Raw genomic sequence first — 72,089 nt, forward strand, 5'->3', positions numbered from 1 at the left:
AAGCTACAAGGATATATTGTACAGCATAGGGAACATAGCCAATATTTTCTAATAACTTTAAAAGGAGCATAATCTATTAAAATATTGAATCACTATGTTGTACATCTGAAACTAATCTAATATTGTAAATCAACTATACTTCAATTTTTTAAAAAAAGGCAGGGTCTCAAAGAGACCCATGTTCATAGCAGCAAAAGCCACCCATGAATGAATGGATAAGTAAAATGTGGTATATACATACAATTGAATATTATTCAATTAAAATGAAGGAAATTCTGATACATGCTGCAACATGAACCTTGAGGACATCATGCTAAGTGAAATAAGCCAGTCACAAAAAGATAAATACATCCAGGGCAATATATGATAACTTGTTGAGTATTTACATATGTGCTAAGCATTTTATACTCAATATCTTCTTTAATGTAAACAACATTACCAGGAGTTTAAATAGTAGGCATTGCAAACTCTACCCATAATTCTCCCTTATGAAAACCAAATAAATAGATTACTCTCAAAAAAAAAAAAGACAAATACTGTATGATTCTATTTACATGCGATACTTAGAGTAGTCAAGTAGTCAAATTCATAGAGACAGAAGTAGAATGATGGTTGCCAAGAGCTGAAGGGAGGAGGGAATGGGAATTATTGTTTAATGGGTCCAGAGTTTCAGTTTTCCTAGGTGAAAAGGGTTCTGGAGATGGATGAGGTGGTAGTTGCACGACATTGTGAATATACTTAAAGCCACTGAACTGTAATCTTAAAATGGTTAAGATGGTCAATTTTATGTTATGTGCATTTTGCCACAACTAAACAGCAACAGAGCATGACAGTAAAAAACAAACTCAGGAATCTACACCAATTATTATGTTAATTAAGAATATGTAGCATCAAATATGAAGGAAGAGTATAAGAATAAATAAATAAAGCTTTTGATTAAATGCAATTACTTTATTAATAAAACATTTTTTTCCCTTAATTTTCTCATTTTGTAACAGACTGAATAAGCATAGTCATGCACAGGCATTAATATGGAACTGACATTTGAGAACTAATGCTGTTAATTATATTAAAAATGGAAGTGAAGGGAAAGAGGGCAATAATTAAAGAAGGTAGCAGGGTCAAGGGAAGATCATTGCCGGCCATTATTGGTTAAGCTGTACTATTAGGTACTATGATGAGTCACATATTTCGTCATATTTCTGGCAGGCACTACTTTGAATAATCATAAGGTATTTGTTTTCAGACATTCAATATTTTATTGAGAACTTAGTATGCTGCCAGGTCCCTGATCTTGTAAGGATTATATTATCAAAGACTTTTACACATAAAAGCATATGCTAAAGGTGTGTGTGTGTGTGTGTATGTGTGTGTACTATAAAATAGTAGTGTTAAGTAATGCTGCATAACTTAATAAAGATGAACATGAAATACCAGCACACAGAGATGTATGTAATCAAGCTATTATCTAGCTACTATAGCATGTTTCCTTCATATTTTCAGTCTCTAAAAATCCTGAATAATAATTTTTACTGTATCCCATATATATATGGCATGGTCCTGAATGCCATGTATTTCCTGTCTGAGCCATTAGCTTGTTTTCTGATTGGTGTTCAATTTCTCTATTCTAAGAGTAGAATTGAAAGGAGGGGACAATTTTGGGGGTATGGGAGGGATGGATTGGGAGTTTGGGATCAGCAGATGCAAACTATCATATATAGGATGGATAAACAACAAGGTCCTACTGCATAGCACAGGGAACTATACTAAATATCCTGTAATAAACTATAATGGAAAAGAATACAAAAAATAATCTATATATATATGCATAACTGAATCACTTTGCTGTATAGTAGAAATTAACATGACATTGTAAATCAGCTTAACTTTAATAAAATAAATTATAAAAAGAAGAAAGAAGGGGACCATTTTGACTCAGAGGAGAATGAAGATGCACAGTTCTCTTACAGCCACTTCCTTTGCTTATGAAATTTCCTCCCAGCATGCTTTCTCAGATTATAACTTTGCTTCTTCCTAGTTTGTAATTTATATTTTACGCTGGACTATTAGAAGGATTTTCTTTGAGGACTAAAAACATATATCATGAAAGGCAATTATTCAATCTCTTTTGCTTTTTTTACAGATCTCTAGATTCAAACTTTAGTGTTCACCATAATAGATATATGTGACTTTCTGAGTGAAAACCACAGAAGATCAAGGTTTGGCTAGCGACAGAAGGGGATTAGTTTTACTAAAATTATATGCTGAATAATTTAAGCTCCTTTTAAAGGGAAATTTAGGTACACTATTGGCCTGGTGCTGATGATGAGCTCTGTTGAAATGCTTTTCAAAACATTAAAATTGAAGGTGAATTAGTTCACCTAATTTATTACAGTCTGAACAATGGAGTATATATAAACAGTAGGGTTGAAAGGAATTTTTATGACCACAATCTGTACTGCCTTAGAATTATGAAAATACTCAAAATACTTTGCTAATGTTTTCAGATACATAAATAAAGCAAACAGCATACATTCATCCTATCCTAAATTTAGGCAAAAATAAAGATATATATAGGAACATATGTGGTTTAAGGCAGAATTTGGGTTATGGTATTATGTTGCCACTTTCTACTATTATTATTAATAACTACTTGTGGCATTGTCAGCTTGGTTTTTTTAATGACTGCCGCTGTTTTCTGTGAATCTGTGTCATTTTTATTTGCTTTCTTAACGTTCTATTTTTGAATCCTGTGGAAAGAGATTTTAGAGGCTTTCTTCCTCTTTCATTTGAGACTGCTGGGCTTAACTGAATCTTAAAAACAAGCATTTTTGGGGGGGGTATGACTTGAAAATTACTCTTCAAACGATCGTTCTTTCATGAAAAGTCAGAAAGGGCCTAATTAACAATCACAATGAATACTGCTTCAAGATTACAAAATTGAGAGAAAGAGTGCTTTTACAGTTAAATCTGATTGTGGTCTGTGTAGCCTGATCAGTAGAAAAACCTCACAATTTCCTATCATTAAAACATAGATAAATAGGATGTAATACCTCAGAAAACCCGTAAATGACCCCAAAGCAAATGACAACTAAGTGCTTTGGTCTTGACTTTAGATTATATTAACTTACATTTTAGTATTTAATTTTTTTTGAGAAAAATACACTTTTTCCCCCTCTAATACCTACGGTATTAGACATCTGTTTAAAGGAGAGAAAGCAATACAAAATGAGTACTCTGCTTAAAACTTGGAAATAAAATAATTTCAAAAGGTGTCTGGTTTTACACTCAGTAAATGCTTACCTCAACATATTCAAAATTAGATTTTACCACCTGCTTAAATTTTCTCCTTTGAACCTGGAAAAGCCTGTAGGTTAAAGTGTGCTGCCTGCATTGAGTTGACTTTACATGCCCCTGGGCAGGTTCTGTAACCTCCCTGTGCTTTAATTTTCTTAACAGTAACACTGAGGATAATAATATCTCTCATCGTACGAATTTATAAGAATTAGAGGATCTTGAAAAACATATTATTGACACACCTAACCTCTTTAATCATATTTTCAACTTACACCATAAAAATTTAGCTAGTAACTTTGAATGGAAACAAGTTCTCGAGCTAACAGCTTTTTGTCTTCCATGTATTATCATGAATAGATTCCAGAAATTGGTGCCTTTTCACCTATTTGATCCTATAAGGTACAAAAAAAAAGACAGAATTTTTTGAATAAAAAGTGAAAATGTATACACTATGTATATATAGTCTCCATAACAATCAGTTGCTTGAACCTTCACATTACAGTCAATTTTGGGAGTGTGTAGATCAGAGCTGTCTATTCTGTGAGCTGTAAAGAGATGATGTTTCTCTTTGGTTCTTCATCTTTTGATTCTCTTTGCTCTCATCTCCTTGAACGGATTAAAATTCCTTACTAGAGATTCATTTCTTTTTTTTTTTTAATTTATTTTTGGCTGTGTTGGGTCTTCGTTTGTGTGCGAGGGCTTTCTCCAGTTGCGGCAAGCGGGGGCCACTCTTCATCGCGGTGCGCGGGCCTCTTCACTATCGCGGCCTCTCTTGTTGCGGAGCACAGGTTCCAGACGCGCAGGCTCAGTAGTTGTGGCTCACGGGCCTAGTCGCTCCACAGCATGTGGGATCTTCCCAGACCAGGACTCGAACCCGTGTCCCCTGCATTGGCAGGCAGATTCTCAACCACTGCGCCACCAGGGAAGCCCTAGAGATTCATTTCTATGGATCTTGAAGACTTTCGGTTCTCAGAGCCCACAGAGAAAAACTGGTTTAAAAAAAAAAAAAAAGCAGTACAAAATTAGTAAAGGAGTGAAAAGAATTTTGTTTGGGGCCAAGATTAGTGTTGGTGAAAAGAATCAGGGTTTATGGGGAATGTTCTCCTTCCCTTCTTTGAGGGGCGCATAAACTTATTCTAAAGGGCTGGGAAGGGAGAAAAGCAGAGGAAAGATTTTTTTCTTAACTTTTGTTGCCACCTTGACTTGACCTCTGATCTGGTGAAAGGAGGTGGGAAGATTTGCGGGAAATCTGGATTCCTGAGATTTCTAGGGAACAGCAAAAGTCTGACTCTGTACTGCGGAAGCAAACATTTTAATTTTTTACTCCATTTTTGAAAGCAGTGGTGGACAGATGCGGGCAGGGATATAATGTGGGCCTCTTTATATTCTCTGTGGTTTTTGCTAATGTGTTTCTCAGAGTGTGTGATTAATGCAGTGGTTCTCAGCCCTGCTAGAAATCACCTGGGGAGTTTTAAAGAAACTTGATGTCTGCACCACAGACCAGGCTAATCATATCAGAATCTCTAGGGGTGACACCCAGGCATCTTTTTTTTTTTTTTGTAGACAGTCTTGATGTGTTATCTTTATTTTGTATTTCATGGTTTAAAACCAGTGAATATAACTAAAGTGTTAGTGGACTGGATGAAAAGAAACTGGTTATTAGGCAAGAACAGGGGTTGTAGTTACCCATGACTACTTTTAGCTATGCAGATTAATATATTCTGCAGGTTTACAGCTCAGCACCTTCACCTTTTTTCACTGGTATTTCATGTAAGGCTTCAACCACTGTAATTTTTGCTGATGCCGAAGCTTGTCCTTGGGAATTGGATGCATGGCACTCATATTCTCCGGCATCTTCCTTACTAAGAGGAGATTCCAGCACCCAGCCAGTTACTTCATGCTTTTCTGGGCCACCCCGGGTCTGAATGGCCAGGTTGCCTCGGTCACCAGGCAAGAGTTCTGCTCTTTGAACTCCATAGTGACCCCTTTTAACCTTGTGCCAGATGAGGGCAGGGGTTGGGATTCCGATGACCTCGCAGCTAAAAATACGGAATGCTTCACGAATTTGCGTGTCATCCTTGCGCAGGGGCCATGCTAATCTTCTCTGTATTGTTCCAATTTTAGTATGTGTGCTGCCGAAGCGAGCACCAGGCATCTTCATTTAAAAAAAAAAAAAAAAAGCTTTTTAGATGATTCCAATATGTAGTTAAAACCATTGGCTTAATGTTTTAGTTCTCCTGGGTAAAATAGCCTTAACACAGGAGTTATCAAATGTTTTACTCCTTTACATTAGTAACAGTTATTGAGGGCCTCTAATAGCTTTTGTTTACATGGATTATGTCTATTAATATTTATTGTATTGAAAATTAAAACAGGCATTTTATAAATATTTAATTATGGATTTATTTTAAAACAACAAAAGCATTACAAGTTAATAACACATTTTTATGAAAAAAATTGTTACGCTTTCTAAAACAAAAAGGATTTCATGAGAAGATTGGCATTTTTTAACATTTAAAAAATGTTACTGACTTATTAGAAAACAACTGGATTTGTTTATGCATTCAATCTGCTATGACATGTTATTTTGGTTGAAGCATATGAAGAAAATGCAGCCTCACATGGACATGTAGTAGGAAAAGGAAGGAGTATTTTAATCGCCTCTTCAGATAATTATGGATAATCTTTTTTGTTATTAAAACAAAACATGACAAATAATAATGTCATAAAAGTTAGTTGTAATGCAGAATCTGAAACTGTATAAATAAACATTTTTACTCCATTACATTAAAATCCGTTGGTCTCTCTTATACTTTGAATGGACCTTTTCTCTGTGATTGGGCATGGAGCATTTGGAAAACATTGGTTCACTGAGTTATACAGATATTCCAAATGTTGAACACTTTATTATAAATTATTTTAAAAATCACATTTGTTAAAATAACTGACTTTGTCAGAAAAGCTGTTACATGTCAGGAAACTGTCAAGCTTATGGTAGCAGATACAAGTTTTCCAAAATTCCAGTTTTCACTTGAAAGATGCAGTTTTATCACTGACAACAAATACTGTCATTGTCCTTGAAGGCCTAGGCACACTTTATTCATTTTCAAACAAATGTCTGCCAAATAGCCAAGTCTGAATAATCAGGATATCGGTCAATTATTCTTTCAAGTAAAAGTAGAATTTTATGAAAAAAGCAGGTAGCTCATCTCACATCTCAAATAATTGTACACGTGCTTTTCCTTGAGACAATATTAGTCCTTCAGTATGTAGCATCTGCTAGAAGTACTTTATTTGTATCTCCCATTTTGTCATGCGGAATATTAAAAGATTCATAATCTCAACATCTGCTTCCGGTCAAGATGGAGTAACAGACTGGATTTATCATCTTATCTTCAAATATATATATCAAACAGTGATGCTCAAATATTGGAAAACAGACATCACAGGAGAGTCATAAAAGAAGGAAAACAAATGAGATGAGCTGGATGCTTTCCCCATCTTGCTGTCTTGAGAGATTTCCCAGGTTGGAGGAATCCAACAAGAGCTGGGTGGTCTCTATTAGACGAAAAGACAGAGTTGAGAACTTGGGAAGGTCAAGTGGCTAGAATTTGCAGAGTACGGGAGGAGAGAGAGGGAGCTTCCAGGAGAGAGCGCTTCGGGGATCAGTAAAGGTTTCTTCGTAAGTCTTCAGCTGAGTACAGATCAGCACATGCATGTGAGGAAACTACTCAAGGTGGGGGAAAGATCTACTGAAAAAGAGCAAGCATAACAAGCCCGAGAGCACAGATAAGGAGTATTTTGTGTTTCCACCAGTCAGAGTGGAAAAGCCTCAAAATACCAGGGCAAAAGTAGAATATCCAGAGAGTATCGTTTCTGTAAAGTGTCAAATTATACCAGAATTACAGGCTGCTCTGCTCCAGTCTAAGAAAACTGGAAAGCAAGCCTCCAGAGGACCAAACTATTTCCAACTCAACTGTGTTTCAGAACAAAGATCAAGAATATTTAAAGGATGCAAATATGCCCAGCACCTCCCAAAAAAGTAAAATCTGGTATCTAATAAAAAAATTACCAGGCATGCAAAGAAGTAGGAACCCATAATGAGGAGAAAAACCAATCAATAGAAACAGACACGGAGATGACACAGATGATAAACTGGCAGACAAGGATATTAAAACAGTTGTCATAACTATATCCCATATGTTCGAGAAGGAAGAAGAAAGGTTGAGCATGTTAGGGAGAGATATGGACGGTATAAAGAAAATCTAAGTCAAACATCCGGGCTTCCCTGGCAGCGCAGTGGTTGGGAGTCTGCCTGCCAATGCGGGGGACACAGGTTTGACCCCTGGTCCGGGAAGATCCCACGTGCTGTGGAGCAACTGGGCCCGTGCGCCACAGCTGCTGAGCCTGCGCTCTGGAGCCCATGAGCCACGGCTGCTGAGCCCGCGTGCCACAACTACTGAAGCCCACGGGCCTGGAGCCCGTGCTCCGCAGCGGGAGAGGCCACCGCGGTGAGAGGCCTGCGCACTGCGGCGGGTAGTGGCCCCCGCTCGCTGCAACTGGAGAAAGCCGCACGCAGCAGCGAAGACCCAATGCAGTCAAAAATAAATAATAAATAAATAAATTTAAAATTAAAAAAAAAAAATCCAGAGAAAGAAAAAAGCTCGTCTGGGATGAAAAGTACATTGAATGGAATTAACAACGGTAACAACAAAGATTAGGCACTGCAAAAGAAAATATTAGTAAACTGGAAGACACAGGAATAGAAACAATACAAATGAAATAGACAAAGAAAAAACAGGAAAAATAAACAGAAAACTGGTGAACTGTTGAAAAGCTTCACACAACTTAATATGTGTGTAATTGGAGTTCCCAAACCAGGAGGGGGCATAAAAATACTTGAAGAAATAATGGCTAAAAATTTTCCAAATTTGATGAAAACTTAAAACCCACTGATCCAAGAAATTCTATGAACTCCAAGCACAAGAACATAAAGAAAATTCCACCAAGGCATATCATAATCAAATTGTTTAAAAACTGAGATAAAGAGAAAATCTTAAGACAGAGGCACGTTACCTGCAGAGGAACAAAGATTAGGATGACAGCTGATTTCTCATCAGAAACAAAGCAAGCACGAAGACACTGGAGCAACATCTTTAAAGTACTGAAAGAAAAAAATCGGTCAACATAGAATTCCATGCTGAGAAAAGATATCTTTCAAAAACAAAGGCAAAATAAAAAATTTATTATCAGCATACAGAAATCACCACCATACCTGCACTACAAGAAATGTTAAAGGACATACTTTATGCAGAAGGAAAATGATACCAGATGAACATATGCATCTACACAAAGGAAGGAAAAAAGAAGACTTAAAAAACCCCTTATTTTAACAATCTCTTTGAAAGATAATTTTTTTATGCAAAGATAATAATAATGTATGGTGAGGTTAATAACATATTTATAAGTAAATATCTAAATACCATATTTAGAAGTAAAATATCTGACAACAATAGCACAAAGACTAAGAGGGGAAATAGAAGTAAACTATTTTAACATTCTTGTACTATACACTAAATGATACAATAATTCTTGATTGTATATAGTGACACATTAAAGATGTATACTATAAATCCTAAAACAACCACTAACAACAAAACAGAGGTATAGCTTACAAGCTAACAAAGGAGCTAAAGTAGAATAATAAACAACAATCAATTAATCCAAGATAAATGAGAAAAAGTGGTAAAAACAAAGAACAGATGGGACAAATAGAAAACAAACAGCAGAGTGGTACATTTAAACTTGGCCATATCAATAACCACAGTAAGTATAAATAGTCTAAATACCCCATATAAAAGCCAGAGGTTTTCCAATTGGATTAAAAAAACAAGACCTAACTGTATGCTACTTATAAGAAGCCTGCTTTATTTGTAAAGAAGAAAACAGTTTAAAAGTAAAAAGGACTGAATAAGATACACCATGCTAATGCTGATCAAAAGAAAGTTGGAGTGGCTATATTCATATTAGGAAAAAAGTAGATTTCAGAGCAAAGAATTGTTACCAAATAAAAATGGGTCATTTCACAATGACGAAGGGGTCAATTTGTCAAAAGGACGTTGCAATCCTAAATATTTATGCACTTAATAGGAAAGTTTAGAAATACATGATATAAAAATCAATAGAACTGAAAGAAGTAGGCAAATCCACAATTATAGTTAGAGATTTCAACACCACTCTGTTAGTAATATATACAACAAGTAGACAGAAAATCAGATATTGTATGGAAGATTTGGGGAACATGATCAGCTACGTTGATCTAACTGATATTTATACAACACTCTACCCAATAACAGCAGAATACACATTCTTTTCATGTCAGAAGGAACATTTACCAAGACGGATCATATTCTGGGCTATAAAACAATTCTCAAAAATTTTTAAAGGATTCATCCATACCAGGTCCACTCTCTGACCAGTATGGAACTAAATTTGAAATCAATAACAAGAAGATATAAGGGAAATCCTCAACTATTTGGAAACTAAATAACATAATCTAAATAACCCATGGGTAAAGACGGATATGAGTAAAGATAAATACGTTCTTTCTCTTGATTGTGATGATGGCTTCATGGGTGTAAACATATGTTAAAACTCATCAGATTGTATACCTTAAATATGCACAGTTTAACATATTCTAATTCTATCTCAATAAAGCTGTTAAAAAAAAGGCATGTGCTCAAAGGTTGAGATTTAATAATAACCACAATTTTTATTTCTTCATCAATGATATTGTTAAGTGAGACTGGCTCTTTTTCTTTTCTTTTGTCTTTCTATCTCTTCTTTCTTCTTCTTTTTTTTACTGTGCAGGGCAGTGAAGTAGGTTTTTTTTTTTTTTTAATAGTACAATTTTGTGTTCTGTCTTGATAAGTGCTAAGGTGCCAGAAGTTTTACCCACTATTGCTTTAGCAACATCAGTGCAAAGTTAATACAGTAAAAAAGTAAAACTTGCTTTTGTATTATTGTAAAAATTGATTTGACCTTGCAGACATCCAAAAGGGTCTTTGGGAATCCCCAGGGGTCAATGGATCACATTTTGAGAACTACTGTTTTAATACAACTTTCTGGTTATTACTGCTTTAGTCCAATAGTGTCTCTTTAAAGGTAAGACTAGGTATATGAAAATCCTGCCACCAAAACTGCATGGGTAAGACCTTTATTAGCAGTTGAGTCCTTAATGTGCTTCAAATCACAGTATAGAATCTATACCATAATAAAGATGATAACCATTCCACTTGTGTCTAATGCTATCACTGCATACACAAATAATTTTTTTCCATGATGAAAAATGGGGCCTGCGGTTGTTTAGTTAAATGTAATAGTCATGGGTTATCTTCTATATGAAGAGTTTGAAGACAGAAAAAGTTGTAGTAGGGAAAAAAATAGCAGATAGAAGGCATTTCTGAAAGTCTCCAGAATGAAGGAGGAGAGAAAAGAAGAATGAATGAAGAAAAGGGGAAGGGTATATTTAAAGTATAAGGCATAAGAAAAGATAAAAATAAAGAAGGAAGGGACACATAAATAGAGAATTGTATTGGATTTGTAGATTTATGGAAAGTTGTCAGAAAAGCCCTCATGTGTAAAAAACAATTTACTAAAATCAGTTTCACGTACTATGCAAACTGTTTTAGATGTATGGGATACAACACACTGATACATGAGTGGTGGATACAGAGATGTACTGTTCATATTCCCTTCAGCGAAGGACTCTGATCCAGCTGTTGGAGTGTCGCTGGCAGACAGCCTCTAGCTGTCAGCTCCTTTGGCTGCAGAGAACTGCTTATAGGAAGTCACCCCACTGAGGTGAGGGTACAAAGCTTCAGCCATTTGGGGTCACTGTGGGACAAGTCTGACAGGCGCTTTCAGCTCCAGGGCTCTCCATGGGGCTGGGTGAAGCTGTGGAGGAGGAGGCCGCTTCCCGGCTGACTCTTCCCTCTGCCCAGTCTGGTTCCTCCCTCTCCCTCCCACAGGGGTTTGTCCCAAGGGCACTCCCTAATACACATCCTGAATGCTAAGCTCTGTTTCAGAGTCTACTTCCTATAGATCTCAAACTGCAACAGCATCTTACTGACTTAAATATAATCAAAATTGGAGAAGACTGGGGAACTGTAGGCAATGGAAACTAATTATCAAAATTACGTGTTAACCTTTTAACTCAAGCATTTCTGTATTTCTCATTTTGAATTGCTTATACTTAGCATACTATCTTTAACATTTTGTTTCATGTAGGTTTGCTATTTCCACCTTCCCTTTCTTATAGAAATCACACTGTGGAAAGATAAAAAGCTAATAGGATAAGAAAAATAATTACGCTGTTTCTTACCCAGCCACTCAGGAAACCTACAATTTCAAGGTTGGCCTAAGCAGCAAAAGAGGAAAAATATCTTGGAAGATGTGATAGTGGTTTTGTTCTGAATACATACCAATGGAAAATTCTGAGGTGGTCCGATTAACAGAACTGACCATGGATGTACTAAAGAAGCTATTTAATTTTGTTTGAGCCGGAAGATTTGAATTGTTACTCAAAATTCTCAGACATGAATAGGATTAGCAATTTTGAACATCAGGGAAGTGTGTATTTCCATGCTGTCTTCCTCCATAGCTCCAGAGGAGGACAGACAGTATTCTCAGGTCAGCCCTCTCCCTTTTTTAAATTTGCTCTTATAGCCAAGCCTAAGGTGAGCCTTCGGGCTGACTGCATTACCTTCAGACTTTTGCTGTCTGGCAAATAGGTCTGTTTCAGGGTCCTTGTTTTTTTTCCGGGATCTATATGTTACTAGATGACTCATGGCAAGCCACACCCTGATCCTTAGTGTGGAAGAAAAAGAGGATGGTGAAGTAATTGTCCAGACAACTTAGACTAGAAAGGTATAGACCAAACTGAGATAGCGTTTTGTTTCTAGGATTATCTTGATAACAGTGATCTTTGATGTTACAAAGTAAATACCGTTGTATTTAGCTTTTCCTTTGGAGGGCATGGATTCCACTATGAACATTTTAGATTTCATTTATATCAGATAGTTACTTCAACCATACTTCTCAGCTTGGAAGTATGATAGTCTGTCTCCTATAAGGCAAGGTAACTATCTGTGAGAAAAAAAAGAGAAAAGATATGATGGACTGTTATAAAGGAAATATTTTGAGGGTTCCAGTTCAGGCTTTGTTTCCTCATCTGTTAAATGGGATTAATACCTACCTCACATGGTTAGGAAGGGTAAATATGGGAACATAGGAAAAGCACCTAGGACAGTGGCTGGTACAGAAGTATCCAGTAAATATCGATCCCTGGCCACCCCTTCTTAATGAGCTGTAGGAAAAAAATTCTTAACCTCACAGGGTTTGATGAACCCTCCCTCCCCTTTCTATTCCCAGTCATGGCAGTGGAGATCATAAAAATGCTTCTTCCATGTCTCTTCCCTCCTTCCTTTCTTCCTCTCCTAGACAAGGAAGTGGCCGTCTCTGTTCCCATGGATTCGGAAGCTTGTGCCTCTCAGGACAGCCCAGACCCCGGGTTGCTAAGGTGGTGGGTAGTGGTGGAGAGCTGCGGCTTCGGCCTGCGCAGCGCAGTGGGGCGGCGACCGGGAGGCGATGGGGAGGCGGGCGCAGTCGACCTAAGGGTGGAGAAGGGGGAAGGCGAAGGACGCGCGTTCCCGGGCTCGTGACCGCCGGCGGCTCGGGAAACCGGCGCCCAGAGAGCCCAGGAGAGATGGCAGGCGGCGGGGACCTGCGCGTCGTGGACACCCTCCGCCTGCTGCTGCTGGTGGCCGCCCTGCCCCTGGTGTTCCGGGGGGTCAGTCGGGGAGCGGCAGACTGGACCCAGGAGAAGGTGAGGGGCTGCTGCTGGGCGATTGTACCTGGGAGGCTCTTGCGGGTGCGGGGACTCAAGAGTCCCGCGACCCCCACCTAGGTAGGATGCGAGGCGGGGCAGAGCCGAGGTCCCCGGCCCCTGCGCCCCCGCTAGCCGCGGGGCTGCTTTGGAGATGCCACGGGAGCTGGGTGATGTCACCGGCCTCCGCTCGGCTGCGGTCGGATGCGGGTACTGATAGGCACAGGAAGTGTGATTCGCCTGCGGTGGCGGAGCCGGGAGGTGAGGGCGCATCGCCGCGCCGCCGCCCGTTCGGGACGCGCGAGGCCAGCGGTCTCTGCGCTCCCAGCCGCAGGGGTGCTGGGCGCGTCTGGCGGTGTGCCCACCGCTCCCTCGCCGCGGCATCCAAGGAAGCCCTCCCGACGCTGAGGTTTCCATGCAGCCTCAGCACGGTCCTGTGTCACTGTCAGTCTGTTTTAGATTTTTAAGCGGATCAGCTCCGAACGAAGGAGCTTAACTGGGGACATGCTTTAATTTAAATATATATATATATTTCTCAAAAGACAGTAAAATGCAATTGCCAGAGAAATGTATAGAGTTGGAGATTTCACATAAGGAACTTAGGATAAAAGTGATTGGCATGTTCCTTTTGTGTGAAGTATATAGGTTCACAATTATTTCCCTTTCTTGTGTAACAGTTTTGAAATCCTGAAATTGCTAGGGACTTAAGCAAAGGTTAATGGTATTGGAGTAAACGGTATACTTTTAAAGATACTAAGAAAAGCAGCAACGTAAAGGGATATAAATTTTGACAGTGTTGTTGAACAGATCTTTTAAATGCTTACAGTCTGCCAGTATTGATTCACAGCTTGGAAATACAGGACGTAAGGTGAATGCATAGGCCCTCTCGTGGTCCACATGCCCCTCCTGCCCAGCCACAGGCGATGTGTATGAATAGCCCACTTCAGCTCTCTGGGTGATACTTACAGCTTCACCATTCAAGGGCCACACATGCCCCACTTACACATGGACACCACTAGCCACAGGGAACCTGGGGAGGATGAGGGTAGTCAACCCAAGAATAACTTCATTATAAGAAAAGCTTCCTTTGCTGTGCAAAAGCTTTTAAGTTTAATTGGGTCCCATTTGTTTATTTTTGTTTTTATTTCCATCACTGTGGAGAACAGTATGGAGGTTCCTTAAAAAACTAAAAATAGAACTACCATATGACCCAGCAATCCCACTACTGGGCACATACCCTGAGAAAAACCGTAATTCAAAAAGGGACACGCACCACAATGTTCATTGCAGCATTGTTTACAATAGCCAGGACATGAAAGCAACCTAAGTGTCCATCGACAGATGAATGGATAAAGAAGATGTGGCACATATATACAATGGAATATTACTCAGCCATAAAAAGGAACGAAACTGAGTTATTTCTAGTGAGGTGGATGGACCTAGAGTCTGTCATACAGAGTGAAGTAAGTCAGAAAGAGAAAAACAAATACCGTATGCTAACGCATATATATGGATTTAAAAAAAAAAAAAGGTACTGTTGAACCTAGCGGCAGGACAGGAATAAAGACACAGACGTAGAGAATGGACTTGAGGACATGGGGTGGGGGAGCGGAGGGGGGAAGCTGGGGCGAAGTGAGAGTAGCATCGACATATATACACTACCTAATGTAAAACAGTTAGCTAGTGGGAAGCAGCCGCATAGCACAGGGAGATGAGCTCCGTGCTTTGCGATGACCTAGAGGGGTGGGATAGGGAGGGTGGGAGGGAGGCTCAAGAGGGAGGGGATATGGGGACATATGTATGCATATGGCTGATTCACTTTGTTGTAGAACAGAAACTAACACAGTATTGTGAAGCAATTATACTACAATAAAAATCTATTAAAAATAAATAAAAAATAAATCAGCAAAATCTTAGCAAAAGAAAAAAGAAAGAAAAGCTTCCCATGGGGATTCAGCACAGACTTAAATCTTCTCCTTCCTGACCAGAAATTGGGAAGGGGCATTAACTACCGGAATGTGGAGCCACCAAATGTGTCTATGATACATGGAAATGAATGGGACTAAATGAGGTGGGGACTGTTTGAAGGAGCTGCTCTGAAGGGATCATTTACAGGCAGGATGTATTTGTGGATGGGAGAAGGTGCTGGATTCTTACAATGTTTTAAATGAATGAGACTCTAACTTTTGAGAAATGTCTTTTAAAGAACGAATCCCTTTTATATTTAAGAAACTTCTGATCGCTTTTCTATTGGGAAATTGTTTCCTTTAAAGTGGTACAAGCTAATGAAGCAAATGACAAAATCAACCATGACAATTCCTGATTTCTGGTTCCCCCTGCCCTCCCTTACTCTCCGGGCTTTCATAAAGTCTTCCAGATGTCACGTACAGTTTGCAGCCTGGGGAATGAATTAATCCACACTAAAATACATGCCTTCCTGCTCTGAATGGCATTTAGCTACTTTAGTCATGTGGGGTGTGCCCTTGGCACACTGGTCTGCCGAAAGGTGAGGTGTGGTAAAGGAGGCATTGATTTTGAAATCCATTTTCTTTGCTTTGAAATAAAGGTGTGTCTCTAACAGTGGGATCTAATATGTAAAAACAGTTCAACCCTAATTTTTGGTTGTGTTTAGAAGACTGTGATTTGCTTATTTGAAACTTATAAACATTGTTTTCCATAGAAGTAATATTATAAGTTGTTAGATTTACAGGTGGGCCCACAGGTATATATTTAGGGGCATTGGCATCTGGGTACCAGGATTCTATATATAAGCATCTGACTTGAATCTCACTGTGCCCCTGTGAGGAGGGTACGTTCATCCCCAATTTACAGACGAGGAAACTTGACCACCATTACAGCAGTGAACTGAAGAGCCCTCATCTTTCCTTAGTTTAACTATCCCTTTATTTTTGGATAGTTAGGTTGTTTCCAAACTTTATCGTAAAGCTGGGACCCAACATATTTTAATTGGTAGAATTTTCCTTTATTATTCGAGTCATATTGAGGGTGGAGGGACAGATTTTTTGAACAGAGGAACCTTGAACAGGAAAGTTGGCCTCACCTAAAAGTCCTCCTCCAGGGTAGTTCTGGAGGACAATTACTGCTCTCACAGCATTTCACATTCTTCTGCTTCTGGAGCCACATATATTCTAAAAAATCTTAGGGTTCCCCTCCTCCATGGTTCTAAAAGTTCTTAGCCATCTACCCCTCTACCCATCATGATTCTTATGAATCATGAAGCAGCAATGGAGACTCCAAGGAAGGGACAGGGGGTCAGTGGTAGCCTGGGTATTGGTGGTAGAGGGAGAAAGAAAATGTGCCATTTTTGAGCTTCTACCATCTGGCAGGTAAGTACTATGACATCCATTATACAGATAAGGAAACTTTTCCTAGTCACAGCTAGTAAGTGAGGGATCTGCGATTTGGCCCTAAATTGTTGTTTTCAAAGCCTGCACTAGTTTGCTTTTAGATAGAGGGCTGGTAGCCTTTAAAGAAGACAGAACTTTATCTTATTCACTTCCCAACTGTTCCACAACTGCATTTGTAATATCAGTGGCATCTGACGCAGAAAGAGTTCAGTAAATGCTGGCTGGGTTGAATTTGCAGTAGACACAGGTGTTAATCTGAGTGCTGTCTGGGAGACGCTCATATGGGATGGAAACTAGAATTGAACTGGCTATGCTTCTGTAATGTTCTCCCTTTAATTCAATGGTTTGGGACCTCAAATCCCTCTGCAAGCTGGGCCAGCTCTACAAATTATGTAATTAAACTCCTCTTTGGCCTGGCACCATGTGATTTGTCCAGAGGAGATGCTGTAGGATATCTGGGTCACACTTTTTTAGCTGAAAGATTCTTGTCACCCAGAGCAGACTTATTGTCCTTTCTGCCTGGATGAAAGACAAGGCAGGGGCTGTAATAGAGACTCATTCCTCTGAGAATGCCTGTACCAATAGAAAATTGTCTACATGCCTTTTAACTGAAATAAACCTAGAATAATTTGGGGTTGGCATTTAACATTGGGCTCAACATAGTTTTGCCTCATTTGTTTACTCTCCTCATGCCCAGCCCACACTTTCTTTCCAGGTTTCCCCTCTTCCTCCTTCCTCTCAGCTCCACACAGATTTTTAGATTTATTGGATTCTGAGAGTCAGCCTCCATAAAAATAGAATGGATGCCATTTAGTTTGGAAAAAGTGAATGCTTTTCCATTCAGGGCTTTAATAAATATCAATAGAAAGGCTTAAGTAATTAACTGAGTGTGACTGTTTCCCCTTCTCTATCCATCACTGATTGGGAAGCTTTTAATCTCTGTGATTTCACAGGGGCATCTTTATTCCCAGGGAGGCAGGGTGAAGGAGGGCACTTTACTGAAGTATGTTCATTAAGTGGGTGAGCCCAGGAGATTGAGGATCAACACAGGTATCTGTATTCAGGAGCACTGATGGGCCTGTCTGCTGAGCTTACCCTTTATTCATCCATTAAGCATTTTTTGGTGCTATTTGTCAACTATGTTTCATCCACGATATCTGTTACCGGTAGAGATGCTGGAGGGTTATTTATTTTGTTCCCATTTTTTCTTAAATCTCTTAAGAACTCTTTCAAGCCTCCATAAATCACCTATTTATATATCTATCTTCTTCCTCCCTGTCCTTATTTCCCAACATCTCGGGGCTCACGGGAATTTCCTTGGCCTCCTGTTTGGCTCACCAATTGTTGGACTGTACCCCGCAGGCCTGCAAGCCTTGTAGTTGCCTAGTTTCAAGGCCAGAGAAAGAGCCCGGTGACAGTGACAGAGACATTGATGATATATTGGACAGGGGAATCTTACACGTCCAAAACAAAGGGTCCTGGAGTGACACTCCACCCCACTGGGCAGGTGGGCAGTGAGGGGGAGGTCATGGCAGCAATCTTTAATATAAATTGCCCATTTACATATCAGCTGGATTTCCTTTCACTGTGGACATGGAGTGAAGGACCACAGTGACCAGGTAGGTTCTGGGATGGAGTAATAGATAGTAAGTAGAAAAGGAGCCCCTGGCCAAACAGCCTTTGACACAACAGTTCTTGATTGTCACAACGACTACTGGGCCAACTCAACTCTAAATCATCACAAGCATCGACTCTCAGAAATTCAAAAAGAACAAAGCCCACCAACATTGACCCACAGCACTTCCTGGCCCTTTGCAGCAGGCAGCCACTTGTCTTTCCTGACTTTATAATTTCTGTTCATTCAACTGATTTGGTATATATGATGGCAAACATGCCCATTTTACTTTATTATTATGTAAACATAATCTTAGTGAAGTTGAACTATTTTAGAAAAATAGTTCATCTGTCGATTCCACATTTGATGAATTCATCCAGTATTTATTGAGTGTGCCACGTGAGCTGGGTACTGTGTAGTTCTGGGGAGAGAGTGGAAAATAAGAGAGATAGTTCCTGTCCTCCTGGAGTTGACCTCTTGCGTGAAATCAGACATTAAACAAGTAAACACACAAGGCCTCTGAGCTACAACCTGAAATGAGCAGGAGTTAGCCAGGTGAAGAGGAAGGGGAAAGCCTTCAAGGTAGAAGGCACCACAATGCAAAGGCCCCAGGAGGCCTGATCCTCACACTGCTTTGGGTCCTGGAAGGATGCCAGGTGACTGAAGCAAGGTGAGCGGGGGCGAGTGGCCCTGCATGGGGCTTGTGAGGCAGCAGGAGAGACCGGAGGCTCTTGTTGGCCCATGTTAAGTAATAATTAACCATGTAAGTTTCCGACTTCTTGCTTCCATTCTCTTTTCACTTCTCACATTTCTATTGTTGTCTTTTAGCTCCTTCTTTCTGCTCAAAGTGCTGTTTGAGAGTTAACAGGAGGACTTAGATCTGAGGTACCAAGGAGTTTAAAGGCTGCAGCAACAAATTTACTAAGGAAATATATTTAAAAATGTATTACCAGTAAATAAACACAAACCTTAAGATGTTCCAGATACAGCATCGATACACTGTGTTTTACAGTGGAAGTTCACAGACAGCGTAGGAAGGCAGAGCAGAACTAGCACGGGATGGGGAATCTACAGGACCAGGATCCTTTCTCTCGAACTTACCTGTAACTCTCCTACAATCTTGGGAAAATCAGCTGGTTTCTCTGACTCAGTTTCCACTGACAGAAAGCAAAGAGACTGGATGATAATCATCTCTCAGCGGCCTTTCCAGCTTGGAATTCTATCCCTCTTAATGTTTGATAGACGGTAATAGAACTAATAAAACTTTCCGAATAATTACTGAGGCAGTTTACATGTATTAGCTCACTTAATTATAATTACCCTAGGAAGTAGGGGTTATTACCTCCCTTTTACAGATGAGAATGTTAAGCCTTAATGAGGTTAAGTAACCTGGCCAGCTAGTAAGTGGTGAGGAGTTGAGTTGAGAGGCTGAGTTGAAGGGGGGCTGCCTGGACCCACAGCCCACGCTCTTTGCATGATAATACCCGAGAGTGACGCTGAAGCATAGCAAAGTGTAGATGGTATAAGTAATTAGGCAACAAGCACTCTCTAATTCCACAGTTTCCCATGGAGTGAAAATAGCCATGTGATAACTTAGACATAGTCAATTTACACTGGTCTCGGAAAAAGCTGTAAAATAGACAGGGCTCCCCTGAGCTCTGTTTTGCATTCCAAAGAATTTATGTTACCTTCATCATTCCCCTTCGGGAAGAAATCCTCTGATCAACGAATCACACTGATCTCTATGGGGAGGAGTAACACATTCCATCATTGAGTACCTGATAAACATGTAATGAATGAATGATTCATCATTACTCATATCACATGTAAAGTAATATCCAAAATACAAATTTGAATGTTATGTTTGTTCAGCTGCTTAAATTAAGGTTCACTTAATTAAGATATAAGTGTACCAAAGAGTGTGAGCATTAATATAATATTAAAATAATTTTAACTGAAGGCAAAAAGTGTACTATTTAGTGGGTTACAGAATCATCAAGCTCTGGCTGAAAAGAATTGCAGCAATCATCTAGGTTAGTGCTATTCAATAGCAATATATAATGTGAAGCACATATGTAATTTAAAATTTTCTAGTAGCTCTATTAAAAAAGTAAAAGGCAATAGGTGGAACCAATTTTAATACTATATTTTATTTAACTCAATATATCAAAAATTTTCATTTCAATGTGTAATCACTATAAAAATTATTAGTGAGATATTTTACATTTTTTTCATGGTAGGTCTTTGAAATTCAATATGTGTATTACACATATTGACTGTCTACATTTCAAGAGCTTAATGGGCACATGTGGCTTGTGGCTACCGCATTGGACAGTGCAGATTTAGCTCAAATTCCTTTATTGGTATTTTGAGGGGAATGAGAATTTAAGGGCCCTGCCCGAGGTCATACAACCTATAAATGGCAGCCAGAAACTTTGAATCTAGTTTCTCTCACTCCAAGAATATACTTATTCTGTAACACCTCACTGGCTTTTATAAAGCAATTATGCTAACAAATTATATTGTTTTTTGGCTGTAGTTTTTGAAATATTAAGTTTTCTTAAGACTAGGATATCAATTGTTATTTGTAAACCTTAGTTTTACAAAGCAATTGTACAAAAATTATTAAAATTACACAGGCTGTAAGTGTTAAATATTAATTCTCAGGTTCAAAGCATTATATTAATTCTGTTTTTAAAACAAGCTGCCAAAACAGTTTAAGTTCTAGATCTAAGGGGCCAATTTTAAAGTTGAGTAGTTTAATTTACTATATATAACGTAAGAGCTATCCCTTTATTTTGAGGTTCAAAGCGAATATTTTACAATTGCAAGTGTCTCAGGATAAGTCTTAAACATATTATGAAATGATAGCCAGTTAAATAATTTTATTTGATCCTCAGAATTATCACCAACCAGCCCTTTTGAATTTATCATCTCTTCGACAAGTTGCAGAAGGCACCAGTATTTCTGAAATGTGGCAAAATGACTTACGACCGTTGCTGATTGAGCGATATCCCGGATCCCCTGGAAGCTATGCTGCTCGCCAGGTGAGAAAACAGCACACAAACCTGAAGGCTGTCGAACACTTTGCTTTCACATGAGAGATAACATTATGCCTGAAGTGCTGAGTTGTCTGATATTCAGATCTGTCATCTCATCTTATTCACTAAAATAAGCACCTAGAAGACCAAACAACTGAGAGTAAATATCTGTTCTGAATTAAAAGATGCATGTTAACCTAAATCAATTTATGTGTGAAATCTCTGTCTGGAGTGCAGCATTAGACAGGGTACTAAGTACTCAACTCTTGATCATTTCTATAACACAACCCCAGGTACCCAACTGAGTTTTCTTGGACCCTAAACACCCAATATCAACAGCCTTGGACATTTCTTTCTTAACCGCTCTGGGTCAAGAGCGAGTTACTGTCCTAACAAGCCTTTATTCCCCTTTGGGAAATTGTATTCTCCCAGGAGGGAGAGTCAAGATCAGTGATAAGCTACTCTGTCCTGTACAATGCTTCCAGGCTTCTGACTCTGACCCCATGGTAAGCAAATATATATATTTTACATTTTATACACACAAACATAGAGTTAACTGATACAAAAGTTTCATGAAAAATACTCCTATTACCTGCAATCTACCCTGATATTAATTCTATTTTACTATTTATTATTATTTTTTTTTAAAAGCTGGTCATGACCCACTAATCTGTTTTCAAGGCACACTGATTTGCACACTGCAGTTTGAAAGACACTGCTATAGAGGGTAGATTAAGCCATAAGGTGGGCTAGACCTGAATGTCTCTCTGTCTCCTTAGTGTCAGTCCTCTTAAGCAATCTGAAAGCCCAGCTCTGAATGACTATTTTTTCAAAGTAGCCCCATTTTAAGGAGCAGCTTGGGAAGGAATGGGGTGAGGCTGGCCTCTCATATCCTCCTCTGAGAGTAGCCCACCTGCCCTAACACTTCAGGCAAACACCTTGGCACTCTGCTGCTGTTATAGAGTGACAACTGCAAGGCCTGGCAGCACAGCTGGTGGGCTCTTCCTTTCTATCCAGTATATGGCTTCTGCTTTTCAAGTTGAGCCCAGATACCATTGTCTGTTGCCCCGTTAGCCTCTTGTCTTCTCTCCAAACAGCTCTTGCTTCCTCTGAGGACTTAGGTGGCAGAGACCCAAAGAGCACCTTAGTTCTTTCTAAGCTCTAGGCAGAGTGAGGAGTAATGCTGATGATGGCTGATGTTCATCTGGCACTTTTTTCAAGTCAGGCACTTTACAGAGGTCTTTGCATGGATCATCTCATTCCGTCCACACAATAATTGTGGGTACAATTATTCTCCCAGTGCTACAGATTAAAAAAGACCTGAGGGGGCTTCCGTGGTGGTGCAGTGGTTAGGAATCCGCCTGCCAATGCAGGAGACACGGGTTCGAGCCCTGGTCTGGGAAGATCCCACATGCCACAGAGCAACTAAGCCCGTGCTCCACAACTACTGAGCCTGCATGCCACAACTACTGAAGCCCGTGCACCTAGAGCCCATGCTCCGCAACAAGAGAAGCCACGACAATAAGCCTGCGCACCACAACGAAGAGTAGCCCCCACTTGCCGCAACCAGAGAAAAGCCCGTGTGCAGCAGCGAAGACCCAATGCAGCCAAAAATAAATAAAATTAAATAAATTAAAAAAAAAAAAGACCTGAGGCTTAAGTATGCAAATTAACTCGCTCAAGGTTGTACACGTAGCAGTGATGAGGCCAGAACCTGGACTGGTGTCTGCTTGACCTCTCCATCCAATCCCTGGAGAGTGGTAGCAGGGAGAGACCAGCTCTGTGGTGTGTGCTTACAAATGTGTCCAGCTCTGTATCTTCTCAGGCCCGGGTCGGAGAGTGAGGCGCATACCACTCATTTCAGTGACCTCCCCTGGGCCTCGTCTCCCAAGCATTTTCTAAAAGAAGTTCAGGGCACTTACTGGGTCTTCCCAAAATCTTCAGTCCCTCATTAGAAAAAATCTAGGTCTGTAGCGCTCACTTATCTCCACTTTTTTCATTTCCCCATACCATTTGCTCAGAAGGCCAAGTATATACCGAGAAATGTATGTGCATACTTCAGACCTGAGGTTCCTTGCCTGTGACCTCTAGAAAGCCATAAAGACAACAGATATTGCTATTTGATCTTTAACTTCAACAGAATAGATTGCACAAATAATACACATAGGTTCTGTCGTGGTTTTAAAAATTCATATTCATTTAAAAGTGTTACAGAATCTATAATAACATCTTCCATGTCATGTGGGGTGGAGGCAAGTGAGAAATTTATTGACGGTGCCTTGGAATGTGCTGGGAATAGCTGCTGGGCTGCCTGCACATGGGCTGGCTGACAAAGCAGTAGTCCTAACAGGATGGTTGTGTTAGAAATCTCACTTAAGAGATTTGATTTTATAATTTTGGGGAAAGAAAATTACCATGAGTTTTAGGAAAGCTGTCCCCTAAGCTGTGGAAGATAAATGGTTCCCTCTTTTGAAGATGAGGTAGATGACACTGAGTTATTATGAGGGAACTACACTTAATGGCTTTAATTTGACTAGGATTAGTGCCTTTTACCCTGAACTACATTTTGACAAGAATGGTGGAAAATTTTTTTTTCTCCTGAGGCATTTTTGAGCACTAGATCAGATGTTTTATAATTTATAGAGTTTCAGGGTTATAACTAAAGAAGACTCTAAAATCTAAAAAAAGTGTGGACTTGATATAAAATTGGTTAGTTCTTTAACTTTTATCAGTTATCAGTAAAGATGTGCATTGCTATGCATTCCCTTTCAGAAGATAATATGGGAACAATATCCCATAGTCTGCATTTTTATTGTCTCTGATCAATGGGCCTAAAGCTGCCTGTTGGATTTTTAGAATATTTTTATTTGAGAAGATACTTTATTTGTAAATTTAATACTTTGAAAGTATTAAATTTTAGAGGATTTCAGTGATTTCTAGCTGAGAGAGGAATAAAAAATAAATTTAAAAAATCAGGGTGATAAAGTCTCACTAAGGAGCAAGTCAGAAACTTTGCCTAAAAGAGGCAAGCTAGAAACTTGGTGGTTAAAATCCCCTGTGTATGTCCAGTGCATCTGAGTAGCTAAAGCTAGGCTTCTTCATTGAAAGGTCTGTGTATCCCTGAATGGAGGGCTCTGGGTGGAGGGCCTTCAGCTTGGCGCCTGAGAGACTAATATATGGTCCACACAAGAGGGAAGAGGAACCTGAAGTCCCCAGTGGCAGGGTTCAGCATCCAGACAATGGTCTGTTTGCAGACTTATTGCAAATATCGCAGGATCTGCTTCCTCCAAACAAATCTGGTCTACTAATGACAGTGTTTCTCAGAACTTGGAAATGAGAATGTAAGTTTAATTAATTTGACCCAGGATCATTCATCAGTGTTAACCTAAAATCCCCTGGGGCCTTCCTCCCCAGGAAGTAGAATGCCATGTTTACTTTTATCTTTCTCCCTCTTCCTCTCTGTCTCTCCACTCCCACTCTTGGCCTCTCTCTGTCTCTCTCTCCTTGTCTCCCCTTCTATTTTCATATCCTTTTCTTTATCTCTCTTTTCAATCTCCATCTCTCTCTGTCTCAATCTATCCATCTCTCTTTGTCTCTCTTCTCCCTTCCCTATTTAAAAAGATAGATGTATAGAAATCCAAAATACAGTCTGTATTCTAAATTGCATTTTAGCATGCCTGGTAGGCAGAGGCTTTTGCTACCTGTAGTCAGAGAAACACAGCTGCTTTAGATGCCCTCTCATAGCCAAGCACTCCCTGTTTAGGGGCACTCTAGTGAGAAGAGCAGTAGCTTTTGGAGCCTACTCTAGAGAATTATAGTGGGAACTTGCAGACTAAGTCTGCAAGCCAAAAGCTCAACAGTAAGGGATATTGGTGACCTAATTAGATTATGCAGCCAATTTGATTGTTTATAAAGAAATTAGTTGCTAAGATAAATAAAAATATTTATATTGAATAAAATATGTTAGTTCAGGCAGAATTCTTTTTGGGGCATTTGCTGATGCTTTTGTGGATTTTAGTGTCAACACAGATTTCAGAAATTATGGCCAAAACCTGTTCACTGGATGAGGAATGAGTTTGTGTGTGAGACTTCAGCTGAGCAAAGCTAACAGATATATTTTTTAAAATCCCAGTTCATTTTGTAAGCATGCAGGCAGCTATTGGTATTGAACACATTTTATGGAGCAGTTCATCATCTGGATACCAGATGTTCTGGAGGATGTGCTTTTTATTTTTTTTTAAGATTGACCCCTTTTATGGAAAAATTTCTTTTCGCCAAAGTCTGAGGATAACTTATTTTCAAATTCTCTGGAAAACTTGTCTTAGATGCAGTGATTTCTCTCTAGTCAAACTATTAATGTTCCATATCATATAATTTTATATAATCTCATTGAGAATAACTTATTTGTTATAATCAACCCATACTTACTGATAGCCTACTGTGTACAAAGCTCAGCACTAAGAATTGTGGAGAATAACAAAATAAATGAGATATGAGTGATAATTTCAAAAAGGTTATAAAGTTTTAAAAATTATTTTTATATGAAAAGACAGCCTGTAAATGTGTAATAGAAAAGGTAAGGTACTGTGTATACATGCTCTTTAGGCCAAAGTCCACCTCCTGACAGAGAGCAAGGAGTGAATATCTGGGAAACTGTTTGTTTATTTGGCTTTTGCAGGACTGACTGTAGAATCACTGTCCTCCCTCTGGCTTAGTTTTCCTCTTCCTGGAAGCTTCCTGCCACAGTTGTTCCAAGGCCCTTGCCTACGTGTCATGTCACATTAGTTAGGGCAGGTCACACAAGACTTGGCTAGGCTAGAAAGTCGTGTGTGGAGGGGAATCTCCCATTCTTTTCCAGTCATTATAAGTTATTTGTTTATCACCTCAAGGTCCATCCCCACTGGATGTTCATTGTGGAACAAACTGCCGGATGTGTTGATGGTTAGTTTGTTGTGTGACTTAAAAATAATTTTTTAAGGCAACTTACAAAAATCTGTATAATATTTCAAAACGAAATGAATGGAACATAGTGAGGAAAATAAAGCAAAGGGAAAATAAAGATAGGAAAGGGCAAATGGAACAGCAATGAACTCACCTGTAGCTTTTCACACCACAAACTCTAGATTCTTTTTATTTTTTTAATAAATTTATTTATTTAATTTATTTTTGGCTGCATTGGGTCTTTTTTGCTGTGTGCGGGCTTTCTCTAGTTGTGGCGAGAGGGGGCTACTCTTCACTGCGGTGCGCGGGCTTCTCATTGCAGTGGCTTCTCTTGTTGCGGAGCATGGGCTCTAGGCACGCGGGCTTCAGTAGTTGTGGCACACAGGCTCAGCTGATCTGCAGCATGTGGGATCTTCCCGGACCAGGGCTTGAACCCGTGTCCCCTGCATTGGCAGGCGGATTCTTAGCCACTGTGCCACCAGGGAAGCCCTAGATTCTTTAAGAAGACACCTCCAGTCCCTGAAGTGGTGTTTCTTTTCCATCTGCTGCTTTTCCCTGTCAGTCACCATGTTGCTCACAAAGCCCAAGATGACCAGGAGAGATGGGAAAATAGATTCTTTCTTATTTTCACCAGTGTTTGCAGTGGGTCTGGACCTGCCTTGAATGCAAAGGGAAAACTGTTTGATATGTCATTATGGTTCAGAGTTGCTTATTGATTCTTAGAGCAGGCAGAACCTCACATATCCCCCAACCATCCCCTTGTAACGGGACTCTCTGTGAATTATCCTTAACAGGTGAGCATTAGTATTTTTTGTTAGTGTTTGTTACGTTATGAAATATTTGCTGACTGGGGGGCACATACTAAGTGCTTCGGACAAAAAGAGCTGCCATGTGCAGTTCTCACCCTCAAAGAGCTTAGAGTAGAAGTTATGACCTGTACGACCCACCTAGTATATCTAATTTCTCAAACCTGTCTTGTTATCCTCCTAGAAATATTAAAAGTGGGCTTTAATATATACTGAACTGGAGCTCTCTCTCCTGATGTGCAGAGATGTCCATGATACACTGTTGAGTGAGAGGAGCAAGGAGCAGAGCAAATATAGAGTAGGATTCTATTCCTATAAGAATATACATCCCTCGGCCAAATATACGTGTTTGAGTGCTAGTACATGTTTGTATAAACAAGGAGAAAGGTGTGGAAAGATATACATCAGTCTCTTAACATTGGTAATATTAACAGTTGGTTGAGTTGGATTGGCAGGGGGAGGTTAAGGGAGAGGGAGAGGATTAGCTTTTCCTTAAAACATCCTTGCTATTCTTATAATAAGCATGGATTGCATTTTTAACTTGAAAGGCATTACATAAAATTTAACTGTCTAGAGCTGAAATTTTGTTTTTTGTTTTGATCAGCACATCATGCAGAGAATTCAGAGACTTCAAGCTGACTGGGTCTTGGAAGTGGATACCTTCTTGAGTCAGACACCCTATGGGTACCGGTCTTTCTCAAATATTATCAGCACCCTCAATCCCACTGCTAAACGACACTTGGTCCTCGCCTGTCACTATGACTCCAAGTATTTTCCTCATTGGGACAACAGAGTGTTTGTGGGAGCCACTGATTCAGCTGTGCCATGTGCGATGATACTGGAACTTGCCCGGGCCGTAGACAAGCAACTCCTTTTGTTGAAGGTATCTGTTTCCCTCTTGTAGATTCCTGAGATAAAACATGTTAGCAGTAATTCAGAGTGAATTCTAGAATCCTTGGGTGAGTGAGAAAACCATTTAGAAGTGTAGACTTTCTGTACATTTTGTACTAATTTGCTGCAAAATGCAATGAAGTTGAAATAATATTAATTGGAAGATTATATTATTTAAAATGTCCACCATGGGCAATAAGTACATGACAGTGTATTCATTGATTGGCACTTGATTTCTTAGTTATGAATACACATCAAATTTTAAAAAAACTTTTTTTTTTTTTTTTTTTTGCAAAAGATGAAGAAGGTGGAAGGTTGGTATAGGCATGTGTAGGAGAATTATGTTTATTTCTTCTTGTTTATATAGTCATGGAACATCACAGCCTTCTATACTGAGATGTGGCGGCCTTGAGTCAGGGAGGGAGTTTCTCCTAGTGGTTCTGAAGTAGACAGTGGGTAATTCAGACACATCAAGATGAAAAGCATGAAGCAGAAATGCACTATTGTTATTATCTGTGAATCTTGGTTCAATTTTATGCAGCATAGCAAAGCTTTTGTTACATTCTCAGCTCAGAATACTTCTGGGACTCTCAGATGTTATTTCAATCTCTGTGTTCTTAAGTGTATATTGAAAAAAAGTGCTAAGCTAGATGAAGACATTTTGTTCAGATATCACTCATAACCAAGTAAACACAACAAAGCAGAAACAAAAAACTTTGTTCGCAGGCAACAAATACCTTTTTTTCCCCTCAAAGCTTTATGAAGGGGCCAGCTTTTGATACAAGGGGGGTAAAGAAGTAAAAGATTTATCTTGTAATGGAAGTAATAGAGATATTTGGTTCTATTTTTGCTTTAGATGCTGAACTTGAAGAAAGCAAGAATTGTTTATAACCTCTCAGTATCCTTTTCACTGTTTTTTCATTTTGTTTTGTTTTCTGAACCTTCTATAATGTCTTTGTCCCATGCTCTGTCCTGCTTTTAACTAGCATGCTTTCCCAGCAATTGGGTGAGAGAGTTCAGAAGCTGATATAAAAGGTTAATTTTTCATATTTGCATTTCGTGTAAGGACATGAAGTGAGGCGAAGTATGACTTAAAGACACAATCTGTGTGGTGGGCGTGTTTTCTCTTGGTGAGCTCCTTTACCTTTCTCCATGTAATTCACACCTGCTTTTGGTGACCAGAAATAGAAAGGACTGAATGAGTTGTTGAGTGGGGATCTCCATTAACAAAATACACATACATTCTTTTAATTATCTTTTCTAATAGAGGTAAGCAGTGATGTGGTCAATTAAAAATAAAGACTGGTTTTGAATGCAAACTTTGAGAGTATCAGTTTTATTCTTCCAGTTGTACTTTAACTAGATTTGTATTAAGGAGGTATTTTATGTCTTTCAGCTGTCATGGGTTGGGTAAGGGGTGGAAGAATGTGAGCTGGGAGAAGACTGGATAGGAGACTGGATGATGGTTCCAATTCTTTGCAGTCTTCCTCCTCTAGCGATAAGATTGTAATTATACATTCACCTCTTTTGTCTTGTAACTTTGCTGTGCCCTCCCACTTTAGCAGGTGGTACTTCCTCATTCCTTGTCTCTAGAGTCGGTTATTTGACTTGCCTTGGCCAATGGGATGCTAGTAGATGACATAAACAGAGGCTGGAAATGTGCTTGTGCAATTGGACTTGCTCTGTCATGCCTTTGCCATCATCATGGGGAGAGCATGCCTTGGCTGGCCTGCCAGTCCCAGGAGGAGGCTAAGAGGCTTGTGAAGCAGAGCCAAGCTAGATGACTGCAGGGTGAAGCAGAGCTTCTCCAGCCTAGACCAGTTGTCCCCAGTTGACCTGCAGACCCCACAGAACTCATGATTGTTGTTTTAAGCCTCTGAGTTTCAGGTGGTTTTTACACATTAGTGTTGTGGCATTAGCTGATACAGCCTTGGTTGGGGAAAGACTGCAGGTAACATACTGACCCTGTTAACACTGGTTACTAGGTGTTTGTCTATTGCCAGGAAGAATGACGAGAAGAAAATCTAGCCATGCAGATTTTCTAGCTCTGAGATACTAGGCTGAGTTACTAGAAGTTGAAGGCCACAGTTATTTTTCTGCCAATCCTAAAAAGAAGTAAAAAGAGCAAGTTGCCTCACAGGACTCAGAGTAATTGTCCAAAACGGTCTATGCCTATCTAAATGAAATGGTGCTAAGAGAAGAGAATGAAAGGAAGTCATTGCACTGAACACTGGAGTCACCAAGCGGTTGACATTTCTGAGGCACCCGAACCTTCCAGCTTGCAGAATTTGAAGACTGCCTCCTTTTGCTTCTGCCCTGGGCATGAACAGAATGTCTCCAGTCCCAAGCAGTCTTATTCTGCCCTGGTGTTCTGTTTGATTTGGAGTTAGAACTTTGGAACCAGTCAAGGCCCTTTAAACAACTGGAAACTTAGACTGTCTCCACTAATGTATGCACTATACACGTGTTGCCAGTGAGACAATCTGTTTCATTACTGAGTTCTTATTAAACCCTGAGTGCATATATAGTATACAGATAGACACATCCTGTGCTTAGTACTGTCAGGAGTTATGAGAGACTCAAAATACAATAAACTGTCCTTTTCTTGGGGCCTAATTAAGGAGTAATATTACGACAATTGAAATGATTACCATACAAAGATAACTTACTTTTCACTTGATAAAGACATTTCCCTCCTTCTGATGAAATCACCGTAAAACAATCAAGAAAAATTCCATCTTTGAAGAATCCAGTGAACATCTGGAAACCACCATATGAAGACAGAAGGTGAATGGAGAAAAGGCAGATGACATATCAGAGTAGAGAGACGTCACATTCCCCAGAGGGGAAAAAGGAAGCCAGTGGTCCCCTGAAAAATCCTGACTGGCTCAGGTATGGGAGGGGACAGTAAGGAAGGCAGAAGTGAGGCAGAGGGCGGAGGAGGAGATTGTTTTAAGTCTGTATAAGGAGCACTTAGGTATATAAGATTTCTACCCCACAGCTGGCAGGTAGGTGAGTATTCCACCTGTACCCTTGTAGGAGATGACAGGATATTTTTCTGGAGAAATTGAACCAGGGAGGTTCTGGATGTTGGGACACCAGATATAAAGAAGGGCAGTAATGAGGTGCCTCATGGAAATCAATGAGATTAGGGGAAAGACTACACACTGAGCAGTGAGATTCCCTAGCCTTCCCTCACTTCCAGCGCGAGAAAGACAGCAGCTAGCTCACACCCATCAGACAGGAACCTGGAGGATCCTTCTCTGGAGAATGTGAACCACCTCATAGAAAAGACCCACAGACAGTGACATTTGGGGATTCTCAGTGAAAACACTCACTGGGCATCAGATTGCCCTGCAGTGGAGCCAACCAATCTGTGTCTCTAATCAGTGTTTTAGTATCTTATTGTTTAATGCAAATGAACACAAAGGATGATCAGATATTTGAGGACCATCTCCAGCATGAAAGAAAGAAAGCAAAACAAATAATACAAGTTGAAAAATGAACTCAGAGGAAATAGTGTACAGGAGCAGAAAATAACTTAAAGAACACTATTTTAACATCCTTAGATAAGAGGAGGAGTGTTATCCGTAACAGATTAAGGAAACATCAGATTCAGTTCCGTCCAATGGGAGCACATTCCCCAGTACTGCACAGGGGCGGAGAGAGCAAATGGTGGTGTATTTTTCTTCATCCATGTTCAGCTGCCTGAGTGCAGGCACAAAGCAGGCAGGGAGTTGGGACTTAATGTTATGTTTTTGCCATGTGAGTTTGACTAAGGCAGAGAGAGGCACAGGAGTTGAGTGTGTACGCAGGGAGCAATTAGAATGATTGACTCTGGAATTTAAGCTGAATATATAGTGAAGTGAGGACATCATAAGGGTAAAGGAAAGACTGGGAAAAGGTGAACATTTCAAAAGATTATGGATTCCAATGGAGTTGAAGGATTGTGGGGATAGGGTACCAGAAGGACTAATCTGAAAGGTGAGAGTTGTTCTCAGACAGTGGAAAGTATAAAATCCATCAGAATTCTACTCACCCTTCTAAGTTCCACTCAAATACTGTCTCTTTCATGAAGTCTTCCTTGACACTCCAAGGATTCCACTTCTCAATCTATCCAATTTCCAGAGGAGTTCTGTGTTACATTTGTGACCCTTGGTACATTTTGCCACACCCGTGTATTTGTTTCATCTTTCCCTAACCCAACTAAAGTGTAGGTTCCTCTGAGGGAGAGACTGTAATTACCATTCTTTGTGTCTCTGTTGCATTCCAAGGGCAGATTCTTGAACCTAGACGCAGTACAACACTGCAGACTTACATAAGGTGAGAAGCAAGAAAGATTTGTGTTGTTTCAGGTTGGATTCCCTGGGAGGTGCACTCTGACGTGGAGGTTAGCATTTCAATCACGTAGTAGGGAGTGGCCTTGGCTCAACACCTGTGGCAGGGAGGGGAAAGAAATGGGAGTAGGCAGAGGGAGAAGCCGGGCTGCCATGCAGGTTCAACAGCAGCCTCAGTCAACCCCTGGGGAGCTCTGGAGGTAGCATGGCCCTTTAGAGAGCCCCCAGCACCTGCTTAGGCCAGTCATTGGATGTAGGACCCCCCATGGCTGAGCCAATCCTTAAAGGGACTAACAACTGAAGGCCTTCTGAGGACACCTCTACTGGCAACAGGGGCAACACACCCTTCTGAAAGGGACCTGGGTGTTGTGTCACAGTGGCCGCCACTGCAGTTCCATAGTTGTCTAAGGAGTAAGAAAAAAGTGTAAGACTTCTATTTTCAGAGGGAGTGAAGAAGGTGAGATTTCTGTGGCTGAAGACTGTGGGACCCGTGATGATTTTCAGAGAGGAAATGGTGCAAAATAAATTTTGGCATATTTTCACTTGCTTTGGCTTCTTCCTTTTCTTCATGGCACATCTGTCTTTTTGTCCAGTTAATAGGAAAGCGTGCTATTTTTCAGTTCTCATATTTTTGCTCTTTTTCTACTGTTTTTTTTTAAAATCAGAATATTTCAGACTCGAAGCCAGATCTCTCACTCCAGCTAATTTTCTTTGATGGAGAAGAGGCTTTTCTTCACTGGTCTCCTCAAGATTCTCTGTATGGGTCTCGGCACTTAGCTTCCAAGATGGCATCAACTGCACATCCACCTGGAGTGAGGAACACCAACCAATTGCACGGCATGGTGAGTCCAGGTAATTTTCACGGTGCTGCAGCTACAGACTCTGCTTCAAAGGAAGCCTGTGGCAGGGAGGGGAAGCCAATTAAAGACCCAAAAATGCCACGGCATTCTTGGAGCAAAGCGTTCATAATAGAATATTTTTTTGGCAGGCGTTGGGTTTTTGAGGAATCCCAGAACTAAAAAAGAATGATTCTAGGTTAGAAGTTATGTTTGACTGAGCTCAATTAAGATGATGTAAAAATTCAGAATAAGGAAACATCAGATTCATTTCAGTCCCACGGGAGCACATTCCCCCAGCAAGTATAGAGGTGGAGAGAGCAAATCCCATCTTTGAGGCCTCTGTCAAGCCAGAGGAGGCTGGGGTCTTGGGAAATGGAGTAAGAGTGGAACATAGTATGGGGATGAGAGGGAAGAATTTCCTTAGTGGCTTCAAAGCATTATAGTGACTCCAAGTGTGTATGGGACATTTTGATGTGTCAGTTTTGACGTGGTGTTTTTGACATGGTGGTGGAGACATTTCAGTGCTGCCTTAAAACCCTGCTCCTATTACCAAGTAATGGGTGCAACTTACGGCCCCCTCCTCATCCCCCATTCGACCCCGCAGCCCATACCTAGTCCCTTACTCCACCTTTGAATTTCCTTCCTATTCTGGCTCTCTTCCCATATTTGACTTTCACTCAGTACTTGAGTCCTCACTAACCGCAGCATGGAACCCCTGAGACTTCATAATTCCCTGTGGCTCCATCCATCCCTGGCCCTCACCCTATCTGTGAACTGATAGCCTGTTTCTAACCCCCTCCGTTCATCCCTGTCCTTTGCCCTATCACTGACCTTCACCCTATGAGTCCAAATGGCCACATTCAATGTCCTCTGTGAATCCAGCACATCTCATGTTGGCTTTCTCTCTGTCCCGTTGCCCACTGGCAGCTCATAAGGGGTTAGGAGAACATAACTGGTACCTCATTTAATCACTTTTGCTCAAGTGGCTAAAAAGGGTTCAGAGGAGAAGAGACCTGATTGATCGGCAGGAGGAACAAAGTTATTTGTTTACCAGTCCAAATATATGAATCCATAGTGATAGTTAGACCATTTTTTCCCCCAGAAACAAACTCTTAGGAGTTTATCCAACCTTGTGAATATACTCCTATTTCAAACAAGCCTATTTTTTCCCAGTGAATATATTTAATCATCATTCATGAGTTAGTAGATACTATGTCTCTAGAGTCATAGACTCTGAAAATATTTATGTATTACATGTCAGGATCAATGCTAGATATTTACCCATACCTTACCTCACTTATATAAATCAGGAGTTCTTAATCTGGGGTTAGTCTTCAGGGAGTCCTCAAGCCTGCTGATGTTTTATGGCTCAAATAAGTTAAGAAACACTGGTTTATTATAGAGGCTTATAGCCAGAAAGGACCTTTAGAGATCAGCAAGCTTGAGCTTCTTGTTTGATAGAAAAGGAAATGGAGATCCAGGGACTAAGCTCATAGAGCTTCTAGTCAAGGAAATTTTCTTATATGCTGCTTTAAGGAATAAATAGTTACTATCCAAATGCTCTCCTTTGGCGGTTGTGTTATTATAGACTGGGGATAAAATGGCTAATTAGAATGGAATAGAAGAGCAGACAGGCTTGCATGCCCACCTGAAAATAAAGCAAATGTATTCTTTTTTTTTTTGCCTATGAAATATTTATCCAAATGTCCTCCTTCTAATTTATCCTTAGTGATATCCTTCTGGGGTTACAGACAAAAAGAATCTACAATTTGCCATTTGTCCACATTGCATAAGCAAGATTTAAAAATTTCCCCCAAAGGATTCACTTACAACGTTATTAAACCTTTTGTTCATTTATATAGCTCCCCATTTTATTCTCAGTTATTAAAGTGCAGTTAGTTTTGACTGATTTTTTTTTCCATTGATGAGTATGAGATGTGTTTTGGCGACAGTAATTATACAATATTTTTTCTCCCTTAGGACTTATTGATCTTACTGGATTTAATTGGAGCTCCAAACCCAACATTTCCCAACTTTTTCCCAAACACTGCCAGATGGTTTCATAGACTTCAAGCAATTGGTAAGTACCACTGTTATTAAAGAGTCAAACCTGGTTTCTTCCCACTGACAAATACTGAGTTTTAAAATTCAGAATTTATGACGTGTGTGATTTGAGTATACAATATACTTCACTGGCTTTTTTTCTTGCTTTATTGATTAGTTTATTATTCCTATTCATCTCTTTTAGAAGGCCCACTTTATTTTCCTGCATGAAACTGCATTTTGAAATGGAAACATAAAATACTACATTTCATATTTGCATATCCTTAGAAATGGCTTGGAAATATTTTCTCAGAGTCCTGTTTGAAGCATATAGAATGCATTTTTAGGGAAAACTCAGCAAAGCATGTTGGATAATGATGAATGTTATGTCCTCATAATGATACCAAAAGATATTCTTTAATGTTTCTTTCTTTTCCATCTCTGTCTTTGCCATCTTCTATTTTCTGCTTTATGCAGATGTGATTTTCTTTTAAATCTAGTACAATCTCTGCTTATTTTCCAAAGGAGTAAGAGATGGCGATGCAAGAGCAAGCCAAAATCCTTCAAGAGTCATTTAAGAAAAGGTTCAGTGTCACATAAATAAGAGTGGAAGAGACCAGATAAGGTTAGGCCAGACCAGCCAAGGAAACAAAGATATCTATGGCTCAGGAGAGAGGCTTGGGGCTTGCCGAAGGAAAAGGAGAATAACTTCTTTCCCTCGTACCTCCACTCCATACACCCCTCCCTCTCCACACACATACACACAAACACCCCAAAACAAAACACAACAAAACACAAAAAATTGGCATCAGGGAGAGGTGAACATGCGATAGAATTTTATTATAGAATCCAGGCCAGGAGCCCTGCTTTGAGGCAAGAACATCAGGCTAAGAATTCCTTTCTAGCCACACAAACTTCTCGGAGCAGGGTAGGGTTGTACTTTCTTCTCAGCAGTGGGGAAAATGCTGCCATCTCAACTCATGCTTTTGCCACGAGTTCAGAACCTGCTTATATCCAGATCTAGAATATTATGAAAGAAACTTTTACCTGAACCTCAGATGCTTATCTTTGGCAAATTTAAATTTCTAGTTTGAAAGAATTGCTATTATAGTATTATTAATGTAAGCTTCTTGGGGGCACTTCCGTACAGCATGTTTTCCTTACTTTGAGTAGCATCAAGAAATTGGGTTTGGCCTTCTGTCAAGGATTTGATTCCCTTCTCTTATTTCCTCCACTGGAATGAATTTATATCAGTAACTCACATCTTAATACAATTTTAACCCATTGTATAACCTACCGAGTGATACTTACACTTCAAACCATATCTCTAATTGTATAAGGAAAAGTTGTATCCTAAGGTAAAGGAATTATAATTATCAATAAACAGATGGGAATATTGTTTTGGTCATAGTAAGGGCTTTCTTGATGTTCCTAAAATCACATTACATATGAGTGCTTACCACTCCGTCTAATTTTACCCTTTAAATTTAGTAATTAAAATAACCAATCCTGGAAAGTTTCATTCAGTTGTCTTAAACTCTTCTTGTGATCTCTTATCATCTTGTAACATAGGCTCATGTTATATGTAATCCTGTAATACATGGGTTCTATGTTGCAAGATGACAGGACTGATGGAATGTAGGCCAATGGTTCTCAAATTTTAGTGTGCATTAGAATCACCCGGAGGGCTTGTTACGCCACAGATCGCTGGACCCCACCCCCAGAATTTCTAATTCAGTTGGTCTGAGGTGGGACCAGATGATTTGCATTTCTAACAAGTTCCCAGGTTGTGCTGATGCAGCTGATCAGAAACCACTTTGAGAACCACTGATGCAAGTCATAATAGGTATCCCTTTCCCAAAGAGTGGTCACTCAGTATAGTACTTCATACCTATTGTCTCTAAGGATTCCCCTTTCAAGCTCTGCATCTCCTCATAAGGCATTCTTCATGCAGGATTGAGGATCTGTAAGTATCTACACCTGTGTTTTTTCTCTCCATTTTCCTCTAGCTTTCTCATTCTCCATCTCTCCATTGTTCTGTTGAGTTTCTGATTCTAAGGAGGTTCTCACCTGTAAAGCTAGAATCATGTGTGACTCTTAGAAGGACTCTAAAATGTCCACATTCAAGTTCAGCTCAGAGGGTTTTTTTTCTTTTTTACCAAGAACAGGTTTATTAAGATCCATGGTCAGTTACAAGTTTGGTTTGGTTTTTGGTCACTGGCCCCAAATGCCACTATTCTGAGTTTACATCAAAATACAAAGCCCAACATTTACAGTTTGAAAACTTAAAAAAACAGACACCAAAGACAAAGGCTTTTAAAAATCTTGGTTGAAATGTTCTCCCTGCTGCGTCATCTGTAGAATGAAAGGCATGTGAGATGCTGTGAGGATTTCTGACAGTGAACTCATATTCATCATGTACTTTGAATATTTAAATGTTACCAAAATATTACTGTGTCTTTGAGTGCTTGATTTGATTGAAGATACAAATGATGCTTTTGACCATCTTTGGTTGTAAACGAGAAGCCAGCAGCCTGCCCTCAGGGGACAAGGTGGTGACGGCCCTGACGACCTGCTGTGTGGCCTGGGGGTGTCTTTGCTCCCGTAGGGTCTCTCCTCCTCAAAAGCAGGCGTGTGGCCCAGACTTGGAACTGCTGGGAGAACAGAGTGGCCCTTGCTTTGCCAAACGTGGCAGAAAAATCAGCTTTAAAATCACGAACCAGAGGAGAACCATTGTCTAATTTTGTTAGGGCTCTCTTTTAGGGCCTGATTCTTCTTTGGAGCCAGAGGCTGGGTTCCTGTCCTGGGGTCTCACCGCCCACCTCCAGGGCAGTGAGGGCAGAGGCCGCGGGCCCTCCGGGGAGGCCTGACTCCTGCAGCTCAGAGGTTTTTGTCATGGGTGTACTACTGCATAATGTTTTAAAACCAAGTGTCAAGATTTCAAACTCCTTATGCATCTGACTGTTGATCAGATAAAAATATTTGTTCATCTGCTGTCTAATTATCATCTGCAGAACATGAACTCCATGAATTAGGTTTGCTCAAGGATCACTCTTGGGAGAGTCAGTATTTCCAGAATTATGGTTATGGAGGTGTGATTCAGGATGACCATATTCCATTTTTAAGAAAAGGTAATGTATGAGTGTATATATGTATGCATGCCTGCACATGTGTGTTTTTTACCTATTATATTTATTGTATTATATGTGCATTTGCAACAGTCTAGAAGTGTGAAGAACCATTAAATTTAATAACTGATTAATTAAATCATTCACGAGTCATCTCATGGCTTCTATTTTTTTTTATGAAAGTCATTCCAAATCCCTGAGGACACTTTTATATTTTTTCCTACACATAGAATATTTATCAAATCTCATATACCTCTGACATCCTGCCTTCCCTTTCATAGAGCTAGATTGTATTCTTATAGTTTGTGTAACTCTGGTGTTTTCCTGCTAATAAAGAAGCAATATTCTTTTTCTTTTTTAAAATTTATTTATTTTTGGCTGCGTTGGGTCTTCGTTGATGCGCACGGGCTTTCTCTAGTTGTGGCGAGCAGGGCCCACTCTTGGTTGCGGTGCATGGGCTTCTCATTGCGGTGGCTTCTCATTATGGAGCACAGGCTCTAGAGCGCAGGCTCAGTAGTTGAAGCGCACGGGCTTAGTTGCAGCGCACGGGCTTAGTTGCTTTGCGGCATGTGGGATTTTCCCGAACCAGGGCTTGAACCCATGCCCCCTGCATTGGCAGGCGGATTCTTTACCACTGCACCACTAGAGAAGTTCTGCCTCCCTATTCTTTACGTAGGAGCAAGAGTTATCTTTAAAAAATGTCAATCAAATTATGTTACTTCCCTACTCTAAAGCTCTGGTAGCTTGCCATCAAGTAGAAAAAGACCCAAAGTCTTTATCATGACCAACAAGGGCCTCCATTTTATAACTCTTTTCTCCCTCGCCATCACCTCCTACCTCTCTCTCTAATTATTGCTCTGATCCAGCCACATTGCTTGAGGAACACATTGCCGTTCCTCAAGCAGGCCAAGCACACTCCTACCTCAGGACCTTTGCACTTGCTAATACTGCTGCCTGGAATGCTCATCCCCAGATCTTCACACAGCTTGCTTTCTCCTTTGTTACATCTATTTAAATGTTAGCGTCTCAAAGAGGCCTTCCCTGATTTTAAATACCTCTTTATTGGCCCTACTCTCTGCCTCTCATTCTCTATTCCCTTACCTTGTTTTACTATTCTTTATAAGCCTTCTCACTTTCTAAAATTATTTTTTGTATTTGTTTATTTGTTTCTTTCTCTAGTAGAATGTAAGCTCCATATGAGCAGGGCTTTGCCTTTTCACTGATGAACCCTCAATTCCTAGGATAGGGGCTGGTACATTGTAAGTGCTTTATAATTATTTACTGAATTACTTAACATTCGTTTAATGAATGAATGACTTTGGAGTATAAGGGTAAGATACAGGGAAGTACACAGAAGATGATGAACTATCAGCTGTGTTTATATAGCATAGTATAGTACAGTATATAGTATAGTCCTACTCAGATTTCCTTGAAGAATGATACTTTCTAGTTTACCCATGGGAAATATGCACTTAATTACAAGTTGTTTCTTCTTGTTAGGTGTTCCAGTTTTGCATCTGATACCATCTCCTTTCCCTGAAGTCTGGCATACCATGGATGACAATGAAGAAAATTTGGATAAAACAACCATTGATAATCTAAACAAAATCCTAAAAGTCTTTGTGTTAGAATATCTTCATTTGTAATATTCTGATTTAGTTTATGATAATTGCACCTAGTATTGTATTCAAAAGTCAAGGCACCCTTTAAAATAATCTGACTCCAGATGCTGTGTGGAAACTTCTGTGTGGAAACTTCTATCCTATAGATTCATTCTGTAGGTATCTTTGAATATCCTAGATTTATGTCATGTCCAAATTGCTTATTCATTTTCATCTAGTGATAAAGAAAGGGAAATGTAAGAAAAACTGAAGGTGAATATCTTTTAAAAACTTCTTTAGATAAGAAACTATGAAGCTAAATCAGATGTGTAGAGTCAGTATCACGTTTTTCTAAATAGTACTTAAATATGATGGTCATGTGCAAAGTGCAGCCTTAGTTTTATGATTTTCTTATACTTGGGAATCTATTGCATATAATACAAAACAGAGATGCAGTTTGAAGACTCAATTTCTTTGAGAAATCTTTGTACGGTTTATTTCATGGAAGTTAAATTAGAATTAAATGCCATGTTGTGAATGTCTTTTTTAATATATGAATGAAAAATTGTATAACTTAAAGTATAGCTCAATTTTTATAGAGTTTTACAAATTTAACATTTTTATTGTAAAATAGTATAGTCAGTACCAAAAATCTAGAAAATGGAGAAAAGAAAAAAAACCTATAATTTCATTATATTAGCAGAGTCACCATTTACTCTAGTTTTCCCCCACATATTTTCAATGCAGTTTTTATGTCATTATAATCAAACTCTACCTACAAGTTTTTGGCCTTTTTTCTGTTAAATGATATAATTACCAGACATTTATTTGCTGTTTTGATCTTGGGTTGAGATGAAGACAGAGACTGTTGAGTGTATCCTCCAGAGTCAATATGAAGGTAACACAGTGGGAGGACAGAAATTAGGATCATTTTTGTGTAGGTAAATTATATGGTATTCAAGTTTGTTTAATTACTTATAGCCTATTTCTTTCAGGAGATTCATGGAAGCAAAATTGTTTGGGCTGGAAACACATAGGAATTAATGGATTTTTCTTTGGCTATAGGAAACAGTTATCTAAAAATACAAACTTGATCAGTTAAACAATTAGGAAATTGATCCTGCCATATAGATGAAGTTAGCTGAGGGCTGTTGTTTTTCATGTGCTATCTGTTCTGAGCAGACATTTAATAAACCTCACTGAATTAATGTGCTGAGGCTGGGTGGGGAGTGAGATAGACAAGCTGAGTGGGAAAGCAATGGCAACCTTAAGTTCAATAACAAAGAAAGTCATTGGAAAATGAATTTACTTATGAAAACAAACTTTCCAGGTTAAAAAAATGGATCAATATAATTTTATCTATATGAATTGACACAATTTTATAAAAGAATAGCCAGAGTTATAGACAATTATATCTAACAATATCTGTCTATAATCTCATGTTGGTAAATTTTATAGAACTAGATTTTTATAGGTTTCTTTTTATTTTACAAATCTACTTCTAAAATTATATAAAGGGAAGTCGTGCCCTTGTGAGTTAAGTAATATTAACAGCTAACACTTACTGAGTACTAACTCAGTGTCAGTGTCATAGGTGCTTTATATGTTTTTACCAACTTAATCCTCACAACAATCCTAAGGGGTAAGGGGTATTATTAACCCCATTTTATGATGCTCAGAATGGTTAAGTCTCTTCTTCAAGATCATGAAGCTAGTAAGTGGCAGTGCTGGGTTTAGAACCCAACCAGTCTGGTTCTCAAGCTCATCCTCTGAAGCACTTTAGAGTACTGTCTCTTTACATGAAAAGACCTTTGCAGAAAGTTCTTAATGCCAAGTGCAAAGCAACAATTGTGTCTTGAAATTTTTATAGGTCATTCACTCAGTCTGGGAAAGCATTCTTAAATCACTGCTGCCAGGGTTCACCTGACAATGTTAGGCTTCTGAGGCACGTCATTTGTAATAGAATTATTTCTCTGCCATATCAAAGGCTATTTTTACATAAACATGCGTATGACAGAAATCAACATGAATGGTTCCAGGGCTAAAGAATCTAAGCCACAAAGCAGGATTAAAAGAGGCTCAGTTTTCTGGATTAATTTTCGAATGAGTGAAAACATTTGAAAGGGGTTCAGGGAAAACATTTTTTTTAAACACCAGAAAAGAAATGATTTAACTGATGATATTAAAACAGAATGAAAAGAAGTTTTAATAAGGAACCTAAAAATTAGTTGACAGTACTACATATATAATTATAAGCCTAAATAATAAATTCTTTTTGAGGCAGAATGAAATAAATAGATCTGCTATAATCTGTTGGGTTGACATTAGTTGAATTATTTTTAGAGGAGGAAGTTGGAGGATATGTTGAAATGAGATAAAAGGAAAAATAAAAACATAAGCAGATTCACTCAATGAAAATTTCCTTCCTTCTAAGTGGCACATTCTAAAATTCTACTCACTAAGAGTTTGTACTAATATGGGAAAAGCAATCATGATACTGGGAAGGGAGACATTTTAAGGCATTAATCTTGATATTAATCCCTGAAATATGTTCTGTATAAAAATGCCAGTCAGAAATATTACTTTAAAAATTATAGCTACAAAGGCAGGGTTCCATAAACATTATGCTGTATTTGGAATTTTTCTATATGCATTTTGGAGCATTTTACTGCCCCTAAGAGAACAATTTGTATGTTTTGTCTATTACTGTCAACCCTGCAACACACAGGGCTATTTTTCTTCTTCAAAGAAATGAGTTCAAAGGAAAATGTTCATAAAAGAGTGTTCATAACCTTGGCATCTAAAAAAATCATGAGTCTGTTATTGTAGCTTGAGGGTTGTGGCTGGGAAAGACAGATCCTTCAAACTGGAGAAATTGTTTAGATGACGAAGCAGTTGTCATAAGAACAAAGCAGCCCATGTTTTCAGCTTCAACTCCAAATCCTTAAATTGTTTTTTCCATGGAGCTTCTTTCTTCCATCAAAGCGGTGCATTCATTATGATGCTGTAGCAAAATCATGTGAAAACTGAACATTTGCTCAACTTGGCTCAGCTGGGGGTGATTACTTCTTATAAAGGAGGGAAGGACAAGCCGCAAGACACTTCTATTTCTCTGATGTACAGCCCCACATGAGGCTTGGTCATGATATATTCTGCTGAAAATGAAATCTCAGTTTCTTTGTAAGCCCTAAATCTGAGGAATGAAGGTGTGGGGATACAGGATATAAAGAGAAGATGAGGGAGACTATTTATGGCAGCCATATAATTTAAAGCAAAGCTAACATAGGAAATTTGGGGAAATTACTTAAATTTGCTGTTTATGAAAGTATGGGGCTTGCTTTCATAGCCAGTCTTTTCACCAACTTTCGGCTTCAAAGATGAATGTACGAAAGATTGAGGTTTCACTCTGAGTTTCAGAGCCACTTTCTACGCAGTCTGACGCTCTAAAAGTCATTTTGAAGTGGTTTAATGGCCTCCCCTTACTTCTCCCTTCTGTTCTCCCTTTTCTGTCGTCTATGCTACATCTTTCTCAGCCTTCAAATAGCTAACCTACTGCTCTGTTGCAAGGAGCAGGTTCCATTGTGGAAAGTCACCGCCATGTTTCACGGAAGGACTGAGGCGGAGAGGAGACGTCATTAGCTAGTTGAGCCAGTAGGGTGGTATGGGACACCCCCCAAACCCTCTTAAACATGAAAATGGGCCCCAGGATCCTGGCACTACATCCAGCAGCGATAATTTATGGCAGTTTTGAAGACGGCTGAGATGAAAGGACTGTGCCATGGCTGTAGCCCTCAGCCTGAATTTGGTTGGTATGCTCACACGATGTTAAGTCATCTTACTGTGCCCATATTGCAAAGGCAACACATGGAACATAGCCCACTCTCCCAACACATCCAAATTTGCCAGAGAGAATTTAGACCATTTGTTTGAGAATTAATGTTAAGAGCACAGAATTGTCAAGAAGAGAAAAAAAAAAAAATGACTTAAAGCAAAAAACAGACAAGCAAGCAAACAAACAAAAAACCCAACCAACCAAACAAACAAACAAATTAAAACCCTACAAAGATCACAAAGGTAACATTAAAAATAGATTTTAAAGCTGATAAATTATAAATAGCACTGAAAACTTTGTACTATTACATTTACAGACTACTACAGGGTACAAGAGGTCCTTGGCAGTCAAGGATTTAACATTTGTGGTTTTGGTGAACAAAGAATGACATGCAGTAAATTATTTGAGCTAAGAGATTAGCGTGGAGAAGTGGATGAGCCTAGCTGGTTTCCAGCCATCAATTTCATTGTTATTCTCTAGTCATCCTTGCAGTAGTACTTGGAAAGTAGTAAAACTCATTTGTTTGTAAAAAAATGAATGCACACCACCCCCATCTCCTAAGCCAATTGCTCTTACTGGAGATGTAATTAAAGAGGTCTAGAAAAATAATGGTGCTGTACAGATAAGAGCAACAAATGTTCACCATGGTGAGCAAATGAGTTAGGTGACTTATGCACAATGCTGCCTTTCTCTTGTCTTACAAAGGATGTGGCATTATAATGTTCCCCTAGAATGAAGATGTACTTGATCCTCCATCAAAGTTCTTAAAATATAGGGTGAAAATCTTGGAAGAGAAGCACAGGTGTTATAAGAGTATCTTATGGCTCTGTTATCAAACCAGTTCCATTTGCCTGATGCACAGCAAGCCAAATGCTGAGATGCTGCGGTTTACAGCTGAGAAAGTGTTTATTCACAAAGCAGCCAATCGGGAAACTGATGAATAAGTCTCAGATCTGCCTCCCGGAAGGCAAGGGTGTTGGGATATTTATTGGATAAGCAGTGTCTTAGGCACGGGGAAAGGTGATTGGAGATCAGCAAAAGGTGAGGTAATCGGTGTTTTGTGCAGGTGCATCTGGGTTACATGCTTTTGCATGTTCAAAATAGAGGCACTTAGCTTGATGGGAGGGTGGAGTTTTCCAGCCCGCTGATGTCTGACAGGACACCTGGGCAGGCCCTGCTTTAGGGTCGGTGGTCCCAACCAGTTCCAACTGCCTTGCACTGGATAAGAGTTGACTCCAAGTTCCTGTAAAACAACTGAGCTGTGTGAAGCTGGGAAGGTATGTAATTAAAGAGAAAAGAAAGAAAGAAAGAAAGGAAAATAACTAAAGCGAGCTTAGTCAATGAAGGCAGTTTATAAGCCAAGGGGTTTTAACAAACTGTTCCTTTATCTGTTGTTCTGTAAGACAAGCTCAAGAATTTCTATAGTTATCAGCTTCTGTTAACTCTATGCAGCATGCTTTCGCCTCAGGCTTTGAACATCTGGATTTAGAAGATTCCTAAACCCAGCTGCTCATGTTTCATTTCTTTGCAGTTGGACCCTAGTGTTGGAAATGAGAGTTTGTCATAGGAAAACAAAGTTGCTTTCCCTAAAATCAGATTTTCTTCAAGATCATTGTGTTTCTTCCCCAGACCTATACTGCAAGTGGGTAGAGCTTAGAAAGTTACATTCAAGGGAAGAGCATCTTTGGATACTTAAATTTGTTAACACTTCCTCTGGGCAAAAGACAGAGAGATGACATTATCTGAGAAACCAAGAAAAATTGAGAGTACTGAGAAATTGACCAGGAAAGGTAAACTTCTCTGCTGTAGGAGGCTGGCAGTCATGGATGAGACCTTGTCCAGACACTGCCTGAGGCCCTAAAGACTGTGAAACTGATGAAGATCAGGGGTGGCAGAAGGAAGGGTTTGTTAACTCACGGTGAATGTTTCAGTCCAGCAGTTCTCAAAATCAAAAGGTTCAAGGCACTTTGATCAAATAGATGTTTCTTATATCCCTCCTCAAAGGCCCGTAAATGTTATCAGACCCATGTATTAGGGCTAGCCAGGTCATATGTCTCCATCAAAGTCATTATCAGACCAGGGCATGAGTGGAGTCTGAACTGAGATTGTTGTTCAGCGGTTGGGAATAAGAGAGTAGAATTCAAATCTTTTAGAGCTGAAAAGGCCATAGAAATCATCTACTCTCTGGTTTTTTGCCCTCAGCTTTAGATTTTTCCCTGCAGATGGTACTGCAGAAAGAGCTCCTCTCCACATTCTTGCCCCGTCTCAGTGGTAGAATGGGCTCCAACAGATTTTAAAGTTTGTGTATGAAATAGTAGAACACTTTCTTCAGAGGAGATCTCACATGGAACCCCAAAGCTAAAAGAGCAGGTCTGACTGAAGCAGGGAGAGAGTCCTGGAGCCTTGTCGGCTAAGCCTTGTTCAATAACCACCTGCCTCCCCCAACATCTCTACTTAACCCCACAGGGACTCCATGAAACCTAGGTTTCTGCAGAACATAGCTTGGAATTCTGACTTCATTCTCAGTCTTCTTTGACTCAGTTCTCAGAAATAATGACTTGGCTGATCACTTACTATTTGGGATTCTGGACCCAATTTCAATGTGTAGGGGTGAAAGGGGAGCTTCCCACACAACCAAGCAATGCTCTGCACACCAGCTGAGTATCTTACAATTCAACTCAATTCTGACACGATCTTCCTGGAGGTAGCATCAAATCAAGGGTTCAGTCTCACAAACTGGCCCCTTTTCTCCCCACTTCAGATGCCAGTCTAAAGCCCATATCATCACCTGTGTTTCTGACCCCCTGGCAGTAGATTGGAAGTTTCAATGACACCCTCCAACTCAGAATGCCAATCACAAGTCCAGGTTGTTACCTGGACTTCTGACCAGCTGGCTATATATCAAAGGATCCCACTACCCCCTCCTTGGGTTCTATTGATTTGCTGGAGCAGCTCACAGAACTCAGAAACATTTCACTTACTAGATTACAAGTATATTATAAGAAGATATAGCTCAGGACAGCCAGATCGGAGAGGTGCATAGAGGAAGTCATGTAGGAAGGAGTGCAGAGCTTCCATACCCTCTCTGAGCATGCTGCTCTCTCCAAATCCCCATGTGTTCATCGCCAACCAGAAAGCTCTCGAACGCTGTCCTTTAGGGGTTTCATTACATAGGCACAATTGATTAAATCATTGGCCACTGGCAATTGATTCAACTCAGTAAATGGAAAATTTTGACCCATTTACTGACTCCTCTTTCTCTCAGTTCAGCACGTTAGCAAATCCTGTTGACTCTCTTTCTACCATGTCCCAAATCTGTCCATTTCTGAGTACTGCTCCCACTCTGGGTCAGGCCACCATCATCCCTCTCTCACCTGGCCTCCCTGCTCCATCCTTGTTTCCTTTTTCACTTCTCCACACAGGAGCCAGAGCCATCCTTTCAAATTACAGTCATGTCACGTTACTGCTCTACTCAAAACCCTCCAATGGCTTCTCCTTTCACTTGAAAGAGAATCCAGTGCCTTCTTGTGGGGCTGTCCAGGCCCCACATGACCTGACCTCTTTTACCTTTTTGATCTCACCTCCTACCACTTTCTTCCTCACTCATTTCACCCTGGTCACACTGACTTCCTGGCTTTTCCTAAACAAGCTGGGCATATTCCTGAATCACCTGGGGAGCAGATGTAGCAATAAATGAAGTCTCACCAGCCAGGAGCCTGAAGCTGGGTTGTGAGCGGTCTGCACCTGGACTTATTTCCCAGGGCCAACTGAAGAGGTTCTGGGCTCAATGCTGGGCTGTGGCCATTAGTTTCCAGCAGGTTCTGAGAGTGCTGCCCTTAGGGATGAGGCTGACTTAGAAACAGAACAGCAACAAGTTTCAATGTGTCCAGAGAACTCTCAGTGGGTCCAGAGAATTCTCCATGGGTCCAGAAAACTCCCTAGGTCTGTCTCTTGCCTCCCTTCCCTTCTCTCCTTCGAAAGATGGATATTTTAAGAAAGCCCAGGGAAGAGATATGAGAAATATGGGATATAAATAAAGTAGAATGAAGAATCACAGTATTGTGTATTTTTCAGCATTGGGTCATGTTTTTTGGATGATACTTGGGTGGGGAGCAAAAGGCCAGAAGAGGATAGAGGGGAAAAGAGAGGAAGGGACAGTTGAGGTTCCTTTAGGCTTTAAGTGAGAAACCTGTCCTCAGATCCTCAGAATAACCATACTCCATCTCCGTTAGGCTTCTGTGTACTAGCAAGGTCTCCGGGCCTAGGTTGTTCCTTTGTGGTAGTAAAGAAGGCCCAAGAAAATTTGCATAGGCAACACTAAAGCATCAACTAAAAAGTTTCTGACTTATCCCTGTGACTCCCTCCTACATCTGTCAACAGGGAAAACTCCAGGGATGAGGTTGTTTCCTACCTCCCTGTTCTGGACAATGTTCCTCCCTGGGAGGCGGGGTGGAAGTGGAGGGGGCTTTCTCCATCCGCATGATCCCATGCCCTCTCCCTTCTTCCCATTCCTCTCTACCAAACTCTGTTTCCCTTTTGAGCTGAGAGTGATGGATAGCAGTGTTTATTGAAAACATTTTTAAATCAAGAGATTAAACTCTGATAAGAGTAGAATTTCATACATGAGTCAGTGTATAAATCAGATTGTAGAGTTGATGCTTTAAAGATATTTCCATGTTCTCAGAACTCCAGACGTGAATTCCTAGACATTGTTTCCTCTTTAGGGCAACTTCAGCATGTTACCCACAAAGATAAAAGGCAGGATCCTTGCAGAGGCAATAGGCTACAAGGCTCAAGTTGTAGGACGCTCTGGGCCCCTGAGTCTATCTGTCTCCTTCCCCGAATTCAGTGCCTCACCTTCTATATGCGGTTGAGCTCTCACAAGCTGCGTGACACCCTGACAGTTTGCCCCAGGCAGGCTGGCTTGAGTTTCTCTCATGCTGTGTTTTGACAGCATTGGTTAGGGCACAATCCGTGGGATCTGTTTGGATTGGCGGTTCTCCCTCTGGACACGGGTCGTATCAAAGCAGCAGACAGGCTGCCTGTCTGAGCCATTTTTCTGACATCAGGACTACTGCTCTGGCTGCTTTCAGACCTACACAGTAATCATGCGGAGAGGGCTTGAAATGGTTGGGCATCAAGTGCAAAAGAAAAAGCACTCAGAGGTGTGGAATTTATTTGCATTGGTTCAGGGAACTAAAGAAAAAAGTTATTGGAGAACAGAATATTCCTGGCCTGTGTGCCCATTGAAACTGGAATTTGTCTTACTGTGCTTTCTTGGTTCTCCTGCAACTCAGCTGGATCTTTCCCAGGTTCTTTTGCTGGTTCATCTTCATCTCCAGTCTGGTTAATATTGAAGGACCCAGGGTTCAGTTGTTGGTCCTCTTTTCTTCTCTATCTCTCTTCGTCCATTCTTGACCTCATCCAGCTCCAAGTCTTTACCTACTTATTGATGACTTCCAGGGCTCTCACTTGCCTTCCAGTCTCATGTATCCAACTGCCTATTGAACAGCTCCTTTTGGAGGGCATACTCAACATGCCTTCAATGAGCTCCTGGTCTTCTCCCCACATGCCTGCTCCACCTATGGCCTTCTTCCAGTAGCCTCATTCTTCCTGTGGCTGAGCCAAAACCATTGGTGTCACTCTTGATTTCTCACCTTCTTTCACACACCACATCCAATTAGTCAGGAAATAGCCAGATCAAATCTACTTTCAAAGTCATCCAGAATCCAATCACCTTTTACCACCTCCATTTTTGCCGCACTGGTCCAAGCCATCATTACCCCTTGTCTCGATGACTGTAAGATGCTCTCATCAAGTCGTCCTGCTTCTACCCTAGCCCTTACAGTCTATTCTCAATGTAGCAGCAAGAGTGATCCTTTAAGGAAGTAGGTCAGATCGTGTCACTCTTCTGCTCAAAACTCTACAACAGTTTCTTATTTCACTCAAAAGTTAATGTCAGCATCCTTACGGTGGCCTGCTTGACACCCTGTGATCTGTGCCCTCACACCACTCTGACCTCATCTCTGACCAGTCTTCCCCTTTGCTCACTTTGCTTCAATAACACTGGTCTCCTTGATGTTTCTGGAACATGTCAGACTGGATTCTATCTCAGGACTTGTACACAGGCTGTTCCCTCTGCCTGGAGTACTTTTCCCCCAGATACCTTCATGGCTAATTTCTTTATGTTCTTCCAAGCTTTGCTAAAATGTAACTTTTCAGTGAAGTCTTCTTTGACCCCTCTATTTAAAATTTTAATCTTGTTCTGTTCTATATTTTCTTTGATCACCCTCTAACATACTGTACAATTTATATAACATGTTTGCTTTTTATTGTCTGCTTTCCTCTTTTAAAATGTAAGCTCCACAAAGGCAGGGATCTTTGTTCATTTGAACAGTACCTGGCATATGGTGGGTTTGTTAAATGAATGAATGAATGAAATGCAGTGGAAACAAGAAGAGTCTTACAAGGCAGCCAAATGAAAAGTGAGCAGTAGAGGCCACAGAACACAGGAGTTTAAGTTGGGGCCAGGTATGGTTGAGGACCAGAAAATTCAAGGTTGTAACTGGAGACAATGCTAAGGGCTAGAATGGTCAATTCAGGAACCCTCTGGGGTCTGCTGCATGGTCATTGATAATGAGCCAATTGACTAAAAGCAAAATCAGTCACCCTACTAGTTAGTCCCCATGTAGAGACATGACTTGTAAATTAGTCTTTCTCCTCACCTTGGTTATTGGAAAGCTGCATCATACTTCATGATGCAAAATAATCTAATACGATTCTTGATTAGGATATGGAAATGGATACTTGTTATATATTCTCACTTTCACACAGACATAAAAGATGGAAGGGAAAGTGAAGATTTCATAGGGAAATGCTGCATTCATAGAATTGGAGCTGGAGTAAACTAAATGGAAATTTTTTTGTGGTGAATTTGATTCCCATATGTACTTGGTGTGTAAGTTGACTTTTAAGTTGTTTATGATCTCTGCATATACTATGGCCACTTCTGTCACAGCCTGTGGGCTAGGGCATAGCACCAGAGAAGTGACAGTGATGTATCGATGAAGAGCAAATCATCTGATTGTTTCAGGACAACTTAGAGGGATGCCCAAACCCAGCTTCATCTTTCTGCCTCTGGTCTCAGACCCTTTGATTTCTGGTATTCTGCCCCTTGCTAGCTTCTCCTTCAACTCAGTTCTGCTTTACCCTGTGGATATGGTCACTGTAATTATCAGTAGCATCCCCTTCCACTCTCAAGGGACCTACTTAAGATGATAATTTGGGGGAACATCCTACGTCTAGAGCTCAGATTGCCTGGTAACCTTGGAGCCTCCACTGGTGGCCTCTCTGCCCCTTGCCCCTCCCATTGGCTTTGGCTGTGGTGAAAACTTGATTGTGTGGAAGTTCACTTTCTCCAGAAATTCAAAATTTCACTCAGTTCAGAATATGTAATTTGGCCATTGAATAACAGGGTGGATCCAAAAGTTTCCAGTTACCAGCAATAGAGAAGCAGGGCTAACTGAGAACAGAAGCCTCAGCCCACTCCTTGGGCTTCGGTGACCAGGAACCACATTGGCTCGCAGATTGTGCAGAGGATCTTGGTGTTCTGTGAAGTTTGTGGCGTTTTTGTTGGTCGTATGGGCAAGTCATGCCCTCTCTCTGGGCCTTGGTGTCCTCATCTGTAAACTATAGGGATTTAACCTAATGATCTGTTGGGTCCCTTCGCGTGCTAAGATTCTATGCAGTAGTACAGCATAGTGTTTAAGAGCCCGGCCTTTGGAGATGGAATTGAATCCAAATCCTGGCTCTGCAATGTAAAAGGCATTCAATTTTGAGCAGGTTATAAACTCAGTTTTCTTGTGGGTAAAATGGGTTTCACACTCACTCAAGCTTTTTATGATGACTAAATGAAACAGGTGATAAAACACCTTGTGGGGTGTCTGACACATGATCACTCAATGGGGGATGTTGGCTACTATGATCTTGGTTGTGATTTGCATGGGATTGCTTTCAAAACACATGATCTCATGCAAAGCTCACAGCTGTGGGACATTAGCAAGGGGCTATCGTCATCTGTATTTTATCAATGAGAGGAGTGAAGTGCAGAGAAGTCAGGTGATTTCACAGAGCTGGTGTGTGACAGCACCAGGGCCTTGCCAGGTATGGTGGGGAAGCAAGAAGTGCATCGGTCAGGCATTCATCGAGGAGGCGGAACTGTACTCACCTACCCAGCAGGACAGATCTTCAATCACAGTCATTTATGTAAGAAAATTCCCCAGAGATTATATCAAAGGAGAGCCAGCTGTAAAAAGCCTGAAGATGAGGTCAGGGAGAACAAAACATTTTCTACTTTTCAGACAATGCAATAGCCCCGTTCTCTCCTTCTGTTGTTCCACTGTCTTGGCACATTGCAGTGTCGGATGTTGCTAATGTCATCATGGGGATCAGACTGTTTCTCATCAGCCTCTCTGATCATAGTTCCCGAGTTCTGAGACTCAACTCTTCACCTCTGATCTTCGCCACTTTTCCATCTGTGTCTCTTCTGGGGCCCCTCTTCTCACTTAAAATGGCATTGAGAGTCTTTTTCTTTTTAAAAAAATACTTTTAAAAGAGAGTAGATCTTTAATGTTCTCACAACATACCCACACACACACAAATTGCAATTATGTGAGGTGATGGAAGTGTTAACTAACCTTATTGTGGTAATCATTTTGCAATATATGTGTATAATATCATCAAGTTATGCACCTTAAACCTACACAATGTTATAGGTCAATTATATCTCTATAAAGCTGGAAAAATTAAAAAATAATTTTTATTCCTTTGCTTTCTATTCACTAAGGTAATACATGTTTATTGCAGAAATGTTGAAAAATACATAAATATATAAAGAAGAAAATACTAACCTCAGAAACGACTGCTATTAACATTTTTACATTTCAAGCTAGATTTCTCCTATGAGCATATATCAATACATCAACTTTACTTAATCAATATTCTATATATGTTTGTTTTATAATCTTACTTTTGCATTTAAAATCTTTATGTGAGCATTTCCTCATGTCATTAAAATGGTTTGAAAACAGCTTAAAATGGATGATTAATGGCCCATTATATGCATATACCAAAATGTATTTAAACCATTTCCCAAATGTTGGACTAACTCTTTCCAACATTTCTTTTTATAAATAATACCTGATGAAAACTTTTGAATGTAAACCTTTGTCCACATCTCTATTTATTTCATTGACAACGCTTCCTATGTAAGAGGGCAGCAGGATGAATTGCAAGGATTAATCCTTGTTGGAAGCAGCTGAGCAACAGAAAGGGCTTTTGCAGGGGCCTTGCTCTGCCAGTAGGTGTCACCTTTGCCACATGGTTTCTGCTCTTACCTATTTTTCTCAGGATTGTTTTTGAAGGCCAGGAATAGAACACGTTTGTGAGTCAATGGAGTTCAACTCCAAATATTAAAGTCTCCCACAAGAGACACAAATCAACAGTGCCTTGAGGGCTGCAGGCCTGGTTATTTTGTTTTCTCTGTTGGGTTCATTTCATCCAACCCAGCAGCATGTTTGCTTCTGACCTGATTCTAAGAAAAAGCTTGCAATCTGGATTGTTGGCAAAATGCCACCCTTTTAGACTCTAGGGAAAAGAACACACAAAAGTGTGGAAAAAAAGCTACTGCTTATTGACTGCTTTCTAAAAGCATGGGGTTAATTAAAAATTCACAACAATTTAAAAAGATAATGATTATCAACATCTTATTTTAGATATGGAAACTGAGGCTCAGAGATGCTACCTTGGCCAAGGGGCCATGACTAGTTAATGGCCTAAGGCAGCATTCAAACCCAGGTACATTTATTTCTGAAGCCTGTAATTTTAACAATTTTCCTATTCTAGTTAAAAAATATAGATTCTAAGCCCCATCCCCAGCTTATTGGACCAGAATATCTGGGCCCGGGGGCTTAGACTTTGCATTTAAATGACCTCCTTGGGAGATTTGTATGGGCAGTAAAGGGAAATGCCCATTTCATCTGTTCAGTGACCAACTGAACCAACTAGAAGCCATGACTAGAGAGGCTGGGTTGACCTTGGGTGGTCTGAGTCTTGAGTCACTTGTGCAGTCCCCATTTTATGTCAGCAGCAAAGGTCTTGAAATACTCTAGGGTGGCTTGGCTCAGAGCATATGATATGTTTTGAAATTGAGAACTTTATTGCTTGGGCAACCACTCTTCTTTCTTTTGCTAAAAAGATTCTTTGAAACTCTTTTCATTCCTTAGCAGATCAGCAGCGTGGCTTATGGACTGGGCCTGTGCATCTAAGTCAGACAGGTTTAGATTTGCATTCTAGCTCTGCTACTGATTATCTGTCTGATCCTGGCCAAGTGACTTAAGCTTGAAGTCTGAAAAATGGGTGTATTTACACCAGCTTCATAGAGTTGAAGTGAATATTAAATGTTACTAACAGTAGAGGTGAGATAACTAGCACTTGTCTCATAATAGGTGACCAGAAAATAACAGGGGAAAAAATATAACCATTTGATTAAATAACAGGGAGAGGAAAAAAAAAGTTATTTTAAACATAGATAGCTAACTTTTTTTTCTAGCTATTTAAAAACAGCTTTATTGAGGTATATTTACATCCATACCAGAGAATTCACCCATTGTTAAGTGTACAATTTGATAATTTTTAGTAAATTTATTGTCATGCAATCATTGCCATAACCCAGATTTTGACTGCTTCCATCACCCCAAAGCATTCCCTCACACCTGTTTGCTCTTTCCATCAGTTACCCCCGGCCTCAGTCAACTACTGATCTGCTTTCTGTCTCCATAGGTTTTCCATTTCTGGACATTTCATATAAATGGGATCATACCACATGTAGTGTTTACTGTCTGGCTTCTTAGCATAATGTTTTTGAGGTTCATCCATGTTGTAGTGTGTGTCAGTAGTTCTTTACTTTTTACTGGTGGATAAAATTCCATTATATAGATATTCTACATTTTGCTTATACATTCGTGACTCCAGTATTTTCTCCAAAATCTCACCAATATTTGTTATTGTCTTTTTTTTTTTTTTTTGGATTATAGCTATTCTAGTGGGTTTGTACAGGTATTATATTCTGGTTTTAATTTTCATTTCTCTAATGACTAACAATATTGATTATCTTTTCATGTGCTTTTTAGCAATTTGTATATTTTCTTTAGCAAAATGTCCACTGAAATCTTTTCCCCATTTAAAAATTGAGCTGTTTGTCTTATTATTGAGTTCCACGAATTCTCTATATATCCTAGACACAAATCCTTTACCAGATATACAATTTGCAAATATTTCCCCTCCTAATTTGTGGCTTTATTAATAAAGTTTTTTGAAGGAGCAAATGTTTATAACTTTTAAATGCTGAGAAACATTATTCATATAAATAAATAGAAGAGTGGATCAAGTATTGTTATATGCAAGTCACTCAATTTCTTGAACTCTTCCCAATGTATAGGCTACTATTTTTCCTCCTCTTTCACTGATGGTTTGGCTATGGAATCTCAGAAAACTTGGGCTCTTGCCTATAACTAAGAATGTAAAGGCCTTACACAGAAAAGGTTGAAGTGTATAAAAATCTTCAATATATACTATTTTCAGATTGCATATCAACATAAGACTTAGGATTCAAGTCCCCTGTCTTTATCTAGATGCTATGCAAAAGCTACCCCCTTCTTATGCATAAATGTGTGGAAATGGTCCACTTTCATTTCCAGGACTTTGGTCCTTTTATCTACTTCAACCAATAATATTAAAATATTTTAGATATTATTAAAAATATTTTGAATTTTTTTAGCAACTGACAGCTTGATTAGGTTCTCTTTTATCTTCTTAAATAACAGGTTTATTGATATATGGTGCACATACTACAAATTCATCCTTTTAAAGTATACAATTCAGTGGTATTTATAGAGTTGTGTAACCATCACCACTATACAAATTAAGAACATTTCCATCAGCACAAAAGGAAATCCCATACCCATCAGGATCATTTCCCATTCCCTCCTTCTCTAGTCCTTGACAAACACAAATCTATTTTTTGACTTTACGGACTTGCCTATTCTGGACATTTCCTATAAATGGAATCATACAATATGTGGCTTTTCATGACTAGCTCCTTTCACTTACTATAATGTTTTCAATGTTCATTCATGTTGTAGCATATATCAGTACTTTATTCCTTTTTATGACTAAATAATATTCCATTGTATGAATATTCAATTTTTTGTTTATCCATTCATCAACTGATGGACATTTCAGTTGTTTCTACTTTTTGTCTATTATTAATAATGCTGTTACGAAAATTTGGGAATAAGACTTTGTGTGGACATAAGTTTTGAGTTCTGCTGGGTACCTATTTTTAATTTTTTGAGGAACTGCCATACTGTTTTCCATAGTGGCTGCACAAATTTATATTCCTACCAACAACAAAAGGGTTCTCTTTTCTCTGCATACTTGCCAGCATTAATTTTCTCTTGCCTTTTAGATAATAGCAATTTTATCTTCAAGGCTGCCTAATCTTTTTTTTTTTTACTTTATCATAATTTCAGAATTGTTTATTTCATTAACCATATTTAACATAATTTATATTTTATATTTGATAATTACAATACCTGTGTTAATTGTAGGTATGAATCAGTGGTTTGTTTTTCTATCAACTCTCATTTTCATTGGCTTGTTTTCTTGGTTTTATTTTTATTTTTTGGTGATTTGTATGTATGAACTTGTATTCCTGAGAACTTTCATCTGTGAAAATTCTTTGAGGACTAGATTATGTTGCATTCCTTCAGAGGGGATTGGTACTTGGTTCTTTTATGTCACTTGTGGCACTACCAATATGGGACAACTTTAAACTAAATTTTTAACTTGGGAGTTTTTTGGTCACATGCATATTATAAATACAAGTCCTAGACCTAACTTGGAATCAGTTTATGGATATGAATTCTCAGAGAATATGCCTTTTCCCTCTAGTTCCATTACTAAGAGTCAAGGTTCGTTATGGTCTATCTCTGTGAGTTATTGCTGTTTTTCTCTGAGGGTATCATCCTATGGGTGTCCAGCCTTTATTAGGAGTCCTTCATCTGGCATCTTATCTTCCTCAGGACATAAGCCTTGTTGCTTATGGCTCATTGAAACTTACGTTCTAGGTTACCAGAAATCAGTAGATCCTTGGGGGCAGCTGTTTGCTTCAATGTTTAGTTATCTTGCTGAATTTGTGCTTTTTTTTTTTTTTTAAACAGCTTTGACCATGAAGGATTTCCATTACTTTCTTGCCAACTCAGCTGCTAGGCATTTAAAGAAGTGCTTTGTGAAGATATACAGATTGCTAACAAACACATTAAAGGATGCTCAACATCACTAATCATTAGAGAAATGCAAATCAAAACTACAATGAGGTATCACCTCACACTGGTCAGAATGGCCATCATCAAAAAAACTACAAACAATAAATGCTGGAGAGGGTGTGGAGAAAAGGGAACCCTCTTGCACTGTTGGTGGGAATGTAAATTGATACAGCCACTATGGAGAACAGTATGGAGGTTCCTTTAAAAGCTAAAAATAGAACTACCATACGACCCAGCAATCCCACTACTGGGCATATACCCTGAGAAAACCATAATTCAGAAAGAGTCATGTACCACAATGTTCATTACAGCACTATTTACAATAGCCAGGACATGGACGCAACCTAAGTGTTCATTGACAGATGAATGGATAAAGAAGATGTGACCCATATATACAATGGAATATTACTCAGCCATAAAAAGAAATGAAATTGAGTTATTTGTAGTGAGGTGGATGGACCTAGAGTCTGTCATACAGAGTGAAGTAAGTCAGAAAGAGAAAAACAAATACTGTATGCTAACACATATATATGGAATCTAGAAAAAAAAAATGGTTCTGATGAACCTAGGAGCAGGGCAGGAATAAAGACGCAGATGTAGAGAATGGACTTAAGGACACGGGGAAGGGGAAGGGTAAGCTGGGACGAAGTGAGAGAGTGGCATTGACATATATACACTACCAAATGTAAAATAGATAGCTAGTGGGAAGCAGCCGAATAGCACAGGGAGATCAGCTCGGTACTTTGTGACCACCCAGAGGGGTGGGATAGGGAGGGTGGGAGGGAAACGCAAGAGGGAGGGGTTATGGGGATATAAGTATACGTATAGCTGATTCACATTGTTATACAGCAGAAACTAACACAGCATTGTAAAGCAACTATACTCCAATAAAGATGTTAAAAAAAAAAAAGTGCTTTGTATATTTTTTTCAGCATTAGTAAGTGTCTTTTATTAGGAGAAATTTTCATTATACTTAGTCAGCTATATTGCCAGAAAGAGAAGTTTTGAAGGGTTTCTTTGAATTTTTTTTTAAATTAATTTTTATTGGAGTATAGTTGATTTAAAATGTTGTGCTAGTTTCTGCTCTACAGCAAAGTGAATCAGTTATACATATATATATGTCCACTCTTTTAGATTCTATTCTCATATACGTCATTACAGAGAATTGAGTAAAGTTCCCTGTGCTATACAGAAGGTACTTTTGATTAATTAATTAATTAATTTTTTATACAGCAGGTTCTTATTAGTTATCTATTTTATACATATTAGTGTATATATGTCAATCCCAATCTCCCAATTCACCCACCACCATCACCTCCCCCCCTTCCCCCGCCACTTTCCTCCTTGGTGTCTATACATTTGCTCTCTACATCTGTGTCTCTATTTCTGCTTTGCAAACCAGTTCATCTGTGCCATTTTTCTAGATTCCACATATATGCGTTAATATATGATATTCGTTTTTCTCTTTCTGACTTACTTCACTCTGTATGACAGTCTCTAGGTCCATCCATATCTCTACAAATGACCCAATTTTATTCCTTTTTATGGCTGAATAATATTCCATTGTATATATGTGCCACATCTTCTTTATCCATTCATCTGTCGATGGACACTTAGGTTGCTTCCATGTCCTGGCTATTGTAAATAGAGCTGCAGTGAACATTGTGGTACATGACTCTTTTTGAATTATGGTTTTCTCAGGGTATATGCCCAGTAGTGGGATTGCTGGGTCATATGGTAGTTCTATTTTTAGTTTTTTAAGGAACCTCCATACTGTTCTCCATAGTGGCTGTATCAATTTACATTCCCACCAACAGTGCAAGAGGGTTCCCTTTTCTCCATACCCTCTCTAGCATTTATTGTTTGTAGATTTTCTGGTGATGCCCGTTCTAACTGGTGTCAGGTGATACCTCATTGTAGTTTTTTTTTTTTTTTTTTTTTAAACTTTGGGTTTATTTATTTATGGCTGTGTTGGGTCTTCGTTTCTGTGCGAGGGCTTTCTCTAGTTGCGGCAAGTGGGGGCCACTCTTCATTGCGGTGCGTGGGCCTCTCATTATCGTGGCTTCTCTTGTTGCGGAGCACAGGCTCCAGACGCGCAGGCTCAGTAATTGTGGCTCACGGGCCTAGTTGCTCCGCGGCATGTGGGATCTTCCCAGACCAGGGCTCGAACCCATGTCCCCTGCATTGGCAGGCAGATTCTCAACCACTGCGCCACCAGGGAAGCCCCTCATTGTAGTTTTGATTTGCATTTCTCTAATGATTAGTGATGTTGAGCAGCTTTTCATGGGGTTCTTGGCCAAATGTATGTCTTCTTTGGAGAAATGTCTATTTAGGTCTTCTGCCCATTTTTAGATTGGGTGGTTTGATTTTTTAATATTGAGCTGCATGAGCTGTTTATATATTTTGGAGATTAATCCTTTGTCCATTGATTCATTTGCAAATATTTTCTCCCATTCTGAGGGTTGTCTTTTCATCTTTTTTATAGTTTCCTTTGTTGTGCAAAAGCTTTGAAGTTTCATTAGGTCCCATTTGTTTATTTTTGCTTTTATTTCCATTACTCTAGGAGGTGCATCAAAAAAGATCTTGCTGTGATTTATGTCAAAGAATGTTCTTCCTATGTTTTCCTCTAAGAGTTTTAGAGTGTCCGGTCTTACATTTAGGTCTTTAATCCATTTTGAGTTTATTTTTGTGTATGGCATTAGGGAGTGTTCTAATTTCATTCTTTTACATGTAGCTGTCCAGTTTTCCCAACACCACTTACTGAAGAGACTGTCTTTTCTCCATTGTATATCCTTGCCTCCTGTGTCATAGATTAGTTGACTGTAGGTATGTGGGTTTATGTCTGGGCTTTCTATCCTGTTCCATTGATCTATATTTCTGTTTTTGTGCCAGTACCATATTATCTTGATTGCTGTAGCTTTGTAGTATAGTCTGAAGTCAGGGAGTCTGATTCCTACAGCTCCGTTTTTTTCCCTCAAGACTGTTTTGGCTATTAGGGTCTTTTGTTTCTCCATACAAATTTTAAGATTTTTTGTTCTAGTTCTGTAAAAAATGCCATTGGTAATTTGATAGGGATTGCATTGACTCTGTAGATTGCTTTGGGTAGTATAGTCATTTTCACAATGTTGATTCTTCCAATCCAAGAACATGGTGTATCTCTCCAACTGTTTGTGTCATCTTTGATTTCTTTCATCAGTGTCTTATAGTTTTCTGAGTACAGGTCTTTCACCTCCTTAGGTAGGTTTATTCCTAGGTATTTTATTCTTTTTGTTGCAATGGTGAATGGGATTGTTTCCTTAATTTCTCCTTCTGATCTTTCATTGTTAGTGTATAGGAATGAAAGAGATTTCTGTGTATTAATTTTGTATCCTGTAACTTTATCAAATTCATTGATTAGCTCTAGTAGTTTTCTGGTGGCATCTTAAGGATTATGTATGTATAGTATCATGTCATTCGCAAACAGTGACAGTTTTACTTCTTCTTTTCCAATCTGTATTCCTTTTATTTCTTTTTCTTCTCTGATTGCCGTGGCTAGGACTTCCAAAACGATGTTGAATAATAGTGGCAAGAGTGGACATCCTTGTCTTGTTCCTGATCTTAGAGGAAATGCTTTCAGTTTTTCACCATCGAGAATGATGTTTGTTGTGGGTTTGTCGTATATGGCCTTTATTATGTTGACGTAGGTTCCCTCTATGCCCACTTTCTGGAGAGTTTTTATCATAAATGGGTGTTGAATTTTGTTGAAAACTTTTTCTGCATCTATTGAGATGATCATATGGTTTTTATTCTTCAATTTGTTAATATGGTGTGTCACATTGATTGATTTGCATATATTGAAGAATCCTTGCATCCTTGGGATAAATCCCACTTAATCATGGTGTATGATCCTTTTAATGTGTTGTTGGATTCTGTTTGCTAGTATTTTGTTGAGGATTTTTACATCTATATTCATCAATGATATTGGTCTGTAATTTTCTTTTTTTGTAGTATCTTTGTGTGGTTTTGGTGTCAGGGTGATGGTGGCCTCATAGAGTGAGTTTGGGTGTGCTACTTGTACTGCAATTTTTTGTAAGAGTTTGAGAAGGATGGGTGTTAGCTCTTCTCTAAATGTTTGATAGAATTCACCTGTGAAGCCATCTGGTCCTGGACTTTTGTTTCTTGGAAGATTTTTAATTACAGTTTCAATTTCATTACTTGTGATTGGCCTGTTCATGTTTTGTATTTCTTCCTGGTTCAGTCTAGGAAGGTTGTGCTTTTCTAAGAATTTGTCCATTTCTTCCAGGTTGTCCATTTTATTGGCGTAGAGTTGCTTGTAGTAGTCTCTTATGATGCTTGGTATTTCTGCGGTGTCTGTTGTAACTTCTCCTTTTTCATTTCTAATTTTATTGGTTTGAGTCCTCTCCCTCTTTTTCTTGATGAGTTTGGCTAAAGGTTTATCAATTTTGTTTATCTTCTCAAAGAACCAGCTTTTAGTTTTATTGATCTCTGCTATTGTTTTCTTTGTTTTTGTTTCATTTATTTCTGCTCTGATCTTTATGACCTCTTTCCTTATATTAACTTTGGGTTTTGTTTGTTCTTCTTTCTCTAGTTCCTTTAGGTGTAAGTTTAGATTTTTTATTTGAGGTTTTTCTTGTTTCTTGAGGTAGGATTGTATTGCTGTAAACTTCCCTCTTAGAACTGCTTTTGCTGCATCCCATAGGGTTTGGATCGTCGTGTTTTCATTGTCACTTGTCTCTAAGTATTTTTTGATTTTCTCTTTGATTTTTCAGTGATTTCTTGGTTATTTAGTAACGTATCGTTTAGCCTCCTTGTGTTTGTGTTTTTTATGTTTTTTTCCCTGTAATTTATTTCTAATATCATAGCGTTGTGGTCAGAAAAGATGCTTGATATGATTTCAATTGTCTTAAATTTACCAAGGCTTGATTTGTGACCCAAGATGTGATCTATCCTGGAGAATGTTCTGTGTGCACTTGAGAAGTGTAATCTGCTGTTTTTGGATGGAATGTCCTATAAATATCAATTAAATCTATCTGGTCTATTGTGTCATTTAAAGCTTGTGTTTCCTTATTAATTTTCTGTCTGGATGATCTGTCCTTTAGTGTAAGTGAGGTGTTAAAGTCCCCCACTATTTTTGTGTTACTGTCAATTTCCTCTTTTACAGCTGTTAACATTTGCCTGTGTATTGAGGTGCTCCTATGTTGGGTGCATACGTATTTACAATTGTTATATCTTCTTCTTGGATTGATGCCTTGATCATTATGTAGTGTCCTTCCTCCTCTCTTGTAATATTCTTTATTTTAAAGTTTATTTTATCCGATATGAGTATTGCTACTCCAGCTTTCTTTTGATTTCCATTTGCATGGAATATCTTTTTCCCTCCCCTCACTTTCCGTCTGTATGTGTCCCTAGGTCTGAAGTGGGTCTCTTGTAGATGGCATATATATGGATCTTGTTTTTGTATCCATTCAGCAAGCCTGTGTCTTTTTGTTGGAGCATTTAATCCATTCACATTTAAGGTGATTTTTGATATGTATGTTCCTATTACCATTCTCTTAATTGTTTTGGGTTAGTTTTTGTAGGTCCTTTTCTTCTCTTGTGTTTCCCACTTAGAGAACTTCCTTTTGCATTTGTTGTAGAGCTGGTTTAGTGGTGCTGAATTCTCTTAGCTTTTGCTTCTCTGTAAAGCTTCTGATTTCTCCATCGAATCTGAATGAGATCCTTGCCAGGTAGAGTAATCTTGGTTGTACCTTCTTCCCTTTCATCACTTTAAATATACCATGCCACTCCCTTCTGGCTTGTAGAGTTTCTGCTGAGAAATCAGCTTTTAACCTTATGGGAGTTACCTTGTATGTTATTTGTCATTTTTCCCCTTGTTGCTTTTAATAATTTTTCTTTGTCTTTAATTTTTGTCAATTTGATTACTATGTGTCTCAGTGTGTTTCTCCTTGGGTTTATTCTGCCTGGGACTCTCTGCTCTTCCTGGACTTGGGTGGCTATTTCCTTTCCCATGTTAGGGAAGTTTTTGACTCTAATCTCTTCAAATATTTTCTTGTGTCCTTTCTCTCTCTCTTATCCTTCTGGGACCCCTATAATGTGAATGTTGGTGCGTTTAATGTTGTCCCAGAGGTCTCTTAGGCAGTCTTCATTTCTTTTCATTCTTTTTTCTTTATTCTGTTCTGCAGCAGCGAATTCTACCATTCTGTCTTCCAGGTCACTTATCCGTTCTTCTGCCTCAGTTATTCTGCTATTGATTCCTTCTAGTGTAGTTTTCATTTCAGTTATTGTATTGTTCATCTCTGTTTGTTTGTTCTTTAATTGTTCTAGGTGTTTGTTCTTTAATTCTTCTAGGTCTTTGTTAAACATTTCTTGCATCTTCTCGATCTTTGCTTCCATTCTTTTTCTGAGGTCCTGGATCATTTTCACTATCATTATTCTGAATTCTTTTTCTGGAAGGTTGCCTATCTCCACTTCATTCAGTTGTTTTTCTGGGGTTTTATCTTGTTCCTTCATCTGGTATGTAGCCCTCTGCCTTTTCATTTTGTCTGTCTTTCTGTGAATGTGGTTTTCATTCCACAGGCTGCAGGATTGTACTTCTCCTTGCTTCTACTGTCTGCCGTCTGGTGGATGAGGCTATCTAAGAGGCTTGTGCAAGCTTCCTGATGGGAGGGACTGGTGGTGGGTAGAGTTGGTTGTTGCTCTGGCAGGCAGAGCTCAGTAAAACTTTAATGTGCTTGTCTGCTGATGGGTGGGTCAAAGTTCCCTCTCTGTTGGTTGTTTGGCCTGAGGCGACCCACCACTGGAGCCCACAGGCTACTTGGTGGGGCTAATGGTGGACTCGGGGAGGGCTCATGCCAAGGAGTACTTCCCAGAAGTTCTGCTGCCAGTGTCCTTGCCCCCGTGGTGAGCCACAGTCACCCCCCCCCCCTTCAGGAGACCCTCCAACACTAGCAGGTAGGTCTGGTTCAGTCTCCTATGGAGTCACTGTTCCTTCCCCCTGGGTCCTGATGTGCACACTACTTTGTGTGTGCCCTCTAAGAGTGGAGTCAAAGGACAAAGTCCTGCAGTCAAATCCTGTTAGCCTTCAAAGTCTGATTCTCTGGGAATTCCTCCTCCTGTTGCTGGACCCCCAGGTTGGGAAGCCTGACTTGGGGCTCAGAACGTTCACTCCAGTGGGTGGACTTCTGTGGTATAATTGTTCTCCAGTTTGAGTCACCCACCCAGCGGTTATGGGTTTTAATTTTATTGTGATTTCACCCCTCCTACCGTCTCATTGTGGCTTCTCCTTTGTCTTTGGATGTGGGGTATCATCTTTTTTGGTGAGTTCCAGTGTCTTCCTGTCGATGATTGTTCAGCAGTTAGTTGTGATTCCGGTGCTCTTGCAAGAGGGAGTGAGCACACATCCTTTTACTCCGCCATCTTGAACCAATCTCTGGGTTTCTTTGAATTTTTAACATACAAAGGAATGTGAATTTGATGTTAAACTTGAATTTCTTTGGAATTTTCCTTTTTTAAGCCTTAAATTTGTAAAGAGATTTCATTTGAGGATTTAAATTTCTTTCTAGGAACATGATGGTAAGCAGGCTTAAATTTATACATAGGGTGTTTTTTTATTTTTTATTTATTTATTTTTTTGCAAAACAGCTGATAACATATTTTGGACACTGTGGATGGACTAGTTTAAAGTGGAAAATAGAATAAGGTATGAATGTTCTCCCTTGGATGAAAAGTGGCATGGGAAGAGGGGGAAGTAGGGTGGTGGTGGTGGGATGAATTGGGAGATTGGGATTGACATATATACACTAATATGTATGAAATAAATAACTAACAAGAACTTGCTGTATAAAATAAATAAATAAATAAAATAAAATTTAAAAAAAAAAAGAAAGGAAAGAAAAATGCATTGGGATCAGTTTACTTGGTGAACTCCTAGGGCCTATTTTAGAGCCTTCTGGGGGCAAAACTGTCATTGTTCAACAGAGCCTTTATTAATAATAGAGGTGTTAATATGCTCTCCATGTGCTTTACTCCTTTGTCTCTCTCTATAAATTTAGAACTCTGGCAGAGGAGAGAGTGTGATTTATTGGGTCCTCTCAAACTCCAATAATTTTTTTCATAAGTATATTACCCAGCAGTATAATAACATTGGATAAGAATAAATCCTTTTTAATTATTCGGTTAGTCTCAGGACATTTAAAATGACTTCCTTCCCACCCCACCCCCCATTTCCCAGCCCAAAGTTTAAATCATGAAACTGAGAGAAAATCTTTAGCACTCCAAGCTCATTCCTCATTCAATGGCTCACTCCTTCCAGAAACTGTCTAGTAGCATCCTTGCAATAAAATAAAATAAGATCAAAAATATAATCAGTTTGAAGGGTGTTATCAGCAACAACGAGGTCAGTCTTGAACTCAAACAGAGGAGTTCAAGGATGTCTCTTTTGATAGCAGAGGAGATTCTGGATGATCCTCAGATGCTCTGTCTATCATGTGTTCCCCTATCTAAGGCTGATAAGGAAAAAAGCAAGAATGGGGTAACCAATTGCTTAATGATTTTTTTGCTCTATCTGATTTGCTGAGTAGGAAAGATTTAATGGAGTAACTAGCATTGTTGAAAAGGCAATTTGATGTCTTTTCTATGACAAGTAGAATGAGGAGGTCTTTCTTCCTGATAGGTAGTATAGGAGTGTTGAAGCCCAGTGGCATTGGTCGGCCCTAGCCTAAAATCCTGTCTCTGGGACCTAATGGCTGTACAACCCTGGAGTTACTTATTGGAGATAGTTATTCCTGTTTATAGATGAGGACACCGACCTTGAGAAGTTGGGTGGGATAATGTCTGTAAGGTACTTATCAAGCACTCAATAAATCGGAGGGGCAATGAAGATTTATTAGTCTAGAATGTAACCTCTCATCAAGTAAGTGCATTACCAATGGGCTCACTGGTATCTGGAAAAGACCAAAGAGATATTTACATAGGATTTTGTATGGCATATTACAAATCATATACACTCACTGTTTTAAGATATTAAAATTAAGAGATGACTTTCAACATTCTTGACTCACCCCCTTCCTCTCAATTTGGTCTAACACCAGAACCTTAACAATTATATTATATTTCCTCCCAGTATATGGCTATATTACTATAATTTCTATTTGTGCAGATCCATATCATTCTGAAATTTAAGTTTGCTCTTCTTCAGTATATCATTGGCTGCATATACAATCTTTTGGTGAATTCTCTGTTCTGACTGTCTTATACTTTGCTAACCTGCTAACTTTTGCTATGATTGTGGGAAGGGTTTTGTATGAGTGAGAGAAGAGTAATATGGTCTGAAAAGGATTCCCCTTAACCCAGTTCTATGATAGCCCTCAAATACCTCCAAGCATCCTTATACTACTGCTGAAGTAACTCAGGATTTTACTGTTTACCTATATCTTATGCACTATTATGTCCAAAGTGAAGCTCTCAAGATGGTCTATGTGAAAACAAAAGAACTACTATTTATATTTAGTTTTTAATTTCTTCCTTTAAAAATTCTAAATTTAGTGTATTTTAAAGTACAGTATCCATATATATATTTTATAAACAATATACAGATACTGTGAGTACATAACATGCTTTTTTTTTTTAAACTGATGAGAGAGTAATTAAAACAATTTGAGAGACCACTGGTATAGATTATACTTGCAGAGTTAATCATTATCAACTCTAGTATATTAATAAAGGCAAAACTCGTCTTTAGTAATAAGATCCAAAGTTTACATATCATTTATATCCGGTAACAGCTGAACTTCTATTATTCAAATTTTTGTTTTGTTTTTTGTAAAATCATGTCCAGAACATGTCTAAATTGTTTGGTAGGAATAAATAAGCTGAATAAAACATAAGTAGAAATGAGATAGGACTAAATCTCTTCAGAGATATTAGCTAAATTTCGAAGGAGAAATACAACTTTTGGTTTGTTAAGACTTATTCCCTAAAATGAAGTATCCCAGGGTGGTATGAAATGTGTTTCTAACAGGTTTACATAGAACTTTCAAATGTCACATCCTAATTTAAAAATAGACTTTCATTTAAAAGACTATTTTGGTCTTCATTATGCAAAAGAGGGGTTCTCTCTTTTAAGCTTTTAAGTGGGGAAGGGAGGACCCAAGGGAGCCTGGAGGTGTTTCCCAGTGGAGAGAAAAGGTAACTCTGTAGGTTTAGGGGGAAGAAGCCAGCCATAAAAGGAAGAAAAGGAACTGAGTTTCAACCCTTCTTGTGAAATTTTAAAAGGCTCTGCAGTGTGAGAGAATTCACAATGGTTGCTATGTTAGTTTCCTAGGGCTGCTATAACAAAGGACCACAAGCTGAGTGGCTTAAAACAATGGAAATCTAGTCTCTCAAAGTTCTGGAGGCTGGAAGTCTGAAATCAAGGTGTTGGTAGAGCCATACTGCATCAGAACTCTCCATGGAGAGATCCTTCATTGCCTCTTGAAAATTCTGGTAGCCCCAGGTGTTCCTTGACTTATGGAAGCATCGCTCCAATCTCTGTCTCCTATCTTCCCTCTGTGACTCTGTTCAAATTTCACTCTTCTTATAAAGATATCAGTCATATTGGATCAGGGGTCCACTCTACTCCAATATGACCTCACCTTAACTAATTACACCTGCAATGACCCTGTTTCCAAATAAAGTCATCCTGAGGTATTGGGTGTCAGGACTTCAATACATCTTTTGGGGGGTGGGGGACAAAATCCAACCCATAATAGCTGTTGAGTGTCCTGTAGTTTCTTGGGAGGAGAGAGGGAGGGATTGTGCAGTGATTCTGGATTTCTAGGCTGTGGGTGGGAGGTGAACTATAAAACATGAGAATGGAGTGGGGATGATGATCCTTAGACATTCTAAGTCAGGACATGAACTTGGAGACCTGAAAAATACTATGGGGAATTAGGGAAGAGAGCATTTGCCCACATTCATTACCAGCCATCAAGTTAATATTAAGTTGGATGTTTTTGTTCATTGCCCTGTGGAGCCCTGGAAGGTTTGTTTGCAAGTGGGTGAGTGGCTGAGTGGGGGCTGCCGTTCACCGGTGCCCCCCGCATAGCCACACTCCCTCTCCACGTCTGCTGCCCAGTCTGTTTGGTGCGTGTTCCATTCGGATTGATGCCATTTCAGTTGTTATACCTTTTAAATACCACCCCTGGGAAGAGCTATTTAAATAAACTATCACTCTAAGTAGCGAGGAGGAGGAGTCAGCACAGAAAAATTTTTTAAGAAATTGGTGGTAAAAGGAAGGTTATAGTAGTTTGATGGGAGAACAGGTTAATTTCTTTTATTTTTAAATTTTATTAATATTTTTTATTTTAATTTTTACATAATGCAATTTGAATGTACTTATTGTCCAATGGGAGGGCTGGAGGCCCTGCTGTGGGCAGGAGAGTTCAGGATCAGGCACATCCGTGCTGGGTTGACACTGGAAGGGAGTTGTTTCTATTTGGGAGATGATTTTACTCCAGGCCTGACCTTTCCTAGAGTGTCCTCCAGGCTCTGAGTCAGGGTAGCTGGGATGAGTGCCGTAATTCATGGATGCTTTCTTAGCTTGGAATCCACCTGGTCAACTGGCAGGCAAGGATATGGCTGTTTTCTCCTCATGGGGACCATGGCACTTGGGCATGCTCACACATACTACCTCCAGAGGCAAGCAACTTGGGAGAAGCCAGGGCCATTCTTGATTTCCTTCCTGTTTTTCTATCCTTCAGTGGCAAACTGACCTAGTTTCCAATGGGAATAAAAGACCCATTGGCTTGATTTAATAATATTTTTACCAGTATAATTTCATCTAAAATCTTTATGCTTCTAAGTTAATGAATTTATTTTAAAATTAGACCTCCTTCCTTCTACCAACTCTGGGTTTAGTTTGTTCTTCTTTTTCTAGTTCTTTGAGGGGTAAAGTTAAGATGTCTGAGTTTTTTTTTTTGTTTTTTTTTTTAATGTAGACATTTACTGTGATAAACTTCCTTCTTAGAACTGCTTTTGCTGCATCCCCTAAGTTTTGGTAGGTTGTATTTCTGTTTTCATTTGAATCAAGATGTTTTTTGATTTCCATGTTGATTTCTTCTTTATCCCATTGGTTGTTCAGGAGTGTGCTGTTTAATCTCAACATATTTGTGAATTTTTCAGTTTTCTTCTTAGGATTGATTTCTAGTTTCATACCATTGCTTGTTTTTGGACTTTTCTCTGAGGGAATTGCTCCATGTGTAGCTGTAAATTTGGTTGTGTTCATGGGAGGAGGGAATTTCAGGAGCCTCCTGTGTTGTCATCTTGGTTCCTATTAAATTCTGAATCTATCTTATTATTTTTATTATAAAATTAATACATTGCAATTAGAGAAATTTTTGAAGCTTGAAAAATAAAAAATAATTACCCTAAGTATTACCATCCATAAAAAACTACAGTTAATGGTTTGGTATATTTCTTGCCAGACTTCTTTCTTTGCATTTTTGATATAGTTGTGATTATACTGCATACACAGAATTTTTTCCTGCCTTATAAACTTTGTTATAGCATAAACATTTTCCATGTTACAGCAAGTTCTTTATAAACATTCTACTGGGTGCATAATATTCCATTATGTGAGTGTGTGATAGCTTATATAACTGCTTACCTATTTTGCCATCAAATAAAATTGTGGACACTGCCAAGGACATCCTTGTGCAGTGTAGATGGGATAATTGGAGAACTTGATGGCAATATATACATCTGTGTTGAGAGACATTGTCGCTTATGGGATACACCAGCTGTGGGGTAGAGCCCACGTGTGAAGACTAGTTCCTTAGCTCTTTCAGAGGTAAAGTCTCTCAGGGCTCTGATCCTGCCTGGGAAGGGACCTGGGGATGGATTAGGGTGGGAGACAGGAAAGTGGAACTAGAGACTGTTTACTAGTCAACAACATTTTCTTACAGTTTTAATTGGGGTTACACAAAACACACTGTGTCTTGTGGCTCTTGTACTCAGAAGGCTGGAGGTGAGATTTCAGTGGCCCTCAATTTCCTTGATGCCTCTTTATAGGAAGCTATACTTACTATCTGTCCCTTTAACAGTGAAGTGTCTTGGATTGGTGAAAGAAATTGAAGAAGACACAAATAAATGGAAAGATATACCATGTTCATAGGATTAGAAGAGTTAATATTCTTAAACTGTCCATACTATCCCAAACCATCCATAGATTCAATGCAATCCTTATCAAAATTCCAATGGCATTATTTATAGAAATAGGAAAAACAATACTGAAATTCATATGGAACCACAGAAGACCCCAAATAGCCAAAGCAATCCTGGGAAAGAAGAACAAAGCTGGAGACAGCACAATTCCTGATTTCAAACTATACTACAAAGCTACAGTAATCAGAACAGTATGGTACTGGCATAGAAACAGACATGTAGACCAATGGAACACAATTGAGAGTCCAGAAATAAACCCATACATATATGGTTAACTAACATTGACTAAGGAGTATTCACTCAGCAGGGAAAGAATAGTCTCTTCAATAAATGGTGTTGGGAAAACTGGATATTCTCATGCAAAAGAATGAAACTGTACCCCTATGATAAACCATACACAAATTTCAACTGAAAATGAATTAAAGACTTGAACATAAGACCTGAGACCATAAAACTCCTAGAAAAAAAACATGGAGAATATGCTCCTTGACATTGCAATATTATTCACAATAGCCAAGACTTGGAAACAACTTAAGTGTCCAGCAATGGATGATAGAAAAAGAAGATGTGAGATACACACACACACACACACACACACACACACAGAAGACTATTATTCAGCCATAAAAAAAGGAAATCCTGTCATTGGTGACAACATGGATGGACCTTGAGGGCGTTATGCTAAGAGAAATAATTTAGAAAGAGAAAGACAGATAACTATACGATCTCACTTATGTGTGGAACCTAAAAATATTGGACTCATAGAAACAGAGAGTGGAATGGTGGTTGTCAGCGGCTGAGGAGTAGGGGAAAAGGGGAGATGCTGATCAAAATGTACAAACTTTTGATTATAAGATGAATAAGTTCCAGGAATCTAATGTATAGCATGGTGCTCTAGTTAACAATACTGTATTGTATACCTGAAAGTTACTATGAGAGTAGAGCTTTCATGTTCTCACCATAACAATAACAACAAAATGGTAATTATGTGAGGTGAAGTATGTATTACTGTGGTAAACATTTTGCAATCTATACATGTATCAAGTTGTCACATTGTACACCTTAAACTGACACATTATGTCACTTATATCTCAATAAAGCTGGAGAAAATCCCTTAACTAACCAAACAAACAAACAAAAAAACCCAGTGAAGTGTCTTGATGTGTTGCTCAGACTACCCTAGGCATCTGAATGACTCCTCTGGTTTCTCCTTTACTCTGTGTGAAGGATGAGTTTTCTGAGTTATTCTGGGAGATCACCACTAGGAGATGCACAAGACTCAAGGAAGTTAGAGAGAGCAGAGCTAGATGATTTTTTTGTTCCAAGTTTATCTGAGTTTTGCAGGTTCCTTTTGTTCTAAATCCATTGAAAACTGAGGGCAAAATATCCATTTCTCAGATCCCATTATCTCCCCAAAGTGAAAAAAGAGTGGTTTTGCCCTTCGTTTGACCTAGTGAAATAGACGGAAGGAAATGGCAAAACAGACTCCCTATGATAAGGATAATAATAAGTGTAGCACTTGATTTCTTTCAGGGAGACATGAACACTGTTTTGCCATTTACTGTTTCACCAGAGGATGGTGATGATGGCAATGCAAATGGTTAACATTGTGTTTTTACTTTGCTTCATGATAAAAAATTTATGTACTTTATTAAATTTAGTTCCAATGTACATTGTCTCAGTTCATTGACACAACAGTGTTATTATCCCCATTTTGCAGATGAGGAAACAGAAGCATAGAGAAGTCAAGGAACTTATCCCCAGTTACCTACCTAGTAAGCAGCTGAGCTGCAATTTAAACTCAAGGTCTCTGACCCCAGAGCTCTGACCCCTTAACTATAAAAGAGTTGAACTATAAGCTATGCTTCCTGGTTATTAT

The 72,089-nt window shown here is 39.3% G+C and overlaps 2 protein-coding genes and 1 non-coding gene across 3 annotated transcripts; 1 reads left to right on the top strand and 2 right to left on the bottom strand.

The window, feature by feature from the left end:
• Positions 1–4,867: 4,867 nt before the first annotated feature.
• On the bottom strand, positions 4,868–6,369 carry LOC133104957 (insulin-like growth factor-binding protein 7). The gene is made up of 2 exons (XM_061210880.1): positions 6,329–6,369; positions 4,868–5,336 (listed from the first exon to the last, which is right to left on the bottom strand). Exons 1-2 carry the CDS (start codon positions 6,367–6,369, stop codon positions 5,027–5,029), a joined length of 351 nt encoding a protein of 116 aa, XP_061066863.1. The 3' UTR covers positions 4,868–5,026.
• On the bottom strand, positions 5,339–5,445 carry LOC133074843 (U6 spliceosomal RNA). Its single transcript, XR_009697249.1, has one exon. It is a non-coding gene; the product is annotated as a U6 spliceosomal RNA (small nuclear RNA).
• A 6,597-nt stretch (positions 6,370–12,966) lies between the features above and the next one.
• On the top strand, positions 12,967–40,314 carry QPCT (glutaminyl-peptide cyclotransferase). Its single transcript, XM_061210933.1, has 7 exons — positions 12,967–13,183; positions 21,067–21,213; positions 27,559–27,837; positions 32,848–33,024; positions 35,002–35,101; positions 38,079–38,195; positions 39,693–40,314. Exons 1-7 carry the CDS (start codon positions 13,064–13,066, stop codon positions 39,836–39,838), a joined length of 1,086 nt encoding a protein of 361 aa, XP_061066916.1. The 5' UTR covers positions 12,967–13,063; the 3' UTR covers positions 39,839–40,314.
• Positions 40,315–72,089: the final 31,775 nt, after the last annotated feature.

The sequence above is a fragment of the Eubalaena glacialis genome, chromosome 14, assembly GCF_028564815.1.
Source record: "Eubalaena glacialis isolate mEubGla1 chromosome 14, mEubGla1.1.hap2.+ XY, whole genome shotgun sequence".
NCBI classification, from domain to species: Eukaryota; Metazoa; Chordata; class Mammalia; order Artiodactyla; family Balaenidae; genus Eubalaena; species Eubalaena glacialis.

Bases quoted from the DNA above. Each gene is read 5' to 3' on its own strand.
- QPCT (XM_061210933.1), top strand. From the start codon at position 13,064: ATGGCAGGCGGCGGGGACCTGCGCGTCGTGGACACCCTCCGCCTGCTG. The intron at 27,838-32,847 runs GTATCTGTTTCC...TTTTAAAATCAG, and splicing joins AGCAACTCCTTTTGTTGAAG to AATATTTCAGACTCGAAGCC. The intron at 35,102-38,078 runs GTAAGTACCACT...TATCATCTGCAG, and splicing joins TCATAGACTTCAAGCAATTG to AACATGAACTCCATGAATTA.
- LOC133104957 (XM_061210880.1), bottom strand. From the start codon at position 6,369: ATGACAGTATTTGTTGTCAGTGATAAAACTGCATCTTTCAA. The intron at 5,337-6,328 runs GTGAAAACTGGA...CCGTATTTTTAG, and splicing joins GATAAAACTGCATCTTTCAA to CTGCGAGGTCATCGGAATCC.